We start from the raw sequence: 72,089 nt of genomic DNA, 5'->3' as shown, positions 1-72,089 counted from the left end.
CCTAGAACCCTCACCACCCGCCATACCTGCACAAAGAAAAGGTCAGTGAGATCACTAAGGTCCTGAGAGCTGAGATATAGAAAATACCAATGCCGAGGTCAGAGAGGGAAAGTTCGCGGTCTTGGCCGGTAAGCAGTTGAATAGTCCAATGGTGCAACTCGGCAGTCACCGCATCCAAACAAGAATACTTTTGAGTGGCGGCCAGACTCTTCAGATCCATCACTATTAAGCTTTCCTCCTGGTTCAGGGTAATATGCTTCGGAAGCAAAGGCCCCTGGTACCACCAGCTACGGGGGAAGTCCTCAAAGCAGCTCGGATCTTTGCTCCTCAGAATGAAGAAACGGTTCTTCCAATTCTTAAGGGATTAGGGCAGATCGGAAAAGAGCCCGCAATGAGGCTTCGCCTGAAAGAACCAGTGTTCGCCATCCTTTCGACGAGTTAGTCTGTGCAGCTCGGCGAACACCTTAGCCGTAGGTCTGATTCCCTTAGCTCGGCATAGACCTCGGAAGGCTACCAAGATCCGCCACGAGTTAGGGTGAATTTGAGCAATGCACGCTCGGTGAAGTTTTAGGACCTCCTTATAGAAGTCGTCTAGAGGGAACCGAAGACCGGCCTTTAACTGTTCCTCGTACACCATAACCATGTCATTCTCTTCAAAGGAGTGATCGACACGAAGATCGCCGTGGCACTTGATTAGCTCGCATTTAATCAGCCGAATGTTGTATTCTGGGCTAAACGATTGCAGATCGGATACTCGAAGAACCGACGGTAGCTCATCTATAGGGAGAGTCTCCCTCCCTGAAACAGGTGCACGCCTTGATGGTATGATCCGCCCCCGAGTTGGAACGAAGACCCTAGGGGGTTCAGGTTGCATGCTTGGCCCGACTACCTCTTCTTCATCGGACGACCATGAGAACTGAATGGAAGGAGGGCTCGCCGCTCTCTGACCTTCGGCACCGCTCATTTTCAAAAGAAATAAAGAACTTAAACTAAAAAAGAAGATCAAAGCCCTTACCGGAGTCTGATCGGCGTCGGAAGAACTTGAGAAAATGAGAGAACTTCGAAGTTGTGAACAGGGGATTGAAAATGGAATGAGAGAACAACTGGCTAACCCTCCCACCTCTATTTATACTAGTCCGAGCATTTAATGCTCGCGAGTTTCTAGGCAACGCATCGATTGGTGGGACTCGACAGCTGTTCTGACACTTCTCTCAAATATTCGAATGTTCCGAGATCGGTTAATTGGAGATCGGCATAATAAGTTGAATATTTTGAATAAAGGATCAGTTAAGTGTCATTCAGGTAAAGAACCAGATCGAATAATCACATTAGAGATCAGAAAATAATCAATGCAAAAATAATAAGATGATAATCGACAAAATAAAGTCTTTATTTTCAAAAGATCGGATTACATCATTTGGGCGATCTCTAGGGATCGGATTACACTAAAATTGGATTACATCATTTCTGTGATCTCTAGAGATCGGATTACATTGAAAACAAAATACATCATTTGGGCGATCTCTAGGGACCAGAATGTCACATTGTGACTGATCCAAAGGGGTGTCACCGACCAGAACCGAGGCGCTGTCGGAACACCCAATGTGGGAGGAAACCGCTGTCGGAACACCCAATGTGGTGAGAAGCCGAATAAACTTGGGAGAGCAACCGTCAAGGGCCAGCGGAACATCAGCAATTTGCTCGGCCAAAATCGATTCGCCGATTATGCCAGTTGAACGACTCGAGATCGGCACGATCGAGGTCCGCAATCCAGATCGGTTAATTGATTCAGTTCTCTCACCATCATCAGATAAGGTTATCGCTATTATCCGATCACCGGGATCGTAAATTTTCAGTCGAGGAATAAGGAAGTCCATCGGAGAGGGATCAAAAACCACCATCATGGCCGGAACTTCCACCGGAGCAGCTAGAACAGGGAAAATAAGAAAGGAAGAGAGGAAAATCAGATGAAGGAAATGTCTCTGTCAACTGGGGTATATATAGGGGAAAATGAACATTTATTGCTGAAGCGAAAAAGCTTAACGCCGGAATCGAGGGGCAATTAATGCTTTGACCAGACCGGACCTAAGGAAGGGAAAGATCGGAATAATAGATCGGAAGATGGGAGACCAGCATGAAAGATCAGAAAGAACATGTGAAAGAGATCAGAAAGAGGAGGGATCGGAAGGCAAAAAGAATAAGACAAATCCCAAATAACCGTCGTCAGAATCAGAACCGAGGTAGTTAAAGCGTTGCAGACGAGATCTCCACCGCACGCCTAAGAATCGCCCGCAATGCTGACAGGTGTCAGGGTATGTCATGACAGTCCTGTACATCCCAATCCCCACCGTTGATCTCACTTGTAAGGACAAATCCGGAACCCTTGGATCAAGAGAGAAGACGACAATAACAGCGCCTTTCGCTCTTAGCCCTCAGATCGTTCCGGACAAGAAGATTTGGGACCGTTAGATCAAAAGAAGAAAAGGACAAATATTCTGAAGAGAGATCTCAATCATTCATTTTGATTCTCTTTAGTTCCTGAACATCCGATCATGTCCTTCGAAATCTTGACCCTCCATCTCCCTCCAAATAAATCCTGACCCTTCATGGGGAGCACCCGATTCCTATAAATACCAGCATGAAAAACTGTTCAAAGGGGACGGACGAACAAAAAAGAAAGGCTGTTATTATAGCGGAAGAACTCTGAAAACTTCATTTAGTTTATTATTCCGCTACTTTGAAGTGTTGATTGGAAAAACTTTTGAAACTAGTTTTCTGAAGTGTTTCTTGAAAAGGATTCTGAATACTGGAACTCTACATTTCCAGTTTGTTCATTATCTGGACACACCCTCACTTTCAGCCCTTTATCATCTCTGTGTTCATTCCCACTGTCTAAGCAAAACTTCATTCCACTCGGCTTTTATCTTAATCTGATTATATTTTAGCTGAGCTCCCTTCACTTCCCGACGAACATCAGCTCTCAGGCTAATCAGTCCACTGTCTTATCTCTATTTGCCACCCCATAGCTATTTCAGTAGATTTGGCTCCTCACAGGTAAGAGCTCATATTGCTGTTTTACTAAATGTTTACATTTATTTTTCGCACTTTCTTTGTTCTTCTTGCGTACGTGATTTTCTCCAAGTTCATTTTGTGCAAAAGGACCCAAAAGAATGTTACTCTCGAGTTATCTCTTTATTGATTAGTCCGTCGTTTTATTAATCTTCGTCATTTCTGAATGCAAGTTTTTCTGGTTCCTAGTAGCGTGTAAATGGTCAGGCAAGACGTAGGTAACTGCAACTTAGGGGTCTCTTTTAAAAGAGAGAACCCGAATAACGCGTCAGGAAGATAGCCAAACTATTAGGCTGACGTAAACAGCAATTCGACAAAGAGGTCATAAAGTGGAATAAAACCAAAATAAACAAAATAGAATATATCAGTCATTAATAGATATTGGTAAAATGAATACATGGAAGGTCGGTAAATCAAGCTTAGTTTTCCCCATCTAGCCAAAAGGTATCGAGAATCCTTATCCCCAGCATCTTTGAATGCCAGAATCCTTATCTTTAGGCTCTTATGTCATATAGCCGAAATTAAAATCCGGGAAATTGGAAAAGTCCCTTTCAGGCTCCTGTTAATCTAAAAGAGATCGGAGGAGAGTTCTTATCCGATCTCCCCTCAAAATTTTAATAAACGTTAAAAAGAGATCGGAGGAGAGTTCTTATCCGGTCTCAACTCAAAAGTTTTGATAAATGTCTAGAGGAGATCGGAGGAGGGTTCTTATCCGGTCTCCCCTCAAAATTTTAAGAAACGTTAAAAAGAGATCGGAGGAGAGCTCTTATCCGGTCTCAACTCAAAAGTTTTGATAAATGTCTAGAGGAGATCGAAGGAGGGTTCTTATCCGGTCTCCCCTCAAAATTTTAAGAAACGTTAAAAAGAGATCGGAGGAGAGTTCTTATCCGGTCTCAACTCAAAAGTTTTAATAAACGTCTAGAGGAGATCGGAGGAGGGTTCTTATCCGGTCTCCCTCCAAAATTTTAATAAATAACTTAAAAGAGATCGGAGGAGAGTTCTTATCCGATTCTCACACCAAATCTTAACCCGTACGCAAAATAATCTCAGAACTAAAAAATTCGTAACGTCAATTCACTAAGGTGGTCTCACTTACTTGTGTATCTGAGTGATCCGAATTTAGTGAAAGATCAAAATTTCCTTTTGAAAAAAGGATTAACATTTCCATCCGAGCTCTCTTAACTAATTTATAAAGAACGCAAAATTAAATATACTTACCCTTATTAAGGGACGAGGTGGGGTGCCTAACACCTTCCCCACCCGTTTACGGACCCCGAACCTAGAATCTCTGTTTTGAAGTGGTTTCATTTTTAATTTATTTTCCCAAATGGTTTTCTTTAGTTTCCCTCAAAACTAAGGTGGCGACTCCTCACTTTTCCCACTTCGGTGAGTGATCGTCCAGGCGACCGCAAAATCCCTTGCGACACTCTTCACTACTTTTTGTACTTCCTCATTCTACCACCATCTCTCTTTTGAGGGTGGTTCATGTCCTCTAGACTCTCCAAGTACTTTTCTAGCTACTTCTCTAATCTTTAATGCCATATGTATCCACATACTATTGGCCTCCACATCCAGCTTCCATGCTTCGGACTCGAGAAGCTCATTTTTGAACTTCACTTGCTTTACCCCTTTGAACTCCCACCACTTTGTTTGAGCTATAATATTTCTTCTAGCCTTTTGTTTGAGCTATAATATTTCTTCTAACCTTACTTGAATTGTTCCTAAACTTGACATCCAAGACCATAAATCGATGTTGACTTGTTAAAGCCTCTCCTAGAATAACCTTGCAATTCTTGCATAGAGCTCTATTTGTCTTCCTGCTTAAGAGGAAGTCAATTTGATTTCTATATTGCCCACTTTTGAAAGTCACTAAATGTGACTCCTTTTATAAAGTAAATATTTGCTAGTATTAGGTCATACGCCAAAGCAAAATTCAGGATGTTTTTTTCCTCTTCATTTTGGTTACAAAAACCAAAACCTCCATGAACATTCTCATAACCTTGCCTATCACTTCCTACATGTCCATTTAAATCTCCATCGATGAAAATATTCTCTTCATTCAATATGCTTTGCATTAGATTATCCATATATTCCCAAAATCTTTGTTTACTGTCACTATCTTGTCCTATTTATGGGGCATAAGTACTAACTTATTGCCATAGATAGCAATCATTTACTTTGTACAGTCTATATATTTTACATTCACATTATCTTTCCAAAATTAGTTTGTGCAGCTATAAATAGAGAGAGATGTCAGCCTTAGATCACTGTAAATCACATAAATTTAGCCATTGACTATTGTATATTCATCATCTGTTTATTCAATGAAATGAGAGCAGAAAATCATTGAGCCATTCAATCAAAAGTCTTTCAAATCAAAGTTATCATGGTATCAGAGCACTAATCTTAGAATTTTAGAATTTCTGGTTGTTCTTAGTTTCATTGGAGTTTTGGGCCACTGTAGAATAAAAGTCTTCTTCTGCGTGATTTTTCCCGTCAACATCAAAGCAATTTTTTTTGCTCAAGGTTGCATATCAAGTGTGGGTGGAGAAGAAGCTCACATATTTTGGTAATTTTTTTTCAATTATATTGCATTGTTTATCTCTCTATATTTGGGTTGACTGTGAATTTTTTGAACTGAAAATGGCTGGTGATAAATCTGAATTTTGTGTTAAATTTACGAGAAAGAATTATTCAACATGGGAATTTCAATTTTGACAGTATGTTACTAGAAAAGAGTTATTGGGACATATTAGTGGCACTAATCCAAAGCCAACAGATGCTATAAAATTGGCAGAATGGAAGATCAAGGATGCTAGGGTGATGTCTTGGATTATTGGGTCATGTGAATCTCAAATTGTTCTTAATTTACGTCCCTATAAAACTGCTCAAACAATGTGGGAGTATTTGAAGAATCTTGACAATCAAACGAATTCAGCTAGGAGATTTCAATTGGAGTGTGAGATTGCAAATTATGCTCAATGGAGTCTATCTATTCAGGAATACTTTTCTGGTTTTCAAAATTTATGGGCTAAATTTTCTGATATAGTTCGTGCTGCAGTGTCTCAAGATTCTCTTGCTGATGTATTTGTTGTCCATGAGATTAGCAAGTGTGATCAGTTTTTAATGAAGTTACAATCAGATTTTGAAAATGCTCGTTCAAATCTAATGAATCGTCATCCTTCTCCTACTTTGGATGTCTATTTTAGTGAATTAATTTGTGATGAACAACGTCTTCTTACACAAACCACTCTTGAACAGGAGAAAATGACTACAACACACATGGCATTTTCAGCTCAGGGAAAAGGCAAGGGTAAAGATCTGAGTAAAGTTCAGTGTTTTAGTTACAAAAATTATGGGCATATTTCTGCCAATTATAATAAGAAGTTTTGCAACTATTGTAAAAAGCAAGGGCACATCATCAAAGAATGTTATGTTCGCCCTCAGAATCGCTAGACAACTGCTTATCAAGCAACTATTGGTAGTTCCCCAATTGATCAGACTCAAACTAGAACCTCGAATACATCAGCAGTCAATCAAAATGTTGTTCTTACTCCTGAAATGGTGCAACAAATGATAGTTTCAGCATTACCAGCCCTGGGGATTCAATGTAATGGTAATTCTTTATCTAAATCTTGGCTTATTGATTCTACTGCATCAAATCACATGACTGGTTCAGCAAATTTGCTACAAAATGTTCGTCCTTATCAAGGATCAGAACATATTCAAGTTGCTAATGGAAACAATCTTTCCATTACTACAGTTGGTGATGTTACTCCGATTTTCAACTATGCTTATTTATCACCTAGCCTTTCTAATAATCTTATTTCAGTTGGTCAATTAGTGGATAATAACTATGATGTACATTTCTTTCGTGATGGTTGTTGTGTGTAGGATCAGGTATCAGGAACAGTGATAGCGAAGGGGCCTAAAGTTGGACGTTTGTTTCCTCTGCATATTTTCATTCCTAGTAGTGTTTCCTTAGCTTGTTCTGCTATTATTAATAAAAGTGAGGTGTGGCATAAACGTTTAGGACACCCCAATTCTGCTATAATGTCTTGTTTACTCAATTCTGTTTTATTAAGTAGTAAAGATCAATTCTCAAGTCTTCCTTTTTATTGTGGAACATGTAAATTGGGATAAAGTAAAATTCTTCCCTTTCCTCTTGTCGGTAGTCGTGCAGATAAATGCTTTGAAATTATTCATAGTAATGTATGGGGAATCACACCTATTACTTCTCATGCCAATTATAAGTATTTTGTGACATTTATCGATGACTATAGTCGGTTTACTTGGATTTATTTTCTCCATTCCAAATCTAAGGTTTTTTCAATCTTTTAAGTCTTTTGTTGAATTTGTTGAAACTCAAATTTCTGCTGTTATTAAAGTTTTTCGATCTGATTCTAGCGGAGAATACATGTTTAATGCACTTCATGAATTTTTGAATGAAAAAGGTATTCTCTCACAACACTCTTGTCCATACACACTTCAACAAAATGGTGTAGCAGAGCGGAAAAATCATCATCTCTTAGAAGTTACTCGTACGTTGTTACTTGAATCTTCTGCTCCACCTCAGTTTTGGGTAGAAGCTTTATCTATGGTAGTTTATCTTATTAATAGATTGTGTAACACCCCTACATTCACTAGTTCTATACATTGTACTGTTCCAGTGACCAGTTTCGGCGTGGACAATCAAGAGACTTAGAACTATATTTAAGTCACCTAGAAAAGCCATAAATAAAAATTAATAACAATTGCATAAAGGTAAAATGTGAAACAAGAAAACAAGGCATAATGGGTTAAATGAGCCAAGGCCACAGCGATAGGTGATCGAAATGGGAAGTGACTGTGAGGTCAGTCGCTACCCTATTTTCGAATGGGACCTTATGACACCCCATGCCTAAGAATTATTGCGAAGCTAAGGGTATGGTTAAAATCACAGAAAATAATTAAGAACCAACTCAAATAATTGAACCAGGGTTCCAGAAGTAATTAAATGTTACTGGAGAAACGGATCAAATCGGTAAGGGGCAATTTGGTCAATTCATCCTTAGAGGTGACTTTTGGCCTAAATGTCCAATAAAATATAGGAAATTAAAATTGTAAAAGATAGATTTAAATTGAAGAGGTGAGTGAAAGAAAATGAAAAAGAAAAAGAAAGAAATCAAAAATTGAAAAGAATTATAACATCATTGATGAGGTAAGCTTGATGTAATAAATTTATTTAATTATATTAATTGAAGATAATTTAAAAGAGATAAATACAAATTAAAATTTGGAAAATGTTGTCTTCTTTTTTCCTTAGCCCTTGCCATCCCTTCTCTTTCCTCACTCTCACCATTTCTCTCAAATCCACCATTAAAGCTCTATTGTAAGCTTTTGTAAACCCTAAAATTAGCCATAAATCCCCTAGTTCCTTTAAGTAAATATTACTTTTGAATCTTGGTAAGAAGATTGAAGAAATAAAAACTCAAGAAAGAAGTGGAAAATTGAAGAGGGAAAAGCTACACAAAGAGGTTAGTCATGAATCTTCTAATTTCTCTCTATATTCATGAATATGCACTTGAAGTAAATTAGAAATTGATGAAAAAAAAATGATAAGTTTAAGAAGAAAGGGAAATTCGGCAGCCATGGGATGTTGGGGTTAATGAGGTGTTTTGATTCAATTAACCTTGTACACAAGTTTAATTAAGTAAGTGAAGGTGATTAATAAGCTTTAATTTGAATGAATTGAGTTAATTGGTGAATTAGGGTTCTTAGCCATTGAAAATTTGGGAATTTGGGAAATTGATGCCAATTGACCTAATTGAGACTTAAATTGGTCAATTGGTATGATTTGGAATGTGAGTGAATGATTAAAATTGGAATTGAATTGTGAATGTGTAAGGGTCAATTCTGGCAGCTTGACCTATGCCCATTCAAATGAGTATAACTGAAATTCTGTTACTCCAATTGGTGTGAGGCCAATTGAAGATGAAAATTAAGACCCAAAGCAACAATTTTTATGTAAAAACCTTGCCCTAAAACTGATTATAAGTTAGTATAAATTTTGGTTAAATTCGGATTAGGTACCCTGCTACTAGGCAAAACTAACCATATGAATAGTATATGTTCAAATAGTCATAATTTGGTGTAAAAAGATCCAAATGACCTAATTTTTATACCATTGTAAAGCTATGACATAGTAGAACAACTTTCGTGAAGAACTCAGAACCCAGTTTGGCCTCTAACCAAATCAAATTGCTAGCACAAATTTGGTCATCAAATTTGCCAGAACCTAAAATTTGCCCAGAATTCTGGAATTGGCCAATCCGGCCAATTATGGTTAAACGGCCACAACTTGATCTACAAAACTCCAAATAGAGTAATTCAAAAAGGGAATTAAATCTAAGATAGTAAGGAATAACTTTAATAAAGAAAAGTTAGCCAAATTTCTACTGTAGAAAGTCCAATAGAACAGTAGAATTAAGTGACCCAAAACTGAAATTTTGAAAATTTACTTAGAGAGTTTGGAATTTCAATTGATAATCAATACCAACAAAATTATACTATAAAATGTGGTATGTTGGTGCAATTAGAACTAGTATACCCCTTAAGTATGAAAAAGTCAATATTTTAACTTGAATAGTAAAGTAAATAGTAACCACATTGTAACGGTCAGGCTCCAACTACTAGAGGAATTGTCCACTTTGACCGTAAGCCTCACGATTTTGTCCCATAGGTGGAATGGAGAACTTTTCAGGAGGTCACCAATTCTAAGATTTCTCTCAAGCGAGCACGCTTAATCCTGGAGTTCTTTCAACTCTCCAAGCCATTCCACCAAAAAGCGCCTCTAGTGATTAGTTCCCCCATTTTATATATCATTACTTTTTGAACCCAAGACCATCTCCGTGCTTTGTCGATGTGAGATTTGCCTAAGGGACCTTTCTAAAACATGTCACACCTTACCCCTCTGTAAGGCATAACATGATCCTGTAGTATACCTAATGAATTACCGAACTTCGCCTACCAATAACCCATTAAATACACTATAAGGGATTTTCAACCAATTTCCATTCCTTTTTAAAGTGGTGGATAATTTTGAATAGGTATTAAAAACCTTTAATTGAAGTTAAGTCATAATCAAATTTTTAATTAATTTAAAATTTCCATAATTTTTACAAAAAATTTGGCAGAGTACTGTCTATAACTTGAGAAAACAGTTCTTCAAAAACCTATGAAAATACTCCTAATATACAATTTAAATCCCAACTCCAATATTCTCGTCTCAATTCATTCTCAATTCAATATCATTTCAAGCAATGCATAAAAAAATTTCAAAATAAACTGAGCATTTCATTAAATAAAACAAGAGGTTTATATTACAACATTTACATGGATCAAAAATAAATTACAAAAATTATTATACAACTGCTCAAGTCTAATGCACACACATACAGTTATATATACATTAAAATAAAATTTATAAGGGTATAATCTATATACCCGACAAAAATCCAAATTACTGATCACTTCAAGTCGCAAGTAGCATACTCTGCTGTTTTATCTACCTCTCTACCTACAACAGTAATAAAAAGCTATCGCTGAGGCAAAGACTCAGTGGTGCATAATTTAAAAAAATAATAAATTAAACAACAAATAAATCACAATTGTCCAAATCAAATCAATTGAGATGTTAATACATATAAGATCATGCTTTATTTTTAAAGCCAGGAAATTTCTTGAAATAAATCAAATCACAGCACACTTTCTTTTGAAATGTCACACAGCTTAATCATGACCCAAATATCTAATTCATCCCAATAGCCAAAGGCTAATGAGGAATACCAAGGCTAGCTAGCACAATATATATGAGTAATCATTCAATTCATCCTCAACTGACACATACCTCAACACTTCAGCCAGAGAGGGAATACAAAACCAATTCATCCCTGTAACACCCTCCCGGTAGCAACTCCGTACATTCTACTGTTCCGGTGACTGGTGTCGGTCCGGACAGCTAGAACATCCGGAAAAATACTTAAACTAAAGTAAGGAACCATAATTAACTCAAATATTGATAAGAAACATTTAGTAAAAATTTTAGAAATAAAATACAACCAAGTTAAACGAACCGGTGCCCTAGCGATGGGTAACCGGAGGGAAGTTGCGGTTCTCGCAATGAGGAGCCCTAGACCCGGGGGAAAAATTATGAAATAATTTTTGGGACTCCAGAGAAGGGTCATTGAGGTTCCTATGGCATTAGAATGCCAAGAAAATACCTAAAAAAATTTTTCAATCGGTACAGACAATTTTGACCCGTTCAGCCAAACGGAGGGCATTTTGGTCATTTCGCCTTCAGAGGTGATTTTTGGCCGACTTGTCCAGTTGAGTAAATAATTAACATGATATAAAATATGAATAAACATTTCTAGAAATTAAATTGAAATTGAGTAGTGATGAAAAGAAAAAAAAATCAAAGAAAAGCTCATTTATGACATCTTGATGATGTCATTTATAAATTATGACCAATCACAATTAAGTAACCCTTTGACTAATTAATAAAAGAGATAAATGAAGACTAAATTCATCAAAAAACCAGTAGCCATCCCTCTCTCCTCAAGTGCAGCCGAAACCCATCTTCCTCCCTCCATTGATTTTTTTCAATCAAGCTCAATTTCTCCCTTAGCTACACCACTAAACCCTAACCCCTTTCATTAAACCTTGACCATATCACTTGGGGAAGCTTTTGGCAGCCAAGAAGAAGGAGGAAAGTGAAGTTTTGAGCTTGGGAAAAATCTCCCTACAAGAGGTTAGTGCAACTATATACATAAAACTCATTAATTTCATGATTTGTGACTTGAGACTTAGTAGGAATTGTAATTTGAATGAACAAAAACTCATGTGTATGAGTATATAAATTTCGGCTGCCCTAGCTATGGAATGGGAGGTAGTGTTTTTGATGAGCTTGAAGTGAACTAGAATCATGTTGGAAGTTTATAAACACAAGAATAATGAATTAAAAGCTAACTAAGGTAAATTGTATAAAACATGAATTTGAATTAGGGTTTTGTGAGCAAAATGTAAACTTGATTTAGGAAATTATTAGAGAACATTTTAATGGTCAATTAGTGACCATTTTAGGTAAGTTGACCATAAAATGGACTGAAAAATAGGATTGCAAAGTGAAGTTGCAGGCTGCCCTAGGACAGCAGCAGAGGGACTGAAAATTCAGTCCACTTGCACAGCCATAACTTTGGCTGTGTAGGTCCAATTGATGTTTGGCCAATTGGACATGAAACTAGGCTTATAATGGCACATTTTTGCTGAAGAAACCATGCCCAAAAGACCAAAGCAAGAGGACCAAAACTTGGCCCCAATCCGGACACACTGCAACATCCCCTGCAGAATTGACCAAATGAACAGTAACTGTTCATTTGGCCATAACTCACTGTAGATTTGGTCAATTGACCTGAAATTTTTACAGCAACAAGTTAAGACATAGACAAACAACTTTCATGAAGAAACCTATCCCAAATTATGGCCAGAACCTAACCTAAATGGCAGTGGTAATCACTGTTCATGTTACTGTAGATATGGTAATTTCTGCAGAATGGAAATCCGGCCAGCTGTGGTTTTCGGACCATATCTGGAGCTACAAAACTCCAAATGGAGTGATTCAAAAAAAGAAATTCAACTAGACAAAATAAGGAACAACTTTCATGTTTACCATTTCTTCAAATTTCCACTGTAACAGTTCCAAATGGAACAGTAAAGTTATGGTACAAAATCTGAAAAATCTGCTCCTTTTATTTAATGCTTAGAAATGGTATTAACGCTCAATGCCAACAAGTTTTAAATACAAAATGTGGTATGTTGGGAGTGCCAAAACCAATGTACCTAATTTCTACCTAAAAGTCAACATTTTAGTTGACCATAGAGGTGAATAGTAACACCGAAACTTGAAATTCAAATATTGAAGAATTTTAAAGTATCGAATGCCCTAGTATACCTAACAAGATTGGTTTGGATAGTTTGGCATGCCAATAGGGTTCAGTTAGCAGTACTGCACATGGAAATATGCCATTCCATGGTTTTATGGCTTTTAGCCATTTTGACATTATATTGAGACTTGGCCTCGTGCCTAATATTATTTACAGCTTGTTAGCTGTTCTGTTGCACACCGGGAGATGCATATGTGACCGATGGTGTGACGGCCCGAGGTACTAGATACCCAAAGGCTGGGTTACCGTTATCCATCCGATCGTCTAGTGTAGGTTACTTGGGGCAACCAAATGAATAAAAGTGGACAAAGTAAATGATATACAAATACCAAACAAATAAAACGTACACATTCACTACATATTTAATTTCTTGCTATTTTCTTTTATTATATTATTGCACCACTAAGCATTATTGCTTAGCGCGTTGCTTTTGCCACGCGTAGGTACTGGAGATACAGATCGTGAGCCCAGAGACCACAGATCGGGTGAGTCCATCCTGCACTCGCATGTCCGTGTCACCTCAACTTCGCGGTGCATGGGTAGGACATTAGGTGTAATTTTGACATTTTGTTACTTAACTTTGTTTTTCTCCTATGTAATTAAACTTGTGTAATGTATATTGATGTTTATGTAAATTATGAAAATTGTACTTGTGAATGGAAAAGTAAATGTTTACTTGTGATTTATATGTGATCATCACATGTGATGGATGATTGAGAACTGGAATTGAAATGTTGTTGAGATTTTGCTGATAAATTGAAGTTGGGATTGTTTGGTAATTATTTGGAAGTGTTTTTAACAGTTCCAAGAACTGCTTTTCTCCATTTCTAGCCTACTCATGAATTTTCTTTAAAATTTTCGGAACCTCAAACAAATAATAATTTCGATAAATGGCTTAAATAAATCATATTTCATAAATTAGCTTCAAAAGCATGATACAAATTAAGTAAGGTATATTAGAGTGTGCCAGTACACCGTGTGGCATTACTTACTCGGGTATACTGTACACGGGTAAGGGTGTCACATTTAGTGGTATCAGAGCACGGTTTAGGCGTTTCTGGGCCTAGATTGAATCCATACCATGCATTGCATTTGTAAGAGTCGAGGTGACACTAACGCAGATCTGTTTGTCTTTGTTAAATAGGATATGGACCCTTCATCTCAGAGAGCCGTTGAGGAGGAAGTGGAGAGTCATGCTCCACCTGCAGTAGCTGAGACTGGGGGCATGAGAGAATCTGCTCCGCCAGCTCAAGCAGAGCTCGCCAGCCTCCACGAGCCATGTTTCAAAGAAATGGCCGACTTCTTTAGACAAATGGTCGGGTAATGCCGACCACCACCACCACCACTCCACACAGTAAATTACACTGAAAGGCTAAGAAAGTTTGGGGCAGTGGATTTCTATGGCAAGAGAGAAGATGACTCTATTGCAGCCGAGAATTGGTTGAACAGAACAGGCAGAGTCCTAAAACAACTCCACTGCACTCCAGAGCAAAACTTGGAAGCTGCCATATCTTTGCTGCAAGATGATGCATATGAGTGGTGGGACACTGTGTCTAGTGAAGTGCAGCTAGAAGCTGTAACTTGGGACTTCTTCCTCTATGAATTCAAGAAGAAATATGTGGGTACTGTATACCTGGAAGAGAGAAGAAGAGAGTTTATTAACCTGAGGCAGAGACAGTTGTCAGTGGCTGAGTATGAGAAAGAATTTGTTCGATTAAGCCGCTATGAAAGGGAGATAGTCCCTAATGAAGCTGAAAGGTGCAAGAGATTTGAAGAGGGACTAAATGACAACATCAAGATCCAGCTCACTGCCTTGGGAATCACAGAATTTACTAAGTTAGTGGAAGCTGCAATAAAGGTGGAAAAAGTAAGAATCGGAGCGGACTGAAGGGATAGATGTAAGAGGGGCCCGGGTCAGTCTAGTTCAGCTCCTGCATTTGGGAAGAAGTTCAAGGGTCCTCCTGCACAGAGTTCAGCTCAGCCACAGGGTCAGGGTCAGTCTCAGGGGCCCAGGCCATAGTTTACCCTTAGGAGAGGTCAGTCCACACCATCTGTGGATAGCTCTCCAGGGATGGGGTTCAGGGGACCAGCCCCAGCATCTTCTGCATGTCCACACTGTCAGAAATGGCATAAGGGGGAGTGTTGGAGAGTGACTAGTGCCTGCTTGAGGTGCGGGTCAACAGAGCATCAGCTGAGCAACTGTCCACGCAGAACTACTACAGCTGCTCCAACACAAGCAGAAAGACCTGCTCCTGCACCACAGAGAGGTAGAAAATCTGGCAGATCTGACGCAGTGGGACCATCACAGAGGCTCAGATCCGAGCCAGAGAGGCCGGATAATGTACCACCCGCGTAAATTATGCCCTGAGAGCTCAGGAGGAGCAAGATGCCCCGGACGTCATCAGGGGTACGTTCTCCCTCTACAATACTCCTGTGCATGCATTGGTGGATCCGGGATCCACTCATTCCTACATTTGCATCAACTTACCCGTAGAAAGGGGGATACTAATAGGGGAGAGTGACCAAGACATTCTGGTCACTAATCCATTGGGTCACAGTGTAGTGGTGAACAAGGTATACAAGGGTTGCGTTCCGTTAGGATTCAGGGTATGAATTCTTGGCGCACTGATTGAGTTGCCCTTCCACGAGTTTGACGTGATTTTGGGAATGGACCGTTGTCACGCCATCGTGCAATAGTTGATTGCAAATTGAAGAGAATTTCTAAAAACTTGAGGGTAATGAGATCACAGCTTGTGGGGAAAGGATGATTTCTTGTCCAATGTCATCTCACCACGATTGCAAGAAGAATGATGAGAAAAGGTCGTGAAGCCTACCTAGCACATGTGGTGGATACTAGGTGCTAAGCCAAACTTAAGTGACATACCCACGTGAGAGACTTCCTGCAGGTATTTCTGAAGAATTGCCCGGTTTGCCACCGTAAAGGGAAGTTGAATTTGCTATTGAGACAATGCCGTACAAAGACCTATTTCCATTGCTCCTTATAGGATGGCACCCATCGAATTGAGGAGTTGAAAACTCGATTGCAAGAGTTGCTTGATAAGGGGTTCATACGCCCCAGTGTGTCACCATGGGGAGCTCCAGTGCTGTTTGTGAAAAAGAAGGATGGGACTTTGAGGCTATGCATTGGTTACCGGCAGTTGAATAAAGTGACGGTGAAGAACAAATATCCGTTGCCTAGAATTGATGATCTGTTTGATCAGTTGAAGGGAGCAGGAGTATTTTCTAAGATTGATCTCAGATCAGGGTATCATCAGTTGAGGGTGAAGGCTGCAGATGTGCCAAAGACTGCATTCAGGACCCGGTATGGGCATTATGAGTTTCTGGTGATGCCCTTTGGCCTAACTAATGCACCAGCGGCATTCATGGATCTTATGAACCGTATCTTCCATCCATACCTAGATCGGTTCGTAGTGGTCTTTATTGATGATATTTTTGTGTATTCCAAGACCAGGGAAGAACATGATGAGTATTTGAGGATTGTTCTACAAACCCTGAGAGAAAAGAAGCTGTATGCTAAGTTGTCCAAGTGTGACTTTTGGTTGAATGAGATTGCATTCCTTGGACACATAGTGTCAGCTGATGGGATTAGGGTGGATCCCAAGAAAATGGAATCAGTGATGGAATGGAAGCCTCCTAGGAATACAACTGAGGTCAGAAGCTTCTTGGGGCTAGCTGGGTATTACAGAAGATTTGTGAAGGGATTTTCCCTAATAGCTGCTCCAATGACCAAGTTGTTACACAAGAATGTCCGATTTGACTGGAATGACAAGTGTCAGACCAGTTTTGAGAGGTTAAAGGCTATGTTGACAGAGGCACCAGTGTTAACACAGCCAGTGTCAGGAAAGGACTTCGTGGTTTACAGTGATGCCTCTCATAATGGGTTAGGGTGTTTATTGATGCAAGAGGGGAAGGTGGTCGCCTATGCTTCCAGGCAGCTAAGGCCACATGAACAGAATTACCCTACCCATGATTTAGAGCTTGCAGCAATTATCTTCGCACTGAAGATATGGAGGCATTACTTGTATGGTGAAAAGTGCTATATTTACACAGACCACAAAAGCTTGAAATACTTGCCAACCCAGAAAGAGCTCAACCTTAGACAGAGGCGATGGATTGAGTTCTTGAAGGACTATGATTGTGTAATTGACTACCATCCTGAGAAGGCAAATGTAGTTGCTGATGCTTTGAGCAGAAAATCCATGACAGCCTTGAGATCATTGAATGCCCGTCTAACTTTGATTCGAGATGGAGCTACTTTGGCTGAGTTGCAAGTGAGGCCAAACCTGCTACAGCATATTTTAGATGAGCAAAAGGCAGATGAGAAGCTAATGGCTATTATGAGCAAAATCTCAGAGGGAAAAGCAACTGATTATGAGGTGAAAGCAGATGGGTGTCTGTATTACAAAGGAAGACTGTGTGTACGAGATGATGGGGAATTGAAGGCCAGTATTCTAAAAGAGGCACACACCAGTGTATATGCTATGCACCCAGGAAGTACAAAGATGTATCATGATCTGAAGCTTCAGTATTGGTGGCCTGGTATGAAGAGGGACATAGCTGACTATGTGACTAAATGCTTGACATGTCAGCAAGTCAAGGCAGAACATCAAGTTCCATCAGGTTTGTTATAGCCTATACGCATACCTGAATGGAAATGGGATCGGGTCACCATGGATTTTGTAAGTGGTCTGCCTCTTACCCGGAAGAAACATGATGCAGTATGGGTGATAGTTGATAGATTGACAAAGTCAAGACACTTTCTCGCCGATTAGACCGACTACTCACCGGAGAAGTTAGCGATTGTATATCGCTGAGATAGTTAGATCGCATGGAATTCCACTTTCCCTCATATCCGATCGAGACCCAAGGTTTACATCAAGATTTTGGAAGAAGTTGCATGAGTCGGTGGGTCCACAACTCCATTTCAGCACAGCTTTCCATCCTCAGACGGATGGGCAATCAGAAAGGAGTAATCAGGTAAACAATTGAAACCAATGAAATTGATACAAATATAGAATGGAAATGATAAAAATAACATTAAATATATGTCAGGTCCTTGAGGATATGCTGAGGAGTTGTGTCATTGAGTTTTAGGGAAGTTGTGATAGATACCTCCAAATGGAATAGTTTGCATACAACAATAGCTACCAAGCTAGCATTCAAATGGCCCCATATAAAGCAATCGTATGGGAGAAAATGTAGAACTCCAGCAGTCTTGGACTGAATTGGGCGAAGACAAATCGTAGGGCTGCACTGTGAAACAGCCGAGGAGAAGGTAAAATCAATCAAAGCCAACTTAAAGGTTGCCTCGCATGCATGTAAATCTTATGCCGACCTGAAGAGAAAAGAAATAGAATATGTGGTTGGTGACAAAGTGTTCCTCAAGGTGTCACCATGGAAGAAAGTGTTGAGGTTTGGAAGAAAAGGTAAGTTGAGCCCTAGGTTCATTGGCCCATATGAAGTCATTGAACGTGTGGGTCCAGTGGCCTATAGGCTAGCTTTACCACCAGAGCTGGACAAGATCCACAATGTGTTCCACGTGTCTATACTCAGAAGATACCGCTCAGATCCTTCACATGTCATCTCCAGAGAAGAAATTGAAATACAGTCGGATTTGACATACGAAGAAGAACCTCTACGGATCTTGGCTCGGGAAGTGAAAGAGTTGAGAAACAAGCAAATTCCATTGGTGAAAGTGCTTTGGAGGCACCACAACACCGAGGAGGCAACTTGGGAAAGTGAAGAGACGATGAGGCAACAGTTCCCTCAACTGTTTGCATCAGGTAAAATTTCGAGGACGAAATTTAAATTAGAGGGGAAGAGTTGTAACACCCTCCCGGTAGCAACTCCGTACATTCTACTGTTCCGGTGACCGGTGTCGGTCCGGACAGCTAGAACGTCCGGAAAAATACTTAAACTAAAGTAAGGAACCATAATTAACTCAAATATTGACAAGAAACATTTAGTAAAAATTTTAGAAATAAAATACAACCAAGTTAAACGAACCGGTGCCCTAGTGATGGGTAACCGGAGGGAAGTTGCGGTTCTCGCAACGAGGAGCCCTAAACCCGGGGGAAAAATTATGAAATAATTTTTGGGACTCCAGAGAAGGGTCATTGAGGTTCCTATGGCATTAGAATGCCAAGAAAATACCTAGAAAAATTTTTCAATCGGTACAGACAATTTTGACCCGTTCAGCCAAACGGAGGGCATTTTGGTCATTTTGCCTTCAGAGGTGATTTTTGGCCGACTTGTCCAGTTGAGTAAATAATTAATATGACATAAAATATGAATAAACATTTCTAGAAATTAAATTGAAATTGAGTAGTGATGAAAAGAAAAAAAAAATCAAAGAAAAGCTCATTTATGACATCTTGATGATGTCATTTATAAATTATGACCAATCACAATTAAGTAACCCTTTGACTAATTAATAAAAGAGATAAATGAAGACTAAATTCATTAAAAAACCAGCAGCCATCCCTCTCTCCTCAAGTGCAGCCGAAACCCATCTTCCTCCCTCCATTGATTTTTTTCAATCAAGCTCAATTTCTCCCTTAGCTACACCACTAAACCCTAACCCCTTTCATTAAACCTTGACCATATCACTTGGGGAAGCTTTTGGCAGCCAAGAAGAAGGAGGAAAGTGAAGTTTTGAGCTTGGGAAAAATCTCCCTACAAGAGGTTAGTGCAACTATATACATAAAACTCATTAATTTCATGATTTGTGACTTGAGACTTAGTAGGAATTGTAATTTGAATGAACAAAAACTCATGTGTATGAGTATATAAATTTCGTCTGCCCTAGCTATGGAATAGGAGGGAGTGTTTTTGATGAGCTTGAAGTGAACTAGAATCATGTTGGAAGTTTATAAACACAAGAATAATGAATTAAAAGCTAACTAAGGTAAATTGTATAAAACATGAATTTGAATCAGGGTTTTGTGAGCAAAATGTAAACTTGGTTTAGGAAATTATTAGAGAACATTTTAATGGTCAATTAGTGACCATTTTAGGTAAGTTGACCATAAAATGGACTGAAAAATAGGATTGCAAAGTGAAGTTGCAGGCTGCCCTAGGACAGCAGCAGAGGGACTGAAAATTCAGTCCACTTGCACAGCCATAACTTTGGCTGTGTAGGTCCAATTGATGTTTGGCCAATTGGACATGAAACTAGGCTTATAATGGCACATTTTTGCTGAAGAAACCATGCCCAAAAGACCAAAGCAAGAAGACCAAAACTTGGCCCCAATCCGGACACACTGCAACATCCCCTGCAGAATTGACCAAATGAACAGTAACTGTTCATTTGGCCATAACTCACTGTAGATTTGGTCAATTGACCTGAAATTTTTACAGCAACAAGTTAAGACATAGACAAACAACTTTCATGAAGAAACCTACCCCAAATTATGGCCAGAACCTAACCTAAATGGCAGTGGTAATCACTGTTCATGTTACTGTAGATATGGTAATTTCTGCAGAATGGAAATCCGGCCAGCTGTGGTTTTCGGACCATATCTGGAGCTACAAAACTCCAAATGGAGTGATTCAAAAAAAGAAATTCAACTAGACAAAATAAGGAACAACTTTCATGTTTGCCATTTCTTCAAATTTCCACTGTAACAGTTCCAAATGGAACAGTAAAGTTATGGTACAAAATCTGAAAAATCTGCTCCTTTTGTTTAATGCTTAGAAATGGTATTAACGCTCAATGCCAACAAGTTTTAAATACAAAATGTGGTATGTTGGGAGTGCCAAAACCAATGTACCTAATTTCTACCTAAAAGTCAACATTTTAGTTGACCATAGAGGTGAATAGTAACACCGAAACTTAAAATTCAAATATTGAAGAATTTTAAAGTATCGAATGCCCTAGTATACCTAACAAGATTGGTTTGGATAGTTTGGCATGCCAATAGGGTTCAGTTAGCAGTACTGCACATGGCAATATGCCATTCCATGGTTTTATGGCTTTTAGCCATTTTGACATTATATTGAGACTTGGCCTCGTGCCTAATATTATTTACAGCTTGTTAGCTGTTCTGTTGCACACCGGGATGCATATGTGACCGATGGTGTGATGGCCCGAGGTACTAGATACCCAGTGCCAGTTTACCCGTTATCCAGTCCAGTCGTCTAGTGTAGGTTACTTGGGGCAACCAAATGAATAAAAGTGGACAAAGTAAATGATATTCAAATACCAAACAAATAAAACGTACACATTCACTACATATTTAATTTCTTGCTATTTTCTTTTATTATATTATTGCACCACTAAGCATTATTGCTTAGCGCGTTGCTTTTGCCACGCGTAGGTACTGGAGATACAGATCGTGAGCCCAGTAGACCACAGACTGGGTGAGTCCATCCTGCAGCTCTGCACAGTGTCCGTGTCACCTCAACTTCTGCAGTGCATTGGTAGGACATTAGGTGTCATTTTGACATTTTGTAACTTAACTTTGTTTTTCTCCTATGTAATTAAACTTGTGTAATGTATATTGATGTTTATGTAAATTATGAAAATTGTACTTGTGAATGGAAAAGTAAATGTTTACTTGTGATTTATATGTGATCATCACATGTGATGGATGATTGAGAACTGGAATTGAAATGTTGTTGAGATTTTGCTGATAAATTGAAGTTGGGATTGTTTGGTAATTATTTGGAAGTGTTTTTAACAGGTTCCGAAGAACTGTTTTCTCCATTTCTAGCCGGTACTCCACCGGATTTTCTTTAAAATTTTCGGAACCTCAAACAAATAATAATTTCGATAAATGGCTTAAATAAATCATATTTCATAAATTAGCTTCAAAAGCATGATACAAATTAAGTAAGGTATATTAGAGTGTGCCAGTACACCGTGTGGCATTACTTACTCGGGTATACTGTACACGGGTAAGGGGTGTCACAATCCCACTAAGTAAGCTAGTGAGGAATTCAAACAAATAATCATGATCTCTGTGGTTTCAAACCATTTTAACAATTTTTCAAGCCTCAAAGTATCCATCTACTTGTATTCAAATTAATTTTCCAAAATTTGGCCAACAGCCTACAATTTGTGTCATTCAAATTTTTCGATATAAATAAAGTCATAATTTAATTTTACAATTCATTCAAATCAAAATCCAAATTGAAATTCAAAAATGAACTAGTTGTTGTGCACAAACCTCTTATCTAGGCTTGTCTTAGTTCAATTCCTCATGCTTCCTTGGAGGGCTCCCTTTCCACTGAAACACATAATTAGAGTATTTCAATATCTATTCAATTTATTTCTAACTAATAAATTCAACAATTAAATTTTGTACACTTAATTTATCAACTAAAATTTATAACTTTTGGGTTTTTTGCAATTGTTGTATTTGTGATTACTATTCACTTCACTATTTAAGTCAAAATGTTGACTTTTTCATACTTAAGGGGTATACTAGTTTTAATTGCACCCACATACCATATTTTAGAGTATAATTTTGTTGGTATTGATTATTAATTGAAATTCCAAACTCCCTAAGTGAATTTCCAAAATTTTAGTTTTGGGTCACTTAATTATACTGTTCCATTAGAATTTCTACAATGGAAATTTGGCCAACTTTTCTTCATCAAAGTTGTTCCTTACTGTCTTAGCTTTAATTCTTTTTTTGAATTAATCCATTTGAATTTTTGTAACTCAATTTATGGCAATTTAACCATAACTGGCTGAATTGGCCAATTTCAGAATTCTGAGCAAATTTTAGGTTCTAGTAGATTTGGTGACCAAACTTATGCTAGCAATTTGATTTAGTTAGAGGCCAAACTAGGTTCTGAGTTCTTCATGAAAGTTGTTCTACTATGTCATAGCTTTACAATGGTATAAAAATCAAGTCATTTAGACTTTTCTATACCAAGTTATGACCATTTGAACATGTACTGTTCATATGATTAGTTTTGCCCAGTAGCAGGGTACCTAATCTGAATTTAATTAAATTTTACACCAACTTATGGTCAGTTTTAGGCCAAGATTTCTACATGAAAATTGTTGCTCCAATTGGCCTCACACCAATTGGAGCAACAGAATTTCAGTTATACTCATTTGAATGGGCATAGGTTAAGCTGCCAGAATTGACCCTTACACATTCACAATTCAATTCCAATTTTAATCATTCACTCACATTCCAAATCACACCAATTGACCAATTTAAGTCTCAATTAGGTCAATTGGCATTAATTCCCCAAATTTCCCCCAAATTTTCAATGGCTAAGAACCCTAATTCACCAATTAACTCAATTCATTCAAATTAAAGCTTACTAATCACCTTCACTTACTTAATTAAACTTGATCTTTATATCAGAGCCGCTCACGTGTCCTCTTGGGCAATGGTGGGGCAAACCTCAGCGAGGACGCTGAGTCTCGAAAGGGGGGGAGAAAGGTCCCTTAGGCAAATCCCACATTGGCAAAGCACAGAGATGGTCTTGGGTTCAAAAAGCAATGATATATAAAATGGGGGAACTAATCACTAGAGGCGCTTTTTGGTGAAATGGCCTGGAGAGTTGGAAGAACTCCAGGAAAGCGTGCTCGCTTGAGAGAAATTCTAGGATGGGTAACCTCTTGGGAAGTTCTCCATTCCACCTATGGGACAAAACCGTGAGGCTTATGGCCAAAGCGGGCAATTCCTCTAGTGGTTGGTGTCTGACCGTTACAGGTTGCCTTTTCAAACTCTAAACTTTGAATCTCCTTATTTTTGTCTTTTTCAACATCATTCTCACTAAAGGCATTTGCATATTTTTTGTTGTGTATGTTTTGTTCATTTGCCTTCTCATGAACGTCATAAACTTTTTGCTCAATCTGTCAGATGTGCTTTTATGAGATATAGTACAAATCACAAAGGTTTTGTTTGCTATGATCCTTCTTCCAAAAAGCTTCGTGTTTCTTGTAATGTTGTTTTCTTTGAAAATCAGTTTTTTTTTTCCATCTTGCAATCAATTCTTTTTTGATGTTGCTATTCTTCCTAGTTTTGATGATTTGTCTTCCTCTCACAATCGATTCAAGCCTGGGTGTGTGCATGAACGACGTCCTTCCACACCCCTTCCTGCTCCAGATTCGCCATTTGATTCTGCTTTATCGACCTAGAGACACTCTACCAGAGTCTCCCATCTTCCTAATTGGTATGGCTCTTATCATACATCATTTAGTGTTGCTTTATCCTTTATTTCAGTTCCATCTTCTTACTCATAAGCCATTAAGCATGAGTGTTGGCACAAGCAATGCAAGAGGAACTTCGGGCCCTTCAAGATAATCATACTTGGGACATTGTTCCATGTCCACCAACAGTCAAACCTATTGGTTGTAAGTGGGTCTACTCACTGAAACTTTGCTCTGATGGGACTCTCGAGTGCTATAAGGCTTGGTTGTTGCTCTTAGTAATCGACAAGAGTATGGAGTGGTTTATGAAGAGACATATACTCTTGTGGCTAAAATGACTACTGTGCTAACAATTATTCCCATCGCTGCTTCATAGGGTTGGTTACTTAAACAAATGGATGTAAAAAATGCCTTTTTGCATGGGGATCTCAAAGAGGATATTTACATGACACCTTCTCCTGGTTTGTTTTCTTCTTCTACTCCTGAAGTTTACAAGTTGAACCGCTCATTGTATGGTTTAAAACAAGCTCCCCGTGCATGGTTTGAGAAGTTTCGATCTACCTTGCTTAAATTCAAATTTGTGCAAAGTCAATATGATTCTTCTTTATTTCTTCATAAAACTTCTACTAGAATTGTTCTTCTTTTGGTCTATGTTGATCATATTATTATAACAGGGACAGATTCGTTATTGATTGCTCAACTTCAACAGTAACTTTGCGATTCATTTCATATGAAGGATCTTGGCCAACTTACATACTTTTTGGGGTTGGAGGTTTACTCTAACTCTTCTGGAATCTTCTTACATCAACATAAATATACTCAGAATTTAATTTCTTTGGCTTGTCTTCAGGATTTTGTGTCTGTTGATACTCCTCTTGAAATGAATGTTAAATACAACACTGACAAGGGAGAGCTACTTTCTTATCCATTTTTGTATTCACAGTTAGTGGGGAGCTTAAACTACTTGACTATTACTAGACCTGAGATCTCCCTTACTGTCCAGCAGGTTTGTCAGTTTCTACATTCTCCACGCCATCTTCACTTAACTGCAGTTCATCGTATTATAAGATATCTTCGGGGTACTCCATGTCATGGTTTATTCTTTCCTGCTGGATCTTCTATGCAACTTACCTCTTTTAGCGATGCGGATTGGGCTGGTTGTCCAAATACACGTTGCTCTATCACAGGTTGGTGTATGTTTCTTAGGGATTCTTTGATATCATGAAAGAGTAAGAAACAATATTGGGTCTCCAAATCTTCCACTAAATCTGAATATTGTGCCATGTCTGTTGTATGCTCTGAGATTACATGGCTTAAGGGTTTGTTGTCTGAACTTGGATTTCCTCAATCTACTCCCACTTCTCTTCATGCAGATAATACAAGTGCTATTCAAATTGCAACTAATCTTGTCTACCATGAGCGTACCAAGCATATTGAAGTAGATTGTCACTATATTCGAAAAGTTGTCCAAAATCGTGTTATTTCTCTTCCACATGTTTCCACAGTTATGCAGATTGCTGATGTATTTACAAAGTCACTTACTCGACAGCGTCATCAATTTCTTTTTGGAAAATTAATGCTTCTTGATCGACCAACATCAATTTGAGGGGGGATATTGCCATAGATAGCAAGCATTTACTTTGTACAGTATATATATATTTTACATTCATATTATCCTTCCATAATTAGTTTGTGCAGCTGTAAATAGAGAGAGATATCAGCCTTAGATCATTGTAAATCACATAAATTTAGCCATTGAATATTGCATGTTCATCATCTATTTATTCAATGAAATGAGAGTAGAAAATCATTGAGCCATTCAATCAAAAGTCTTTCAAATCAAAGTTATTATAACTATATTTATTGTTTCTCCTTCTAGTACTAGCTTTAATAGTATAATTCTATCTCCTACTCTTTTCATAACTATTACGACATTTTTTAATGTCCTGTCTATGATTATGCCCACTCCATTCTTATTCCTCTCCTTTCTGGTAAACCACAATTTGTATCATGAATTACCCACTTCCTTACTTTTCTCTCCTACCCATTTAATCTCCTGAATGCAAGCAATATTCACCCTTCTCCTTTCTAAGGTATCCACAAGCTCCATTAATTTTCCTGTAAGTGATTCAACATTCCAAATACCAACCCTGATTCTTCTCCTATTATGTTCCTTCCTAATTGATCTCCTTCTATGATATCTTCTATTGTTCCACTATCTAATCTACTATCTATCCTATGGATTAACTTCTTTACATCCATCCATGATGTGAGAACTCTTGCTCATTTAACACCACATCGGGGCGCCGGTACGACGCGTTGCTTTCGGTGAACGCCCCTACATCCCTTACATATTTCTCACTACAACCGGTCTCTAATGTAATGCGTCGTAAGTAAAAGACACCAAAACGTTTATATCATAAAAATCCATATCACGAGGTATGACGAAATTTTTACGCTGATTGTCACCTACCGCAACCCTCCTCTTTTATCCGGGTTGGGATCGGCTAAGTATAAACTACTTAGATGGAGTTTCAAAATTGAATGAAATATTATTAAAAAATATATAAACAATTTAGGTATATAAATAGTAAATAAATAATGCGAATTGAGAGTATTTTGAACAATAAGAGAATAATTAAGGTAAGAATATGAAAGAATTGAATTATATATTTGAAATGGTTGGAAAATGGAATTATTAATGTTTATAAGTAATTTTGAATTTTTTATTTTTTTTCAATCATTTAGGGTCTGTTTATATTGCTGTTGGAATTGATGTTGAAAAAAATTACTTTTTTAAGATATACTAAATAGAGAGTTAAAAATAATTTAAAATTAAATTTGATAAATTTTATTTATAAAAATACTAAAAAAATAAAATAATTTTTTTTCAAATTATTTTTTAACGGCTTCTAAAATAATATTTTTATTTAGAAAAATAGTTTCGGCCCTCCAAACATAATGCAAAACAGATACTTAAAAAAAAGTTAAAAATAGATTAATAAAAAAATAGTAAACAATTGAAAAAAAAAAAAACAATTTCGAGAGCAACTCAATTGCATAGAAATGGTAATGAGGCAGGGATGTCCATTCTTGCTCCAAAGAAAATTGCATTCGGGATGGAAACTTTCTATTAAGAGTGAACAGATAAATTTCTCGTGTGAATTTTTCTTTTGACTCTTTTATTTTTATTTATTATTATATAATATAAATTTATCTATTAAAAATAAATTATAGATTAAGAATATAAATTTAAAACATAATTTTTATAATAATATATTAAAATTATAATATTTAAATATATAAATACATGAAAATAATTTTTTTTCATAAAAAATAAGTCATCGAGATAAATTATGAGAATCTAAACAATGAGACCTTTTCTCATTCCTGCCTCATATAAATATCAGATCAGGGTAGGGCTAAAAATATGAAAGCTGCTGTAAAGAGCTCGATATTATAAGAATAAATTTATTAATTATTAAATTAAATTTTTATATATAAATTTTAATTAATTTTATATATATTTTAATATATATATTTAATTTAATAATTATTTTACCTTATATGAATTTAAATTTTTATTAGATGCACACTAAAAAAATTGATTAAGTTAGAGTTGGATAAATGGGTTTACGAACAATCAACTTGTGCTTGCGCCTCCTCTTTCTCTCAGAGCCACGTGGGTAGTCAAATCGAATCAGACCATCAATTTTAGTTTGGCGGAATCAAGATTTAGGAATGAGAGACCGAATTGTTCCATCCTAGTTAGGCTTCTGAATTGGTCATGTATTCATATGATTTAAAATATAAATAATTAAATAAATAATAGAAAAGTTTGGATTGGTTAGACCGTCCGGTTTAGCGGTCGGAGCAAACTGGTGGAATAAATGCTACTATGGTCTACGGCTTCTGTTGTCCTGGTCTTTTGGTTAACTCTTCTTCAGGAAGTTCAAAGAGAAAGCTCCCTGCAAAGAGCTTCGCGGCCCCAAAAAGCCCCTCTCTAGTTCTTTCACCTTCACCTGATTGAAGAACACTTAACACTGGGAGAAAATGCCTTTTATATACCAAATTCAGAGACAATCTGATTACAATCTCTTCTCTTCTGCTATCCCCATCTTCATCGACAATGGCGCCTCCTATTTCCGCATTGGGTAACCCCTAGTTCCAAAATTTAAACCCTAACTCTTAACTCACATGCGTACAGCTTTTTTTCTTTTTCCCCTGAATAATTCATTAAAATTTTTGTGATTAATTGAGCAGATGGGCAGGACAGACTGATCCTCGAGTTATTTTCCGCAACATTGTTCAGCGCCCTCGCCATAACGCCGCCGGTCCCTTCATTTTCTCCTTTCTTTTGTTGTTTCCCCTTAACAGTGTTTACCCGTTTTGTTGTTGGGAAAATAGTGGATAATAGTGTAAATTTGACTTGCTGCCTAGTATTTAAATTGAGGGGGTGTGTTTTTGTTCTTTTGTAGAAGGTTTTAGTTATTAGGGGTTTATTTTGTATCATAAAATGTATGTTTCAATTATTTGCTTTTTGGTGATGTATAGGGGAAACTGTGACTATTGTTGGCGACCATGATACTGCATTGTTTGAAATACTTTGACTGCACTCGCTCGGGGCCTCGTTCTGCATTTGGTAGTAATGTTGTTTATCAATTCGAGATAATGGAATATGTGAGTTTGATATGATTCCAGTAACATTATGCATATAAAAAATTTTGGATTATCTAGTTTAAGTCATCAAATTTAGTGGGTTGTGAAAAATTCTTGATTTCTTTTTCTTTTCTAAACCAATGGCAAGCTTGAGAACCCTATATATATATATATATATATATATATATATATATATATATATATATAAGATCCTCTTTTTGGTAAAATTTAAAACTAAATAAGGTCATAAAGAGAGATGTATTTGATATTTTGATAGCATTAGTAATTTTGTAATTCTTGATACTTTTCTCATCAGTCCAATCATAAGATATTAATATTGTATTTTTGACATTTTTTATTAGTATTTTATAATTTATTTTTATATGTAGACGCCCCAAAAAAAAATTTCTGGATCAGCCATTGAGGACTTGTGTGATGGAGCTGTGTGGTTTGCTGATTTATTGGTTGAGATATGTTGATGATGGTGGTTTTATTGATTGATTCTTTCATTTTGTAGATTCTTGACTTTGGATTTGATCAGCTGGGAGCACATGGATCATAGGTACAATGAAACTTTGTTTAAATCAAGAAATTGGTATGTTAGTTTTCCACTGTGTAAGGGTTATGTTCTGTGCATTGTGCTCAATTTGGCCTTTTGAGTGAAATTCTCTCTGCTGCAGTGGCTGGTGATCTTTTTTAAGTAACCCTAATTCTTATTGCATTATAATATTATTCTAATTTGATCACAGTGAGCTATACTCTGCATTCTACTTCTGTAGCAATTCTTGTAAAGTTGTGGCTTGCATATACAATATGTTGGAAGGGTGATTGGGAGAATTAAACTTCATTTCATATGGGTGGTTTACAGCCAGTTGTCAACTTGTTTTTTTTTAGGTTTTATTCAAACAAATTGGAGTTAATTTATCATCTACAGTAGCTTGTGGGAATTTGAGATCACATGGGAAGGATTTAATGTGAGTTTGGTGTGGGCAGCATCTGAAATGACTTTTCCCTGTGTTATTATTGATGCATGTGATTTGTGGCAGGCAGCATTTGAAATGACTTTTCCAGAATGACAAATGGTGTTAATTAGTGATGCATGCGTGGCATACAATGCTGTATAGTTTTCTATTTGTTATGCTGCACAAACTGTATGGTTTTTCACTTTACATATTAATCTATGTCAGCTTTGAGGTTATAGGTTCACCAAATTGCATCTTGATTTTATTTTTCATTTGAGGGCAGAACAGATCTATCATCCTGTCTTGATCACAGAATGCGTATGCAACCCAGTTCAATCACGCAGTAAAATGGCAGAGCTTCTTTATAAAACTTATGGAGTTCCATCAGTTGGTATAGATTCATGTCAGTTTTGGTCAAATTTCCTCTGGTGAGCAAGTCTTTTGTTTCTTTTTTATATTTATGGCCCTTCTAGTTAACATGTATCTAATACCATCTTTTCAGCATTTGGTGTGGATGCTGCGTTCAGCTATAAGTATAATCAATGACATGGAATTTGTGATAAAGGCGGGCTAGCTATTTGCCCAGGATTCAAAACAACTCACGATATTTCGATTTGTTTTCATAACCTTGGTATCTACTTAGAAAGTGCATTTCCAAAATCAGGTGATCATTATTTGTTCGTGTTTGTGAGTGCATGCAATAGCTTCACAATGGTCAATTGCAAACAAGTTATAAAGTAGTAAATTAACAAATTTGTGCCTGGAATTTTGAAGGTTATGTTTAGCCAGAGAATTTGAAATCCATGGATTCAAATTTAAGTTCTTATCTCAAATTGTATAATAAAAAATTGTACGTGTAAAGTAGGATAAAAAACCTACTTCTACCAGTATTGCAAAGGCAATGTTGGAACTCACCTAAGTGCTTGAAGAAGCCGAGTTGCAGGCAAGGTTACTTCAGCTAGGCAATGCCTATGTGAGCACATGGGCTGAGGCACTATGCGCCTAGGTGCTTGTGGCAATTGCTTCATTCACTTGATGCTATTTGTTTAATTTTCTTTTCTATCATTAATTCACCACTAAATCATGGGTTGATTGGGTAGATGTTCCTGATAATGTAAAAAGCAACATCTCTGTTTGTCTCTCTTACATATTTTGGCTTGCACTGTTTGCAGTATTGCTTTAGCATGTGCTGCACGTATATAGGTTAATGGACATTACATTACTGCAGAATTGACTTGTTACATTTTTTTTTATTACTAATTATTTTATTACTATAAACAGCATTATTTGTTGAGATGTTTGCTTAAACATATTTTTGTTTATTTGTATAATGCCACTTGAATTCCAAATCTATTTGATTTTCAGGTTCCATGCTCAAACAAATCTATTTGTTTCTATTGCTGATTAGAAACTATGAATAGGATAAGTGTAGCCAAGATTACCATTCCTCGTTATTTTGGGTTGCTTGCCTGTGCTTCAATCCCAGTTTATTGATGGAGAACCTGTCTATAAAGGATGCTGCCGAACAAATATTGGTGGATACCGTGTTACTGGTTATCTGAAGCAACTTCTTTCACTTAAATATCCTCATCACACGGAGTATATTTCCAGCTGGGCTGTGCTTCAATCATATAGTTATAGTTTCTAAAACTTTTTGCTTTTGTTTTCATATGTTCAAAACAGGGCTAGATTTACTCGGGAACAGGTTGAAGACATGAAGATGGAATACTGTTATATTGCACCAGGTTATGCTTCAGAAGCTCGATTATTTCAGATGGTTTTATCTGCTTATGCTCCTTTCAGATCTCTAAATTTTAACAGCTGCAATTATGTGGCAGAAAGGGACCAAGGAGGCTGAAGATAAGACTAGGTGTTGGCAGCTCCCATGGGTTTCACCGCCAGTGGAGGAACCTCCATCAGAAGAAGAAATTGCCAGAAAGGCAGCCATAAAGGAGAGACAAGGTCAGTAGCTGCGAGAAATGGCTGAGGCAAAGAGGTCATCTAGGATAAATGAGCTAGAAAATCAGCTGCATGGTATGGAATTTCTTTTGCAGCAGCTCGAGCAAGTGGAAGAAGATGAAATTCCATCTTTCCTGAAAGGTTTGGGCTATGTCTCCAAGCAGGAAATAGCATCCTCACTTGTGAAAGTAACACAGTCCTTACGTAAAGCAAAAGCAGAGCCAAAGGCTGAACAAGCTGAAATTGAAGAGAAAAATGATTCTTCCACGAATGAGAAATATCCACTTGTCAATATTCCTGACAACATGTTGACTATGCCATTTGTACAATTCACTGATCATATGCCTTGCTATTTTGAAGTTTCTTTTCATTTTGTTTGTAGAACTCAGGTGAAAACTTTCATAATATCATTTAAGCAGCATCAATTTTAATGCAGTACTGTTAAACAATTTAAGAATAGCCAGTCATATTCATTTCCTAGTGCAATACCGTAGCTTTTCTCATTACTAATATTCACTTGTGATATTTTTGACAGCTTAAGGAAAAGAGGAGACAGCTGTTCCTCAAAACCACTTCTGATGGCCGACAACGAGCAAAACAGAAACGTCAAGAAGAAGAATTGGAACAGGAAAGAAAAAATCAACTAGATGAAGAAAAACGCTTGTATGGTCATTACTTTCTTTTATTTAGTCCTTTTCTGCTTTTAAGGACAGAGCATTTACTTAAAAGTTTACTCCTAGGCGTATAAACAAGCTGATCTGAGCTGAGTGTTTGGATTAGTACCTTTTGAAACCATGTTCAAACTCGGTTTGGGTTTGACCAAGTTTTTGAGAGCCAAACTCAAACTTACCTTGGCTCTCTCATTTTAGTTTAGCCTTTTGAGATATGTTTGATCTAGGTGGACATAAGACCCCAAGCTGAGCTACATTATATTTTTAACTTATTGTTCATCTAATTCAAGGTATTAATCATTCGATATAGTTTTGTCAGGCCTATATATGCTGAAGGATCTGACATGAAAGACTTGGCCTGAAACATTTAAAATGTGTGGGAAGCTTATCCCGTTTATGGAGGAGGTGGGCAGCCTGCCAATGCCTTGTTTATTTTTTACAAATGACCTTTCATGTTGAAGATCTCACAACCTATTACAATTGAGTAATTTTTGTTTGTTTCAATTATATTGTTTTAAGATGGAATTTTAATAGCCCAAAATTAATTACTCATGGACTTCTAGAAAATATAAATGAGCCATTAACAAGCTAGTTAATGAACATAATCAGGCAAGATCTTTCTATTTTCAATTTTAATTTGTTTAAATAGTTGTTCACACTTGTTCATTAATTTCATCAATGAATATGATGAGTTTTCATTGAGCATATTTACGAGGTGTTCACTAAGTAAACTGATCCAATTATTGCCCTACGATGATGCTTCTTCCCTATTCATGATAATTAATTTGAATTCTTTGAAATGTGTTTTACTATTCAAAGACAGTAGTGAAAACAATGGATTAGCTAAAACAATAAATTAGCCAACTTATCCTCTCTTTTTTTCTTCTTTTCTTCCTGCTTCTAAAGTAGGGAGAACCCAGAACTTTATTTAGAGCAGATGCGTGTTAAATACAAGGATCTTTCTGAGAAAGTTGAGCAGCGAAAACGTCTCAAAACAAATGGGAACCACTCAAATGGAAATAATGTGACTGGTGGTGTTGGTCGTGGTGAGAGATTGAATGCTACCCACAGGAAAGGATGTGACTCTTAACGACAGCAGCCTTTGATCGGGGTAAGGGTGAGGATACTTTTGGTACCAAGGATGAAGATTGGCAACTTTACAAACTCATGAGCAAAGATAATGATGATGATGATGAGGGGCCAGATGAAGATGAAGTAGAGCTTGCCCGTATTTCTTCTAGGCTTCAGGTCATTTTTATTGAGTCCTGTATATCAGTCTTCTGCCCCATTATTTTGATCACTCGTTTCCTTGCACCATGGTTTTTTTACTTTTTTTTTTCAAAAAAAAAAAAAAACTTGGATATGCGTATTGATCTTTTTACTAGTGCAGGAAATAGACCCGACATTTGTTTCCAAGCCAGATGTAGGACCATCTCAACCTGCTCCTGAGATGCCACAGTTTCGTCCACTTGCAAAGGAGGATTTTCAAATTTTGCTTGGGGTTGAAAGGTTCAGATGCCCTGAAATTCTGTTTCATCCCAACCTAGTTGGGATTGATCAGGCAGGTCTAGATGAAATGGCTGGTGTCTAAATAAGGAGATTGCCATCCGTGGACCAAGATTTGGAGGAGAGACTGACCAGTTCAATCCTTATGACTTGGGGGAGCTGCCTTTACCCTGGTATGGCTGAGCGCTTATAGGCTGGAATCCGAATGATTCATCCATGCGGATCACCTATAAAGGTGGTCAGAGCTTTGGATCCAGTTCTTGATGCATGGCGTGGGGCTTCTACTTATATGCTGCTGCATTGCAATTCCCGCAGCAGACGTTTAGGATGGATTATTTTGAGAAGGGTGAAGATTGGCTTCGCAGATACCAATTTTGCTACAATTATCTATAATTGTATTTTCACACTCCATAATTCAGTTCTTTTTTATATGAGATGGCAGTAGACGGATCACAATTTGAACAAATGTTTGGACTTGAGTAGCACGAGTTTAATTTGCTCTATAACTCTTTTTTTGGGATAGGAATGGGGAGTAGTTCTAAGTTTCAATGTAAATATCTACTTACCTTTTGATGCAAATCATCAACTATGGAATGATTGTCCAGCTTGTTTCTTCTCTCTCTGAGCCTTTCAAGGAGTAGCAGCAAGTTTGTTAATGCTTGTTGGTGATTCTGCCCTTTGATCAAACTAATGAAAAACAAAATCAAGTGGCATCTTTAGGAAAAATGGTACTATAAAATCAATGTTATTGTATTCGTTAATTGTGATAGGTCTTACGCGGATTAATTGTTATAATGTTACGCGGATTAATTGTTATAATGAAACTGTGGTTTCTGTATTTATTGATTGTATTCGTTAATTGTAGTGGGTCTAACATGGGTTAACTATTAAATTGTGGTTTCATTGTATTTGTTGTAGGGTAAATTGCACTGACCGTCTCTCTACTTATGTAATTATTTCGTTTCAATCACTCAAATTTTAATTTATTAAAATAAAATTTTTCAACTTTCATTTTGTTTTAGAAAAAGTCCTCGTGATCCACAATAATAAGTTTCCAAGTTAAAAACTATAAAATTACTCTTTGCTCTCTTTTTCTTCTTCTTCCTTTAATCTTAATGATTAAATTAATCAATAATCATTATCAATAAAATTATTTTATTTTAACTAAATTTATTAATTATATATGTTATTAATAAATTTTAAATTTTAAAATAATATTTTATTAATATATAATATTTTATCAATATTTTAATTTTTATAAAAAAAGTAATACACAATAAATAATAATGTATAAATTATTTTGATTAAATATTAAATTAGTATTGATTTAAAAAAAAATATGAAAGCCTACCATTACAAATTAAATAGACTTTTTTTTTAAATAAAATTAAAGTTGAGATATTTTATTTTAATAAATTGAAATTAAACCATTGAAATAAATATCTAACTTAAAAAAAGGATCGATTTAATTTACCCATGTACATCAATTTTTACCAAAAAAAAAAAACCCATTTTTAACCCTTGTGAACAAAATTAATAAGATCCATTTTTATTTCTTGCTTCCCTTTTTACCATCCAAACCAAAAAGATGAATTATCCCTTATTTTATATATAAAATCAAAATTAGCTCATATCAGATTATATTCTTACAACGGCTATATTGGAGTCTAAGACCAAAAATCCAGCTACACAGTAACCTTGCTTCACGTAATATTTGACCGTTAGAATCCTGCCCCAACTACATATCCATATAAAAACAAAGTTCAAAATCTCCAATTCCTTTTCTTTTCCAAAACCAACAATAATATCAACTCCCCGCTCCTCCTCTCACAGCACCCTCCTCTAATTTGACCGTTGCAAATCTTCTTCCACACACAAAAAGAAAGCAGCAAAACCCCACCAAAACCTCCCCATTGAAAAAGCCCTCTCTCTTTGCTTCAGCAGAGAGAGGTCTTTTCCTTTTCAATTTCCCTCTTACCATAAGCAGAGAACCCATTACCATTAATCACATTAGCTCAAAATTATCAGAGAAAATTCCACAAGAAATGGATTCGCCACCAAGAAGAAAGAGTGGCCTCAACCTCCCTTCTGGGATGACCGAAACTTCTCTGCGATTGGATACTTTTCCAGGTTCTTGTCGAGCTGTAACGTGTGTATCGTCACCTCGAGCATTATCAAGCCTGTCATCGCCGTCAAAATCTTCCACTTGTAGTGATAGATTCATACCTTGTAGATCATCTTCGAGGCTCCACACTTTTGGGCTTGTAGAGAAGGGGTCTCCTGTTAAAGAAGGAGGCAATGAGGCCTACTCAAGGTTGTTGAAATCTGAGCTTTTTGGATCTGATTTTTCTTCTTTTTCTTCTCCTGCAGGTGGTCAAGGGGGCTCTGCTTTGAGCAGCCCTAGCAAGAATATGTTGAGGTTTAAGACTGATCACTCGGGTCCTAATTCTCCATTCTCTCCTTCAATCTTGGGGTTTGATAATGGGATCTCTAGTGAGGCTTCTACGCCTCCTAAGCCACCACGAAAAGTCCCCAAGACACCTCATAAGGTAAGAGGACCTCACTCCCTTGGCGTTTCTGTTTTTATTTTGTGTTTGGCCATTTAGCAATGCAAAGGCAAAGCTAGGAAAGAAAAATGTTCCAAGTAATGGACATCAATTGACCAAATTCAAGAAATTGCCAACTTTGAATGTTGAAATTGCTGCAGGTTTTAGATGCCCCATCACTTCAAGATGACTTCTATTTGAATCTTGTGGATTGGTCCTCACAGAATGTACTTGCTGTAGGGTTGGGTACTTGTGTTTATTTGTGGACTGCATCAAATAGCAAAGTAAGTTTGATATTTAATATGTTCTTAGCAAGCAGAACAGTTCCACCATTGCATTTGTCTAAATCTAAAATGGATCTCTCTAAGGTGTTTAATTTAATTCTTCATTTTCTTGTTCTCAGGTGACAAAGTTGTGTGACCTGGGACCTCATGACAGTGTGTGCTCTGTGCAATGGACCCGGGAGGGCTCATACATATCCATTGGCACTTATCTTGGTCAAGTTCAGGTAGCTCTAAAAGTCTAGTTTAGCCAGCTTCACATCTAATTATTTACTGCTTAACAGTTCAATTCACATGCTCTAATGCTTGAGATGTAATAAGGATGTTGATTCTTTTTCAGGTATGGGATGGAACTCAGTGCAAGAAGGTGCGAACCATGGCCGGCCATCAAACGAGAACTGGAGTTTTGGCATGGAATTCTCGTATACTGTCATCAGGAAGCAGAGACCGAAACATACTTCAGCATGATCTTCGTGTTTCAAATGACTTTGTTAGCAAGCTTGTTGGTCATAAATCTGAGGTAAAAGAGGACAATTTCAATGATATTGAACAATTAATCTGTTCAGCAAGCCGTGACTTGCATTCCTAACACTTAATTGACTATGCAACCCCTGTTCTTGGATTACCGTATCTGTCACTCTGTTGTATGTATTGGTGATTTATAGCTTGGGAATTGCTTGAAATGCGAAGGGACTGGCATGTACAATCTCATAAGGACTTGTATTTTGTTGTCAGATGAAAATGAGAAGTAATCCTTTCCTTCTTTTCTTTGTTATAGGTGTGTGGCTTAAAATGGTCTCATGATGACAGAGAACTTGCTTCAGGTGGAAATGATAATCAGGTAACCATTAATTTCAGATTATCAAATATCAATTTCATTGTCCAAGTGTGCCTGACTTGAAAATCAGGTAACCATTCTTCCCCTTTTCTTTTCTAAGCCAAAATAATAATAATAATAATAATAACAATTCAACTCCCTGTTTGATTGATGTTCAGCTCCTGGTATGGAACCAGCATTCTCAGCAGCCAATTTTAAAACTCACTGAGCACACTGCTGCTGTCAAGGCCATTGCCTGGTCACCCCATCAGACCGGTCTTCTTGCATCTGGAGGTGGAACTGCTGATCGATGTATTCGTTTTTGGAACACAACCAATGGTCATCAATTAAACCATGTTGACACTGGGAGTCAGGTTTCTGCTTCTCTACCTACTACTATCTTCTTTGCTTTTAACTTTTGCGTCATGCTCTTGAACATGTTATCGTTTTTTTGCTTACCAAAATTTCAAACTTTTTTTAACTTCAGGTGTGCAATCTAGCATGGAGTAAGAATGTGAATGAGGTGGTTAGCACTCATGGCTACTCCCAGAATCAAATTATGGTGTGGAAATATCCATCAATGACAAAGGTATTATTAACCCAAGTTGAAGATAAATCCTTGTATACACAATCCTTCAAGTTTTGTGAGAATGTCCATGCTCAGCAGATTACCAATCTGTGTTTTCTTGGCTTGTGACAGGTTGCAACTCTAACTGGCCATAGCCTGCGAGTACTCTACCTTGCCATGTCACCCGATGGTCAGGTAGATTGTTGTGAATTTCTATGTTCATGTGCATACCAGAATATATATCCGTGCATAGAAAAACTTCTCAAGTCTTGATTGTTATGCAGACAATAGTTACTGGAGCAGGGGATGAGACCCTACGGTTTTGGAATATCTTCCCATCCGTTAAAACGCCGGTAAGCATAGCATGATAGCCTTTTTCTTACTGGTTACAATATCCCCAGCTGCTTCCATTGAAACTGTGTTCCTTGTTTGTGTCTTCAGGCACCAGTCAAAGATACAGGTCTTTGGTCATTAGGACGAACTCACATTCGGTGACAAACCCTAGGCTAACTAACATCAAGTTAAATACTGTAAATGGTGATACTAAATAGGGCCAATGCCACTATATAATGTCATTTTTTTTTTGTCTCCTGTGTGCCAAATCATGTGAGTGGAGAGAGTTGATTGATGGCTTCTAATTTTTCTTTTTTTTTTTTTTTTTTGTAAATTGTTTTTCTTCACCCTTACATAACTTGTGATGTAACTGAAAGCTTAAAAGGAAAAGAAAAAAAAAAGAATCTTTTGAATCTAAAATAAATATTTCATTTCGAAGACCATTATACCCCAGAGACTCTGTCATTCATTCAAAATTTGCAATCTCAATAAGTTTGTTGTCAACAATCACCTCAACAAAATCTATGTTACTACAATTTAAGACCTTGGCAAATTAAATAAATCTCTCGTGATGAGGATCTTGTAGCCTTTGGCCTCAACCATGATGCCTTTCTGAAGAGTGGTTTGCAAATCCGGCTAAATTCTACAAAACAAGAAGCAAAATGGCAGTAAGAAAATGCATTTATGGCACCAGCAATTGTTATCAACATAAAAAGTTATTCCCCACCTTGGATATCCTCACTCTCTAGAAGCTTAATTACTAGGTGGCCACCTGCTTGTAATAAACCATTATCATCTGCACCACAAGCAGAATCTGACTGCCCATCCCTTTTAGTATCACCATCAGAATGAGCTAAGGCTGCCCCACCAATAGCCAGATCAACTGCTTGCATCCCTAACTCGGCAGATAAAGCTGCATCTTTAGTTGTGATTCCAGAAACCGGCGGACACATATCTGAGAGTATCACAGAAAACCCTTTCTGCTGCAGAATACGCACAAAAACCAAACATATGAGAACCCCCTAAATTTTTTTCCTATGGCTGCAGTTCCAAGTTGGATATTGGAGTAACAGTAAAGAAAAAAAATAGCATGCTTTTCTGTAAGAGGGAGCTGATCACTTTATAGGTTGAATAAGCTAAGGCACGGACATTAGAAAGCAAGTCAATCCCAATTTTTCTTAACATTTTCAATGAAATATGTATTCTTGCTTTATGAGAGGCATTCATTATTTCATTTAAATATCTTACATACAGTTCCATAACGATGCATAGGACACAAGTTCTGCATAAACTACCAAATTATCAAATCTTAACCTTGTAAAAGCTCAGGACCTTAAAAATCAAATGTAAAGCATGTCATTTAATAAGTTCCCATTTACATAGATTACAAATAGTTCAGATTAAACTGATCTGATTAAATAATTGCAAAAACTTCAATCTGGGACCTTGTGGAATATGGATCCATTAAATAGCAATAGAGTTATCAGGTTCACTGCAATCCCACGACGATAATATGTAAAACCTAAATAGAAAAACTCATAGCATTCATCATCTCAAAAAATGATTCCTGACAATAAAACAAATAAATAATTGGAATGATACCTGAGGAGAAAGCGCTCTAACTTGATGTTTGGGGAGGTTCATTACATCAGCACAAACAGTTTTAACCCTGGCATCACAATGAAGCGGAGGAACCTTCACCTTCTGCTCTGCATAACCACAATTTTATACAATCAATCAACCAAGATATAATATTATTCACAGCCTCAAAACGAAGTCCTTAACATGCCAGTACAAATATCTATTGTAAAAATTGAACAAGGATCAAGAATCACCGAGCGACAAACACACCTTGACATCAATACCTACTACAGACCCACCATTCTTTAACGGTCCCAAGCTCTGACAAGAAACCTGAAATGTGACTATGTCAAAGAAACATCTAAAAATTAACAAGAACCAAAGATATTATTGAAAACCAAAAAGGAAAGAGCAAAAACAAAATAAAAAGAGGAGCTTTATGAGAACAGAAAGAAAGTACAATACCTGAAGCCAAGCACCAGGAGCACAACCAAGGTCAAGAACAGAGGAACCAAGGGTTATGAGCTTGTATTGCTTTTGTATCTGAAGAAGCTGTTCTTGGCAACAAGATGAATTATTAAGTAGAAGAAAACAAAGTGTATAAGAAACTGAATAGAAACGGTAGAATTTTACCTTGAAAGCAGAACGAGCTAAATAACCAAGGCGTTGAGCTTCTCTGTAGAAGAAGTCTGGTGCTCCTGCTCCCCTCATCTTTCTCTAAAACCCTAAACAGGGTTTGTGTGGAGGCAGAGAAGGGTTTCACTTGCAGTATAATGAACAAAATAATAATAACAAACATAAAAATTTAAAAAAAAAAAAAAAAAAAAAAGCAAAAGCTTCCATTGCCGGGATTTGAACCCGGGTCGCCTGGGTGAAAGCCAGGTATCCTAAACCGGACTAGACGACAATGGATTTGTTGCTATAAGTTTCCCACATTTCTTTCTTTTAATAAATTTTATTATTTTAATATTTCAATAATTAAAATTTATTAAATTTATTTTTAAATATTTTTTAGTATTTAAAAATATTTTTTTAATAACAATTTTAACAATAATATTAAAAAGACTTTAAATATATATATTTGTCTTAATTTATAAAATTAATTCATAAATATTTAAAATTTTAAAAAGAATTTATAAACAATTAATAACTAGCTGATAAATTTAATAAAAATTACTCTCTCCATCCCATTTTAATAACTTTTTAAGAATTTTACATGATAATTATAAAAACAATTAAATAATATTATTTTAATAAAAAAATAAATAATTAACTAAAACACTATTATAGTATCACTGAAATGTAAAAGGTTATTAAAAATAACAATAGATGAGGATAAGGTTAAAAAAATAATTAATATTTTCTTATTTTTTAAAATAATAAATAAAATAAGATAAAAGAAAAATTAAATCATCCATTATAATAAGACAGAGGAATAGCCTATTAGTTATTAACATATTTATTATTAAAATTAATAAAATTGATATTAAATAAAGTATGTAATGAAATTTTAAAATTAAATGAATGTAAGTTAGGGTTTTATTTTTTTTCTGTCTATTGTGCTGCCATCTTTTTCTTTTATTTCTTGTGTTGCTACTCCTCTTACTCTCACTCTCTAATTATTAAATTTTTTTATAAAATAAAAATAATAAAAATATAATAAAGATATATATATTTTATAGCCTTAATAATATTATAATTTTCTGCTCTTTTATCATGAATTCAATTAAAACTTCATGTCAAAGTTAATATATAATTATTTTATTATAATTTTTTAAAATTTTAATTAAAAAAATTGAGCAAATTATGGATATTCTAAGTAGAAATTGAATATTCTAATGGTTAATGGGGTAATTGTGTCAAAAGTGGAAGTCAAAAGTCCCCAAAAGTAAGCACTTTTGTCAATTTGGAAATCATAATTCACAAGTTTCAAACACATGTTGACACAATCACTCTTTAAAAGCAGCCATGAAAGTGAGGATTTTTTTTATTTTTTATTATTTTTATTAAAAAAGACACAAACAGTTAAAATCCTCTCAAGATTATGAGAGTTGAATAACAGAATTTGAAGAGTTGATTTTCACCCAGAGCATGCAGGTGCAAGGTAAAATTCACTTAAGAAATAGTATCAATAATACTTCTTAATTTTGGTTTGTATAATAAAAATTTTTAAATTTTAATTTAATTAAATCATTAAAATTTTTGTTATTCATTATCAAATTTATTATTAAATTTCATCTATTGTCCCCTCAATTCAAATAGATTAATATCATATTGATTATTGAGGATATGTAAGTGTTGGGGATATCATGAATATTAAGTGAGATGAGTAAGAGACATATAAGTAAGAATAACTCATAAACCTATTACTTAAGTTACGTTTGGTACAACATAATATAATACACTTTAATCAATTATCTAATGCAATTAAAATTATGATGTAATGTAATATAATATAATTATCATTACATTCATCTATTTGGTTGTAAAATAAAAAAAAATAGTGTAGTATGATAATTTTTATTCTAATATATAATATATTTATAATGTTAATAATAAGTGGTAATAATTGCAGTGATTGGTAATTAAGTGGAAGTGATAGCTAAGTAATGACAGTGGTAATTAGATAGTGGTAGTGGTGGTGCCAAGATGAGTTAGTGGTGCTGGTAGTGATCGGGTGGTGGCAGAGGTAACATTAACTAAGTAGTGATAACAGTGATCTAAGTGATAGTGATAGCAATATTGATAACAGGATAGTAATGATGGTAGAGTAGGAATAATGGTGGTAGTAACAATGGTAGCCGAGTAGTAGTGGTGGTGATAATATTAATAATAAATAAATAAAAATTAAACTAAATAATCATGATTATATATTTTTATATATAATAATTATTACGTTACTTTAAGTATAATTAATTATGTAATTATCATTTCATTTTGTCAATTTTTTTTATTATTATTAAACAACGCAATTAAATATACAATGTAATCATAACTACATTATAACTTTAATTATGTCATACTAAATATTAAAATTATAGATTTAAATATAGTGTCAAGCTCATAAGCACTTTCTTTTATAAGGCCATCAAGAAGAATTCTCCCAATTATTTTAGACTCTCCGGATCTCTAACATATCACAATCATCCGTTAACTTCAATTTATCTCACAAAAATCACTAAACTTTAGTATATATAATTTTAGCACAAAATATGGTTAATAATGATAATATAAAATTGAAAATATATTATTTTGTCAATATTATTAATATAAAATAATATTGTTTTTTAAGAAAATATTAATAATTACAATTACTTTTCAAGCAAACAATAATAATTACATAATTTTAATAAAATTAATTAATTATAAAAATTTATAAAAATATTAGACTGTTTTTAAAAGTATGATGTTATTTAAAGAAATAAAAATTTTAAATTTCAAACTAACTAAAAAAAGTTTGAAAGAGAATTTATATATCATAATTTATAATTTACTATGAATATTTTTTTATAAATATTTCAAAGAAAAAATGTATTAAATTAAAATTTAAAAATTTTTATAATACAAGTTGAAGTTGAGAGACGACTATGATATACCCATTAAAAGAATGGTGAATGAAATTTAGATACGTTAATTAGCAAATCACTGATCATAAACGACATAAATTTTAATAATACTAAAATTAAACTTAAAAAATTTTATTATACAAATTACGGTTGAAGGATAATACTAATACAATCACCTAAGTTGAAAGATTATTAGTAAAACAGGAAAAACCATACAAGGACTGCTTAAATTAAATCACATAGTCAAGATGGCCCCTTGCAACAAAATTTTCAAGTACAAGAACAGCCAGGGCAATACTGCATTTACATTATCTTTTTCTATGCAAAGAGTCCTCAAAATCAATTATCAAATCCTAAAAATTACTATGAATACCCTAAATATAATCATTATTTAGATTTATCTTTGATGAAACATTGAGATAGTGTTCAGGCACCATTTTTTTCTTCCCTTTCTCTTCCTTTTTTTTCCTGCATTCATATGTTTACCATGGTATAAGCCATTCCCACCAGAGATATAAGACGAATCAGGTTTCCTGTACACCAGATGAATCTTTCTCCTTGTCAAATTGATAATTGCTGCTGCTACATGCAACTACAGGATTGCCGTGTAACAGCATCATAATCAGCAACAGCAAAAGCTCCACTCCCAGTTTCCTGCTCGGCAAATATGTAAAATAGTTATCAGTCTCAAGTTCATGTGCCCATTACATGGAATACTAATGGTACTGTGAGGAAGAGAGAGAGAGAGAGAGAGAGAGAGTAAGAGAGAGGAATTTTGGTTTTTTACCAGGTAAGTGCCTTGACCTTAAGTTCATTGATCAGAAATTCATGATAGAAACCATCATTACACATAAGCAGGACATTGACCACAAGTAGAAACTTGTGATCCTCTGCCTACCAATATGGAATGGAGCACATTAAGAATCAGGCTTCCATGAAGAGAGTGCATAAACAATCCGACCCTTCCATCCTTGGAGCAACCACTGGCTATTTTCATCAATCACAAAATCCTTATGGTATAGTGCATTTACCTTCTCCTTCGCTACCGCAAAGATCTCCTGGCTCAAAGGAAGCTGCTTAAACCCAGCCCTTAAAGCACGAACCTGGTACTGCTTGTATGTCTCTGGCCTCTCAATTCTCTCAGCACCTTCACATGCAATGACATTCATTGCTTCCCATCCAAAAATATCTCTCTCAATCAGCATCCTCTCTGGGATTTCCCGAGGCACATTAGTCTCCAGCATATCAAACAGGGTTGTGTAGTGGAAGAGAGCCTCTCGGAATCGTGTGATAAAAAATGGAGCGCTGTACGCTCCATTCACTATCCCAGTTATAAAAACATCTGGGTTCATCTTCCTGATCAGATTGAGAACAATATTTCGTGGACTCTCCACAACCACAGACTCGTCAAGTAAGTTTCTTAATCGATACAGACAGTTCACGACAAGGACCTCATCTCTATCAATCTTTAGATCCTCAATTTTGATTGTATCCCACTTCTGTGCTATCGCGTGAAACTCAAATGGAACATTGAAAGTTTTTGCATAGTTTGACAAGCGGTGTCCTGTCTCCTCAACCCTTACCGCTGGTCGGAAACCCGGATGTGGAAAATCAATCCCAGTAATTCGAAGCTTGGGAGGTCCACCAGGCCTAGACGAGAGACGCTGAATAAGGCAAGGCCATTGGAAACCATAAAGAATACCAAAATCAACAATATGCAGTTTTGTTGCATTTTGAGCTAAATTCATAATTGTTTTATTTGAGAAGAAATTGGACAGTTTCCTAAAAGGACATGCTGCAAGAAACAGATGGTAGGCTTTCAAGACATCAGCAGCTGACGTATGCTTTCTCATAAATGCCTTGTAAATCTGGGTTCCTGAACCAGCCATGCGAGCCTCAAGGCCATCAGCAAAAATGTGCGCCACTCTCTGCATCCCGTCACCTGTAGGAGAAGCATTCTGTCTGATTTGCTTCAGTAGATCATTTGCATTTCTACGATCATCAGCTGCAACAGCTTGTGCACAAAGGGTCAAAAGTGTTCTCAAATCCACCACATTCCTCCTACCTCCCTGTTTCTTACCTCGACCTTTTCCACCACTAGATCCTTTTATTTGTCCATTCTGCTGCACATTCTTGCTTTTTCCATTCTGCAAAGCTTCCCGAAGTGCAGATTCACTTTGTCCACAGTTCAGCAATATGGTGTCAAAATCTGCTGAACTTACGGTTGATTCCGTTGAAACTGCAGACTGCTTGTTACTCCTTCCTCCCTCTATATTCAAATCCTCTGAATAAGGATTCTTCTTTTTCCTTGAATCATCTGGAAAGTACCCAATCTCCTGCTTCTCCTCAACCTTGACTGCCACATCCTTAGACTCTTCATTCAGGTCTTTAAGAAACAGCCCATTACTCTCCAAATCAATAAACAGACTACCATTTGGAATGAACTTACTTGCTTCTTCGAATCCTTTCTTAAACTGCATAATAGACTCACTGTCACTAAATATCTCAGAAATTGTACTCACTGGAGAATCCACAAGCCAATCAACAACAGCACCTGTGCTGTTCCCAGAGTTATGAGATGACTGGGAAGGTGATTGAGAAGCATATCTCAAGGACTTGTATTCGCTCAGATCATAGTTCAAGTTCAAACCAGGATCTATTAAGTTACTACCACTAGTGCTGCTTGAACTGATTGTACAATTAACGTAATTCAAGTCAGGATTTTGATCTGAACTTCTGTGGTTTTGATCTAAATGAGGTAGTACTGAGTCACAATTGGGTGAAGGAGGATACTTCTCCCCAATAAGCTCATACAATGATTTCTCAGCAGCTTGAAGTGCTGTTGAAGATTCTTGAAACATACATGTTTTCTCTTCTATATCTTCTTCCATAAGCATCTGACTAATGTACCTCAGAACCACATCACTGAAATCAAAATCCTCATGGGAATGCCCAACTTGGCTCTTACTCAAAGACAAGACTGAATTATTAGGGGTTAGAGTTACATCATATGGCAAAGGAGGAATATTGGCATAGTTTTGGCTAACAAAAGAATTATCCAACTTTAATCCACTAACGAGATTCTGACCTGATAAAACAGAAAGGCTCTCATCGTTGAGTTTTAAGCCACTGACAGAACCATATAATCCTTTTAAACGTGGATCCATGATCATCTATGTTACAAAAAGCTATCCACAATAGAACATACCCAGAACAAAAATTAAAAAGTAATCCAACTCTTAGTAACAAAACCCAGTACTACTCAACACCTCCCAAACACTTCAAATTTTCCAATAACAATACCAAACACCCACAAAGCCAAAAGGTACCAACTTCAAAATATGCTATGACTTTTCACCATTTCAGAGTTTCATTCCAGAGAAACAGCTTCTCAACAAGTATCAGCTGTTACTATATATCAAAGACTCAAAGTCCAGAATTTCAAACCTAAAAAGTAGCAAAAGTACACACAAAAAAGGAAAAAAAAATGAGATCTTTGAGGAATGAATATGCATATATTATATATAAGAGACAAATGTTAAGAATGGTTTAATTAAACGTAAACACAAAGAAAAGTTGAACATCAATTCACAGATATTGATCAAAGCAACGACTTAGAACTGCACTGCACAGGAAAAAAAGTGGCACAAAAAGAATTTTCCTTCTTAGAATAAAAAATAAAACACCCTTGAAATCAATCAACATAGGTTCTTGTGTGAGGAAAACGAATAAATAGCATATAGAAGGAGAAGATATTAGATAAGTACCTCAACTAAGCCGCCAAAGACAGAGAGTAACAAACGTGAGGTGAAGATGAGAGAGATAAAAAGCTTCTCCAGTCCCGCAGGGCGCAGCAAGTAAAAGGAGCATCTTTTTGAGCATTAAAAGGAAAGGAAGACAAAAAGAAAGGGTGATGATGAGTCCAGTTGCCTGTAGCTGGAAAATCTAAGCGGTCCGCTCTATTCATTATCTTGTCTACCATATATTAAAAATTAGAATAAAGTTAAATTTGCCCCTTTATATATTGAAAGGTGTAATTTAATCTATTTTTATTTAATTTAATCAGGAAGTTTTGATTTGTAAACAATATAGTCTAGCCTCTCTAATTGTGTTACATATGCCATTTATTAAATATTTAATTATTTTTTATTTTTTAAAATTAAAAAAAATTGCACGAAATTACACTTTTTTAATTTTGAGTTAAATTAAATATAAATATAAATTTTTTAATTAAATTAAATAAAAATAACTAAATTAGATCTTCCCTATAAATACGAAAATAAATTGAGTTTTATTTTATTAAAAATTGTAATAGTATAAATTGAAGGTGGGCTTTTTTATTCTTTTAAATGAAAAAATGAGGGTTCTGCGTTAATGACGACCATAACTCCCTTAGACTCGAGGTTAGGGATTACTAATTAATGTTCTAGATTTAATTCAACCCCAAAAGAAGGGACCTACTACAAATCCAAGATGGACTCCGTTAGATGAATTACTTACTAATTCACTATCGACTCTTACTTATACTCCTAAGTAGAGATAATATTTAGTAATCGTGCTCAATGTTAATGCGGGGATTCAAAATTAAGGTGAGACAAGACTATTTTACCCAATTAACCATCAGGCTACCACGTCGGTGGGAATCGAATGTGGGATTACTCTCCTAATCCACCTCATAAAGAATGAGAATTGGGCTGAAATTTTTTTAATGAGAATAGTGCAGAGTGAATTTTTTCCCCAAGATTATTATTATTTTAATTATTTATTTTAAAAAATAAATTATATATTAAAATATATATTTATATATTAAAATATATATTTATATATTAAAATATATATTTAAAATATAATTTTAATATATATATATATATTAAAATTATAATATTTAAATATATAAAAATAATTTTTTTTTAATAAAAACTAATAACATATTATCGAGACTAAAAGAGATAAAACAAAATTGAAGAAAATTGATTGAATGTAGAGCTAATTGAGTCAAGGTTAGAATATATGATTCAAAGCCGATATATCATAATGATCTTTGAGATTACTGTAACACCATTAAGTTATAATTTATTGATTATATAATTTTTTTTTAATTTAAATAATTTATTAATTAAATAAATGGCAATAATACAATTTAATTATTAAAATGAACGTTTTGCATGTGAATTAAGACTTATTTTCAACCATTAAATAGAAATGCATAAATACAATCAAGTATGCTTTTGAAATTGTCATATCATTGTTTATATTATGCTTTAATAAATTATAAAATGTTGATTATATTTAAATAATTTTTTTTTTTTTAAGATGGTTTCAATTTTTTTGGGTAGATGTTAAAATTTATAATTTCTGAAATTTTAACTACATAAATGTAAATTAAGATTTTTCAAGAGAAATATTGGTTATTACATTTTTAATTAAGTAAAATATAAATTTAACATATTATAGAGAAACAAATAATAATAATAATAATAATAATAATAATAATAATAATAATAATAATTTGGTATTAAATCTTAGTCTTCTCTTCCATCCACATCAAAGCCCAATGTATGTTTCTGTCCATACATACAGAATTTTCAATTGTCCCTCTCTAATTAATGGTTGCCAGTTTACAGAAGACATGGATATGACCTTCATTTAAAAATCTTACTACTGCATTTAATAATTATTAATTATATATATTTTAATTAATTTTATATAAATTTAAATATAAATATTTAATTTATAATTATTAAATTTATTTTTCATATAATTTATTTTATTTTTAATTATTAATTATTGACCACAAGTGGCCTTGCCTTGTGAGTATGATAAGTGATGAGGATGTCATTGTGTCACTTTCTTTACAGGTTTTCATCCATGCCTTTCTTCTAGATGGTCATGAAGATTGATTTGATATGTGAAGTTGTCTTCTATAGCTTTATTTATTTTGTTTGGAATTTTTTTCCTGGAAAAGAAGATAGTGGACAGTGGATAAAAACAAAACCAAATATAATTATAAAAAATAAATTTTTATAATTATCTACATGAATAATTATTCAGTTATATGCATAATAAATATATTCTCATTATTAATTAATAATTATAATAAATTTTATTACAATAGATAATAAAATTTTTTCATATATATAATTATTGTATTAATTTTTTAATATAACTCATTTCAATTTAAATTTAAATTAGAAATTTTATAATTTTAAAATTTAAGTTAAAATTCATTAATATTGATCAAATAATTTTGTATGTAAACAGTAATTCTTTTTTGCCCTCGCGGTTGCAATTATAAGCACACAATTTTTGACCATTTGAACAATTATTTAAGCCACCGAATAGCTTTATCATTCTATGTGTGGGGGATGTATTATATTAAAAAAATAAAATTTTAATATTATGCAGGTAAAAAAATAACTATTGAATTAATAATTTATAATTAAATTAATTATTTTTAATTATATTCATAAAATGTACTATTGATAATAACAAGTGATGCAGATAATATGTCGAATGAATGGTACGTGAATAGAATGTAATCGAAGCTATAAGGGAAGGTTATAATGATATGGCAGCAGGCTCTGATATCAATAAGGGGTTGGGAGCCTTATACTATGTATAGTAAGTAAATACTCATGCTTAATGTCGCTTTCCTCTATTAATAGACCTAAAATTGCCTTTGGTATAGTCTTTTGAAAGAGTGAAGTGGCCGTGTTAAGGCCAAAAGGCATGACTATCCACTGGTATTGTGCCGTGGGCATACAAAAGTATTTGAGTTCATTCTTCACAGTACCCTAATTTATATTGATGACATCATTCTCTTTTCAAAAGACCATTAAGCCCACAAACAACTATTAGACTAATTCCAATCCATTGTTCAGGCCCATGGCATTATGCTTTTTGAAAAGAAGAGCTTTCTAGCCCGCACAGAAATTTAATTCCTTGGAATGAGATTCTCTCAAGGAAAATATCAGCCTGACCCACACATTACGATAGAATTATTGAAATTTCCTGATAAAGATTTATCTCAAAAACAAATCCAGCAATTTTTTGCGATAATCAACTATATCAGGAGATTCCTCCCTCATGTCTCAGTCCATATCGCATAGCTGTCAAAGCTATTAAAGAAAGATGCCCCACCATAGACATATGAACAGATTGAAGCTGTCAAAGTAGTGGCCTAGAACTCGCCACAGCTCAAGATTCCAAGTACAGGTAAAAGAATTCTACAGACAGACGCTAGTGATACACACTGGGTTGCTTTGCTCATTGAAGACCTCCATGGCAATAAAGATATTTGTGGATATGCCAATGGAGCATTCAAACCTTCTGAAAAGCACTATCACTCAGTCTATAAGGAGATTATTGCAGTAAAAAATGGAATAAAAAAGTTTGAACTACATCTCATTGGACATCATTTCACAGTCCTCATGGACAATTCTTTTCCAAGGATATTAGAGTTCAAAAACAAGACTCTACCAGAGCCATAATTTTTAAGGCTCAAGGACTGGTTCTCAAAATATAAATTCACAGTCCAGCATGTTAAGAGAAAACACAATCTGATTCCTGATCTCTTATCCAGACCAAGCCCTGTACTTCTCCCCAGTTCAGTATTTTCCTTTCCTCTCATTTTTATGGCAAGTTCGTCCCATACTCCTGCTTTCCTCATACCCTCTGCAGACAGTTTCCCTCCTGGTTACTCATCCTTCATGAGTCTCTCACAAATAAGAGATTATGTTCACAATCACCTGTTTCACTATTAGAGTGCAATGAATACCTTAAGAACGGTCCGTCCTGCAACCTCCCATTTTCATCCAGACTATCCATTCCTCACCTATTTTATCATATATCCAAAAACAGATCTAATCCTTGAAGAACTTTGGTTCTTATGGTGTATGGTTACCCTCTACTCTACTACCATTGAAATACCTACCTTAGCCCTCTATCAGTATGTCCAAAGCACTGGTACTAGAACTTTACTATCTAGATTTTTTGAATGGTTCAAACCAATTTCTTCCTGGACATATAGTTTAAGAAGACTGATAGAAGTTCATGGCATAAAAGAAAGACCTATTTCCCGTCAACACACCATCAGATCCCTTTTTATCATGCACAAGCCCTTTTTTAGGTGCCTTGATGGACTCTTATGGTCTCAGAACTCTGAATAAGAATGCCAACTTATGAAGGAACTATTACAGATAAGTCTGTTATGGGACCCCTTAGGAGACAGCTTGGACTTTACTTATGTGAAATTAATAATTTTCATCCAACATTGGATACTGTTGTCACATGCACTGCCCTTGAACCTCTCCACTCCACTACTGATGAACCCATTGACTGGATAGACCCAGCCTGGCAAGATTCCCAAGACCCGATGAATATCGAAGAAAATGAAGCAATAGCCAGTGCTGACCCACCATCACCAGAGACACATGAACCATGGTACCACTCTCTTTATGGAGATGTTGACTCAGATATTTTTTCAAAATTTGACTTGAAAGCTGGCTTCTGGCAATTGGGTGTTCACCCAAAGGATAGGGATGAAGAAAGGTTTCCTATCTCAGAAGAGGTTGGTTGTTGTCTTATGGTTTCTACAAAGGGAGTAGGTGTTTGGCAACTCATTGTTGAAAAGGTTCCTCTTCTTACTAGTCCGCGAAGAATATGTTATTTCAGACTAAGCAGGCTCTGATACCAATTAGGGCTAATGGAGGTTTTCTCTGATTTCTTAATATGAAAATAGCGCAATGTTAGAGGGTTAAGAGAGTTCTCTCACTTGACACTCCGAAGCTTAAGTTATAACAAATAAAGAAATGTCTTAAAAAAAAAAACAAAGAAGGACAATGTCGGCAGTAAAGGTTCAAAGATTAATATTGACACTTACCTTCGTTAATTCTTATAAACTTAACTTCTAACGGATGGGTATTGCCATGCATGAGATTTCATGCAAATGGCTCTATCACATTTACAATAGGTTTCAGAAACGTCAGGAAATGTTTTCTGTAGGTCTTCTGAATTAGTGATTGCTGAATACTTACACATGCAGATCGTAAATACCTATACTGTCATAGACCTACGACTTATTTATGGTGAGCAGTTAGCTTACACTTACCTATCTAGCTAAACAATTCCCCTTGAAAAAGACAAATTAAACGTTCAGATGGGACCAATAGAAAAAAAAGTTTGTCTTCTTCTTATTGTCATTGTCTAATATCAAAATATCCTGTTGGAATAATCTAGCTCATCAAGCATTGGCATTATCACTAGCTGCTCTTGTTTTATATTTGCCTCCTTTTTAAATATATATTGCTTGCTTTTTATGGGAACAAAAACAATGAGCTGCATAGGCAAGACGTGAAGAAAGTGCAGAGATTGTACTAATTGTATAGTCTTTATAATTTATTCTTTGAACTTCAAAAACTCCACACATCTCTTTTCCCTATGAAGATCTATTCAATATTGTGCGTGTCTATTGGTGTTGAAAATTTTAAATATATTATTTAGAACATATTGAAATTAATTTAAAATCAAATTTATTATATATCTAATTGTAAACTTTTTAAATTAATTAAAAAATATTTAAAATAACAGATTAATAAAATGAAAAGTAAATTAACTTACATTAATGGTAAATTTTTTTCATCTAAATTCGATTTATAATGAAATTAAGATATAAATGAATAATAATAAAATATATCTATTAAATAAATAAATTTTACAAATTAAATTTAAATAATAATTTTTTATTCATGATAATATATAAATAATTAGTCTTCAATGCATACAAAGTTTATACAATTTTTTTTTTAATTATGATAAGAGATATGTCTGTTAATGTGAACCATACACACAGAACTGACACAGAAGATGATGGGCCATCAATGGGTGGTGAAACTTTAGATCAACTACATGGAATATGGAGTGCGCAGAACAAATCGTAGGACCCACACTATGTAATAATGTCAAGCATGACCCAACCCAACTAACGCTAATTATTAAATATATCGGAACACTTAAAAAAGTGTCCATTCTCTTGCAGTAAATTATTTTTATCATATAATAGTAAATTTTATATAATTATGAGAGATGATATATGTGCATCGGATATATCTAATAATTTCTTTTTAATTAAATTAAAAAATTAATTTTTTAATTTAATTATTAAATTAATTATAAGTTAATAAATTGACCAAGTATTTTCTTAATTTTCTATTTTTCCTCCACATCCATTAAATAAAATTCATGTCTAGACGTAGATTCAAAATATAAATATATAAAATCTATTTATTTAATAGGTAAGATTTTATTTTCATTATAAATTTATATCTTAAATTTATGATAAATTAAATTTAGATAAAAAAAAATTCTCCTTAAAATTATAAGAAAAAATATGAAATTATTGTAATGCGTTTCATGAATGGGATGTAAGAATCAAGTAGTTGGTATGTCCTTGTCGAAATTTTGTTTTTTTATTATTATTAAACTAAGATTCACTGATAAAAGAAAATAAAATTTCGCTTCATTTGTTTTGCTATGTTTTTCTGAAAAATATTTTTTTTTTCCATTTTTAAGTGTTTGAATATTTAGAATTTTTTATAAAAAAAAATTTTAAATATTTTTTAAAAAAGAGAAATTTATTTTTTTAAAAATAAAATTATAAAAAATATTTATATATGTATAATATAAATATTGATTATTAATTAAATAATAAAAAATATTTTAATAAAAATTATCTTATATAATTTAAACATATCAAGCTTACAAACAAAGATGGGTTCAAAAAAGTGTTTGTATAATTTTTTTTAATATTTAATAATAAATAGAAAATATAATAGCCAGATTCAAAGAAGGTAGGGGTGAGCATTCGGTTCGAACCGAATCGAATTAAATTATAAAAATTGAATTATGTATTTTAGAAATCGAATCGAATTGAAATAGGTGAAAAATCAAATCGAATAGAATAGCTCTATTTCGGTTCGATTCGATTTAAATCGATTGGTTTTGATTTTTAATTTAGACTTGATTTTCAAATTATTTGATCTAATTTTGACTTTGGTTTAAACTTAATAATCATTAATCAATGAAATTAAATAATTAATATATATAATTAAATATAATTCATAAATTTCTCATAAAAATAAATCAATTCAAAAATTGATTCGGTTCGATTTGAACATATAAATTACTATTTGGTTCGATTCGATTTAATCGATTTTTTTCTCTTTAAAATCGAACCGAACCAAAATAATAGAAATTTATATAATGTAAAACCGAACCGAACCAAATAAATTTTAAAATTAAATCAATTAAATCGAATTGACTCGATTCAATTTGATTTTTTAGTTTGAACCGAAATCTGCTTATCATTGAAAGAATGATAATATTTTAATTTTCTCCTTCCAACCAAATAACAACATCACAAATAAATTATTTTCGATTAAATAAATAGGTTTTATAATGACAAATCACTTGTTTAATTTTAATTATTTTTAATATATTAATTAATTTATATTTAATTATTTAATTAATATATAATAAGTTTATTATTTAACATATAATTTTAATTTTCAGAGTCCATCACTTGCAAGAGCAAGAAATAGCAAAGCTGACGGATTGCAACCCAGGGCCAATTAGGCCTAATCTTTCTCCATTGTAAAGGCCCAAATTAACATTTTGCTAACAATAAACCTTTGATTAATTACCTTCCTTTTTCTTATCAAAATAATTAATTTTATTTATTACTTAATATCTGGTACGTCCACAAAACATATATTTTGAGATCATTGAAATTATTTTTTAAATAAACACTTATTATTAAAATTATATTTCTTAAATTTTAATTTGAGAAAAGAAAAGAAAAAAGAGTTGAACAAAACCCATATGCATGTAACATGATATCATAATCCTTAGAGATAATTTAGTTTTGTAAATGAGTATACTTCACATATTATTGATCCTAAATTTACTTTTTAAATAAAAAAATTATTTGGTAATAATAATAACAATATATTTTTCATTTATTTAGTTCTAATTAGATTTAGACTTATGACTTTATATATTACTAAATAATAATAATAATAATAATAATAATAATAATATAATTTGATTGGTTCTGTTTCTTTATGTACAATATCTTTAGTTGATAATAACACAAGGCAAGATTTGAATCTAATACTTAGAATATATAATATTGTTGGGTGATTTATCTTTTTGTTGAACGTAGAAAAAAAGGGAATATTTTGTATGCAATTGCAGCCAATCCAAATGATGCCTTCTGCCCTTAAATGACATTTTATCACTACTTTTTTGGGTATGATTATGATTCCATTAGATATCATCCACATGCCATACGCCACCTCCTTTGCAGATTCCATATCCTAATCCTCATAATTGGACCTTATATTAACTTTTAAATAATAATTTTTAATACACAATTCCAAACACAATATTAAGAAATTCATATACATGAATACTATAGTGAATTATAATTACAAAAATATCTACTAATGTCTCCGGGTGGATGTAAATACAAGAAAGAAAGAAAGAAAGCAAACAACAGGTGATAATATATATAAATGGAAAGAGCACGTGGCTTGGAGACGGTTGGTCGTATAGGTAAAGAGAATATTAAAAGACTTGGGTTAGACGAAACCGACCAATTTAGGCATCTTCTGAAGCAAACCACTTTGATTACCTAACATTCCAATTATATGAAAAATAATTTAAAAATATAGAGTTAGAGCTAAATTTATTTTTCTTCATATTAAAATCGTGTCTATCTATTTATAGTATTTCAATAATTATAGTATTTATGGTATCAAATGCCACCCCAATCATCAGAACAACAACCAACGCTCAATAAAATTAATTCAAGTTAAAAACAAAACTACATTACTTATTCAGATTCTTGTGTTCAGTATGTTTCAATTACAGCAATTAAATCAATGAATTGAAAAAAAAAAATAACTCTAAATTTTTGTTAGACTGTTCTTTATTCCATCCAGTCATTTACAAAAGCCAATCCCCAGCACGTTGGCCAGGTGGCAATAAATCATGTGAGTGTGACAATTATTACACAAATTTGAATCATTTGTACAAGTTTCTTCTTCCCTGTTACTGTCAACAAGTTCCTTTCTTTTTACATCATAACAAGTGAATTTCACCTTCAACTCCATTTCTACCACCATGGGCCTCGGTGATCTTCACAACTGTACCCTGATTCTTACTATGTTGCTTAGCTTGATGCTGAGACCAGTATGCGTGAGCAGCCAAGACCCTGTCTAACACCTCCTGAGGCACAGGTTCACCCCTTCTTTGCTGAGGGGCAATCTTAGCCGTGTGAACCAATGTCTTCCATTTATCCTGCAAGAGTCACCCTTGCCAGTGAGAAAAAACAGATTATGGTATGGCTATTCATATAATTTACGAGGATGACAGAAAGCATTCAAATACTGTAAGCATATACATGGATATGTTATAAATGGGGAATAAGTGGAGCCATACAAGCCGCCTCCATCAATGAAATCCAATCACCTTCTCGATTCCCAAGTAAACATAAAAGCTCCACTTTGATATGATTCTTTTCCTACTAAAATACAATACTTACCTTCAAGTCCACATAAGTTCGATGGTCTGCATGTTCAAAAGATCGTAACTTAACATCGCGCCACCTGCAAGATGAATCAGAATGTTATAAAGTCTCCCATTATGAAATACAAGACCCATAATCAATAAAACTGTGAATAACACCACACCTTCCAGTTCCAAGTTCCTCAACTGCCCGCACAAGTGCTTCTACTTCTGACACAGAGAACGGTCTCCTGGTTCGACGCTGTACAAGTTCAGGTCGCCTAGCTTTCTGGTTAACAGGAACAATAGCAAGTGCCTCAACACTCGCAGGTGGAACTGCAACCAGAGCTCTAGACTCTGACAGTCTTTTGTCAGCTAATTTGTCAGTATGGGAGGAAACTGATTCGTGATTACTGTCAATGTTATTGCTTGAATTAGTCAGTGGAGAAGGGTCACGTGAGGCATCAGAAATCCACATATCTAAAACAGGAGCAGCTGGGGGCCTGGAATAAAGCAAAACACATCATGCATCACAAAAATTCTTGCAATACATCTGTGCAAAAACAACCAATTGAATGGCACTGAATCACAATCCAAAATGTCAACCAACCTGATATAAAGTTTAATACAACTGCACATAAGACATTCAAACTTTTGGTAAAAATAATATAAAATGCAAATATAAATTACCTTGGTGAAAGTTGAGATGTGTCACATGTTAATGGAATAGGAGGATCTTCAGTGCACACAGTTGGAGGAGCTTGCACAGGACTAGGTTCCAATGTGAAACCCAAAGTATCAAGGTTCTCTTTAGAACTGATACCAGTCTGTAATAAGGTTCTGTTATCATCCCTAACCTTCTTTCCATGAAGAAGCACTCCAACACATAAACCACTTCCAAGTATAGCGGTCACAGACTCCATAACTGTCCTCTATAGAGAAAGTCACATAACACCACATTACAAAAGTCAGGAACTCAGCAAGCGCTGACCCTTGGTAGGAACTTGCCAAAGAAAATTATCATTAAAATTTAAATGCATAATGACCTACTTACTACATGTATTTAACATATAAAAGACACATGCACATGCATTTGGTATGCAATAAAATCCATCAACAGAAAAACAGAAAGGAATCCATTAGAGAGGAAACAACCTATGGATTGCTGTCTAAGAAAAGGTTTCATGAAAACAAGAAGACTGGATATCTGTACCTTCAGTGAACCAACAGTTGCAGTTTTGGGGACCTCAATTAAAAGCTCTGGTATCCTGAAGGACTTAATGCTGAACTTCACTGTACAAAAGAATGAACCACATATAAGATCCTCAGGCTGATGTAAGTTAACACCATAAAATGATAACAACAATAGTGCATCAATTCAACACTAGCTTTAGTACCATGAGAATCCTTGGAATGGAAAGAAGCTTGATGGCCTATAATTGATGATGACATTGATTTTACCCCATTTGCTGAACACAACAAGTAAAACATTTAGCAAAAACCAACGAGTGCCAGAAATGTGGAACATCATGAAGATATAGAAGATATCAAAGTAATGCAATAGAAAAGGACCTCCATGAAACATTGTAGCGGGGCCATTTTTGTCTACATTTATGCCCTTTTCTGGAGAATTACAAACACTCTCGCTGCTGAACCCTCCATCAGAAGTCATAACTAAGCTATGGTCAGAAAACTTCCTCCTCTTGTAAAGAGTGTCGTGTTGATATTTTTCACGACTGTAACATATCTTCCGCTTGCGATAAAGAGGCCTCATTCCCCCATCTAAAAAACCTGAGTAAAAAATAACAAAATAAATCACATTTACCTCCCTAGGAACATAAACACATATAGACATACTATAGAAGTAACTGAAGCATAGCATAAATGAATCATCATACAGCTGCTTACCAACTTTCGATTGATCACAATCCTTCAATTTTGGAGCTACTTTCCAGTATTTAGATGTCAATAATTTCCTTATTCTTCGGTCCCCAATATGGGATGGATACCTAAATGCCCTTGGCTTGGTGCCAGGTTTATTACACCTAGAAAAATTTTCATCGTCATCTCTAATACCTAATTTACTATCATTCCTAAGCCTTAAAATAGAGGCATTAGGAACAGGGTTCCTGCATGATGGAAACTTGACATTATTATCTGAATTGATCAGTGCTGGAAATTTTGTACACAAGTCCATGGGATCCTTTAAATTGAATGTGTTATCAGTAGTCAAACCTCCAGTCTCAATACCATCAGCCTCTCGCTGTGTGCTGAATCCATTTTCCACAAAATCATCACTATGTTCCCCAGCACGAGGAAAGCCTCCCTCTACTTTAGACAGGAAATTATCACATGAAGTCTTGCTTTTGCTAATCACAGACTTCATATTACTGCTAATTTTCTCTGAGTAATCTGAATTTGTGATTATGGAGGAGCGCACCAGAATGGAATCACTCTCAGCATGTTGGGATTTCTTCAGGAGGCACTTTTTATCATTGTTTGATGGGGCAAACTCGGGGATAAAAACACTTTCTTCACAGCTTCCCTGATCAAGGCACTCAGTTTTCAGCAGTTTTTTTTCATCTCGCTCCTGTTTAATAACATCATCACCAATTGCAGGCTGATCATTTGTTTCGGATGCACTACTAGAAGCAGAACTTTCACTCTCCTGCAATAGTTTTCCAGCTAAAGAAGCCAGTAATTCAAATGCACAAATTTGAGTATCATCAACTTTCTTTTTATGCAGACCCCTCCGCTGGAACCAATAACCAAGAGAGATAAGGTCAGCAAACTGTTCATGAAGCACTGCGACTAAAAAGCTACACATACCTGAAAGTGAACTGGATACTTACTCTAGCTGATCTAGGTGCCCTAGGTATGAAGGGAACATAGAAGCCACTGAAACCATAATCTTGCCTCTTCTTCACCACCATATCTTAAGCATACATGACAATTACACTGCCCACATTCCTTCACTGTCATTGAATCCACATGAGATAAATAACTAAATCAGCTGATTATAGATGCAATTTGACTACTTCAATTGAACAGCAAGGTATAAATCTATAAGAGTGAAAAAGCAACGATCTCATCCAGAAGGGAAAATAAGAAACAAAGCAACCATATGCTATAATATGGTAACCTGCATTTGCTTTTGAGAGATCACAAAAACAAATAACATTGTCAACTAATCAAATTCACATGCACCATGAAAATTTAGGGCCCTTAAATGAATAATTATCATAGCTGACCCACCAACCACCACCCAAAACAGAGATTCATATATCATGGCCCGATAAGAAGCAGAATAACCCTAAAATATTCTAGAAAAACTCATCGACGGTGATCTAATAGGATAACATAAGAAACCAGATGATCAACAAAAAGAATCAAAGAAACATCTGTTCACGCTAAATTGTTCTAAGAAAATTGTCACTGGAATGAAAAAATCTGCAAAAATAAAAACTAATTTCCACTGGAATAAACATATTAACTTTGAGATCCTAAAACTCCGAACAGAGATCAATCGAAAGTTCACAGCCGCGATCGATCCAACTAAGACAGCAATAATTCATCCGGAACAGTGTTTCAGGAATTAAAATTGAAGGTGCTACTTTCAAATTCAGGATTTGGCTTTTGCTCCACATGATCATGGAACTAGAATTGGATTTCAACTTCCATAATCCCAATCTACACACTCAATTTAACCAAATTCGATGAATTTAAAAGTCCTTCAAATTCATTAGCAATTTTCTCTATGAACCACCAAAAATATAGTCATCTAAATCCCTTAAACCCCAAATGAGCCCAGATAAAAACGAATTAACTCCAAATCATAACCATGCCGTAGAATTCTTGAGAATTCAGACCCCCACTCAAATGCGATTTCCATGCAACCAACCAAAAAACAACTTCGACGATCAGATCCCGACCTCAGTTCCCAATTCAGCAAAACATTTCTCTACAAGTCAAACTCCTCTTCCCACCAAATGATCGATCTCAATTAGCTCGATCACAATTCAGAACAAAACAAAAAAGAAAAAAAAAATCCAAAATAAATACAATCAAACTGAATTCCACAAGGAATTCGATTTGCTCACCTCAAAGAAACGATCTTCAGATTCAAAAAAAAAATCTACAAAGTATGTACAGAGAAACAAATAATTATATGCTCTGGTTTTCCTTGAGAATTGCAAAACAAAGATCGGAGAATTCAGAGAAAAATTAATAAAAGAATTAGAACAGAATAAAAGAAAAATTCAAGACATTTTCTCTTCTCTCTCTGTCTCTCTCTCTACAGATTCTCTGTGTGGTTTTGTATTGAAAATGATCTCTAACTAAATGGAGAGGGCATTAAAAATAAGCACAGAAACCTCTCCTTCTCTCTCTCTCTCTCTCTCTCTCTCTCTCTCTCTCTAAAACAGTGGCTTAAACCTCCCTTATATCTTTTTATAAAGTTTAGACCACAAAACTGGATCAGCCAGTAAAAGGGCATTAATGTCCTGGCAATAGCAGGTCACCATAAACCCCTCTCCTCTTTCTTTCTATGAACTGTTCAAGACAAGATGGTTTTGCCACGTGTCACATTCTCTGATTATATCTAACCATGTCAGATTTCTAAATTTTGCTGGGGATAAGGTAAGGTAACCATGAAAGTTAGACAAGAAATTGGGATTTGATTTGGTGTGGCTGCTCTTTTCTTGTGCACGCGTCAACTTCGTTCTTCTTCCTTCTCATTGGTCCACTTGTGACGTCCACCATGCCGTTTGAGATCGTAATTGAAATGCCACTGAATCATAAGCTTGAGTTCTATGAAAATTGCATATTAAAAAGATTATTTTTTAATTAATTAAAATTAATATAAATTTTAATTTTAAATATACGATTTTCCATATAAATATAATATTGAATAAATAATAATTTAAAATTTTAAAAAATAAATATAAAAATATATTTTTATTTGATAAATTATTAATTACCTGATGGATATCCTGCTAAGAAAATGACTCCCATAAATTACAAAAATACAATAATCATTTACAATCTAATATTTTCCTCAAATTGAACTCCCATATTAAATTACTTTTATATATATATATATATATATATATATATATATATATATATATATATATATATATTATTGTATTTTGATTATTGATAATATTAAATGGATCATATTTCAATAGTAAAGTAATAAACGGCTGATTTTCAATAATCTATTTTTTCATTTATTTTAATTAAAAATTAGTCCATTCATGCTAGAATCTGATGAGGGCATAGTAGTTTAACAAGTAAGAAGAATATTTTTGTTCCCATACATTTTTTGGGATGAACAAAAATCGATTATATTCCAAAAATTAAATGAATTTTATTTATTTTATTCACTCAATTTAATTATTTTTTTTAAATTTAATTTTTATTCAATTCAATCCCTTCTTCAACACATATCATTGAAAAACAAATAAAAGATTAAAAGCATGTGATATTCTAATATTAAGGTAATTTTTATAATTCATCTCTGAATTTTACTTTATATTTTGTTTTATCATTTAATTTTAATTCATTATTAAAAAATTCTTCTAAGTAAGTTTTTAGGATAAAAAAATAATAAAATTATATTTTTATTTATTATCATCATAATGATTTATTTAAAAAAAAAAATTTACCTTTCACTAAAAATATACTAAAATTATATTTACAGACATCATATTGTAGTTTAGCATGATTTTTTTTTAATTTAAAATTTACTATTTTGCATTAAATATATTTTTATGAAATAAAATTAAAATTTAAAATTTTTTTAATAATAAATTAAAGTTAAAAGAGAAAAATTAAATATAAGGTAAAATTTATGACAGACTAATTATTGCTAACATTAATAAGTTAATAGAGAGAGACAGTGAAGGGAAACTTACAGGAGAAGTGGAATCTCAAAGAAATATACTCATAGCAATCAAATCAAAGAAAAAAAAAATCTCACAAGCAGGTTCTTTCTCTATCTGAAAATTGGGTCTGTGATCAAAACTCCAAAGTTAATAAAGGGCACAAATTTCCTGAGAATGGGGACCTTTGGTGAAGCCCCTTATGCACGCAATGATCATAATTAGAGGAACAGGTGATGAGTTTATTGAGTGTAGGAGTTAGCATGAAAAACCCTCACATGATGAGATTCATGGAGAGGGGAGAATCCATGTGATTTGAAGAGGGTTATGGCATGTGATGGCTTGTGGAGACAGCATGTCTAGCTTGGCTATAGGAGGCCAGCCAGTTGTCTCACAAGACACTGGATGAGAAAAAAAAAAAGGTGGAGAAAAGAGAGAGCGCTAAGCTAAAGATTGGCTGAGGGGTGAGGGATCCAATGGCTGGCAAAGGCTGAGAAAAATGTGAGTTTGGTAAATTTACAAACAGGTAGACGACAACCAAATTAAGTACCCATTAAGGTTTTTATTTTAATTTTTTGTTATATTCAAGTGCCTAGTAGAATCAGATGACTCAGATCTGGGGTTGGGCAGCTGATGATGTAAAAAAGTCAATGAATTTTGTTTTGTTTAACTACAAAGAGAAAACAATACTGAATTATCATTTTGATTGAGACAATGGTGGTAATATAAAATTCCAACAAGAAAATAATAGTTATAAAAATTATAAACAATATGATTTTAATTTAAAAAATTTACTCCATGAATGAGTGACTCCATAACCCATAGCACATAGGTCCACTTCTCATACTTCAAGCCCAGTTGAGCAGGAAGGATTGGGGCATGACTAGGCTTTCAATTGGGAGCATAAGGGTAAATTGTGTGACCCAACAAACAAGCACTGCACTGCCTCGGGGCCCTAAAGGCTACTAACATTAAAATTCCATCATAAGCAATTGTTTGCTGTACCAACAGCAACCTGGATTAGCGTCTGTTGAAGGTGGGCCTTGTTTCCTCCTTGTAGATTTTCTTCAATCTATTGAATGGATTGGGCACCAATGAAATGAAATGCCCTTCTCCTTCAATTCTCCTTGATCTTGTTTGTCTTGAAATTCAGAAATTGGGTATAGTATATGTCAATGGGCACCTAAATTTTAAAGCTGGATTTAAGTTTCTAATAAGATTAAATTGTTAGATACTTTGAATAATGGATTTTATTTTTAGCAAGGGATTGGAAGAGTGACGATTAGAATATGAATGCGTATTAGTGATATGCTTTCAATCACTAAATCAAGTCAAATTATGTAATAATTATATTCTTTTAAAAGAAAAAAAAATAGAAGTCTGAATCAGTTTCGAAGGATCTTATTGGAGGAGTGTGTAAATCCAAATGCAGGAAAGAACAACCTCTTTTAACTAGCACCCATTTGGCCAACAAGTAATATTGCGCAAAGCAAATGCTAGAAACAGTTGATTGTCTCTCTGTGGATGACCTATGGACCCTGAAATCTCTGCATTTGCTAAAGTATTTGCCCATGTCGCTTCTGCACTTGAGCTTCTTTGTTACCTTAAAATATGATTTGGGGCTTCACATGCATCATATATTTGGTACTTCCCTATTGTCTTTATATGATTCTTGAGGAATATAAGGAACTCATAATCCATGTGTTAATTTGTGGTTCTCAATTTTGGGTTGAATTTAGTGGGCATGTGAATTGAGTGGCAATACACAACGTCCCTACTAATCAAATTGCCTGCCATTTGCATATTTGCTTCATTTTTACATGACTGTCTACCTAAACTTTATTTCTTATATATAGTATCTGAATCTATACCTTAAAGCAAGCTAGAGTGACCCTAAATCCTTATTAGCTGGAAAATAAGAACTAATAATGGGTTGTGGTAATCCCATACTTTATAAATGGAATAACTTTACTGTTACACTGAAATGTTTCCGTGGTGGTACTTCTTTAAATCCTTATCATCTAAATTCACCAAACAAGAAAGCATAGTCCTTGTTAGCTAAAGCCTAAAGTGCATGACAGAAACACCCTTTTTTAGTTCTCAACAAGCATTAACCACTTCAATGAATTATCAGTTTCAAATTGTACAAAATGCTCACTTAATTGCCTCTGCAATTTCCAACAACATGCCTTTAATATCCCAAACCAAGGCTTGGCCTGTTGGGGTTGGGAACCTCACCTCGTTTATTGGGGAAGAGATGACAATCATGCGTGTGGAGGACTGTGTTCATTTGCTTTCTCCTGCCTATAGATTTCTGCTTCTGAGGCTTCAGTTCTGAACCAAAAAAAGTTGAATTGACTGGTTTGTTGTGATACCTAATGTGGTCCTTAGTTGCTGTAATTTCAAGCATGACTCGCATGATATTCAATATCCCAAGCGATAAGGTGTAAAACTCCATTTTCAAACTTGAGAACTGTGATTTTGGAAGGGATACATGAAAATGACTCTCAATCAAGGGATATCGAATTTTTAAGTGGGCTTGGAAAGCAATAAGCAAAGAGAAGTCTTAAATCGTGTTAATATGCCATATTCAACTTGAAAGAGAAGTCTTATTGCACAATTTCCTGAAGGATAAAGAAGCTAATTCAAATTGCCTATACCAATTACGCAAACATGCATGGCCACCTTCTTGCTTATTAGATTCTTTAGGAACCTTTTGCCATGGTTGATCATGATGGTGGTTAGGTTAGTTAATGTGGTAGTTAGTCTTCAATCTCCACTAATCATAGTTTAAGGGTCAAATTTAAGGGCAAAGGGCGAGGTCCCTCTTAGGATCATGCAAAGTAAAGCATGAGATTACAAGGGCCATTAAAAGGGAAAGAAAGGAAGAAAAAGTTGGATCTAAAGTGGTCATGCATGGGGAGAAAACAAAGAAGGATTATAAGATATGATTCCAAATTTTGCTTGCTCGAGAAACTTGGAACATTTCTAGGGATTGCGTAAAGCTCAATGGAAGCTATATATGTAGGGAGAGAGTGTATGTGTCTTATGTTTAAGAGAGGAGACATCAATGGTCCCTTGCTCCAACATAATGGTCCAGAAAAGAGCAGGCAAGTTTTCCATAAGAAGCACGCATGAACATTTTGATAGATTAGTTTATATTTACTTAATTATAGTTATATGCCAATCACTTTTTGTTCTTAGTGCTCTCTTTAGCATAATTAGTGATTACAAAAATTAATCACTATTTTAAAACTTTTTCAAGTGCTCGAGTTTTGAAGGTAATTAAAGATATCATATATAAATCATCAAAATTATGATATTTTAAGTTCAATTCTTAATTAAAATAAAATGAAAAGATATTATATAAATATTTTGGTATCACAAAAAATATCAATTTAATTCAATACTAAAATCATAATATTATTCAATCAATATATCTTTCTTGTTAGTGAAAATCCACACTATATGCAATATAAGATTATAAAAATTAATATTCATATCATATTATCTATAATAATGAGATTTAAGCTTTTATTTATTTTACGACAGTTAGTACCTTAAATTTTTATGTAAGGTATTACATTGAATCCAAAAATTAAGCATATTAGGCTCCCATGGGAAATATTTTCTTAGACCATGTTCAATAATAGGTTTTAAAGTAATATTTAGCGTTTTGACTAAAGTCAAAATACTATCTCTTTTATTTATATTGTTCGATAGCATAATATTTATACTAGTGTTTAGAGATTGAGGAAGCCTTTTGATTAAGGTTAACAAGATTATACTATTATTTTTATATTTAATAGTCAATTTAATAGTTATTTTTACCAAACACTTATATTTTAACAGCTACATGAATAGGTAATTACTAACAATTAATATTTAGTAAAACAACTGACAACTATTAAAACAGTTAATACTAAACATGGCCTTAGAAAACATTTTCCACATTTTTTTGTCTTGGGGGTACTCAGAAAATTAATCAATAAAAAATATGATAATCGTATTAAAATGTAAAAACAATTATATATGCATAGCATTACAACTAAATAATGAAAAATATTTTCATAAAAAAATATTTTTTTTTAAAAATATTAAATGGTTTGAATTATAAAAATACAATCAAATCAATGTATAGATAACGGTTTTATTATAATGGTTTATTGTGATCAGTTCTGTGTGGGTATCACTATAATCAGCTGTTATAATAAAATCATTGTATCTACATCAATTTTACCAAATAAAAATAATTTAAACCTCAATTATACCCATGTACTTATTATAGAAGTTTAATTAAGTTCATTTTTAACTTTTTGTTTAATTTAGCCTAAAAGTTTTATTTAAGATCAATTTAACCAAAAAATTAAGAAAATAAATTGAACTTTTTGATATTTGAACTTAAATCAAGAAATTAAGAAATTTAATCTCAAAATTAAGAAATTGAACTTCTTAATTTTTTATTTAAATTAAAAAATCAAGAAATTTTACTCATAAAGTTCAATTTTTGAACTAAATTAAGCTTAAATTGAAACTTCTGAGCTAATTTAGACAAAAATTAAAAATGAGCTAAATTAAACTTTCCCAATATTTACAGAGACTGAATTGAATATTTTGCCAAGTAAAAATTCGGTATGCAGTAATTGTTATACCAGAGATTTGCTTGGAGTTCCTCCTAGCTTATAATTGTCTTAATTATCTTCCTAATAATCTATTCTACCTTATATTTTACTTCAAAATCAAAGCTCACATCTCCTTTTATGTACATATATCACACACAGAAATAATCAATCAGTGATCATCTCTGTTATCCAACCCATTAATCATAAATAACCACCAAAAATATAATAACTTCAAGAAATTATGATGTTTTAATAATTCCACAATATATCATTTTCTTTTTGTTTACGGATAAGAGAAGCTTTAAAGGGCAAACATTATAGTAGACTTAAACTCTGTTTGATATTGAGGTTCTGGATAAAAAAATTTATTATTTTTTAAAATAATATTTTAAATATCATTGAAAAATGTAATTTGAAAAAAAATATTTTTATTATTTTATAGTTTTTATAATTAAATTACATTAAAATTAATTTTAAATTAATATTTAATAGCTTATACATTGGTATAAATTTATTTTATCCAAATTTAAACTCTAATCTTACAGGTAAAATTCACTTAGAAATTAGTTTCATGTCATTAATTTAATCGCTTATTAGTAATTAAATATTATTTTTGATTTCATTTCAAAATTAAAATTGATTGGTCAAAAATAGGCTAGAATAATAAATAATATAATTACTTATTAGCATAATAAAGAAAAATCAAGCTAAAAACAAAACTCAAATATAGGAATATTAATATATAAAAATTACAATGACATGATTTTAATAATATCTTTAATAATTTTAAGAATTAATGAAAACTACAACAATTTATAGCGTTATTAAAATTAATAAAAATTTGAAATTAAGGTGTCAATTATCAATTTTTAATATTTTATTATATTTACAAGAAAAAAAAGTTGAGAATAGAGAAAATTAATTTATAAAATAAATTTGAGTGTTCATAAAAATATATAAAATTAAAAAAAATAATTAAATATTAATAAAAAAATAAAATAAATTAATAAAGCAACAGTGTGAACTCGAGAGAGACTTTGAAGGAGGAGGACCTGAGCGGGAGTCCACCGAATCGTACGGCTAATGCACGGCGTAATACGTGGACCGATAAATCCGCATAATTTGGTGGGGCCCAAACTTCTCCACCTACAGCTCATTTGAAATTTGGCTTTGGCTGTCAAACATCTTGGCTTTGGCGGGTCCCATTCGAAGGCATATTACAAAAACATCCTTACATTTTTATTTATTATTACAAATTTAAATATAAATATTCAACCTAATGATGGTTAAGTTCATTTAACTTATAATAGCTAAAATTGTATGCAAAACTAATGAATTACTATAACATTAAGAAAGACCTAATGGATTAGGGTAATGCCTCAAAAGTTGTGGGTGCAGAACACATTGGTTGGAAGTAAGAGTGTTAGATTTCGGTTCGATTCGATTCAGGATTTAGTTAGAAACCGAAATTGAATTAAAATTTTAGTATAGTTTCAGTTCAGTTCTTAATTATTTCGATTTCAGTTTGGTACGATTCTTGATTCTTCATTTTTTATTCGGTTCGGTACGATTTTGGTTCGGTTCTCGATTCTTAAAATAATTTTATGTCATTATTTTTTTAAAAAGTCATTCTTAAATTAGTATGCAAGTTTTAAATTGAGTTATTATACATAACATATTATATAATATATAAATATATTTAAGAAAAAAAAATATATATATATATATAAAAGATAATAGTATATTTATAATTAATAATTATAAGATAATTTAATGTATTTATAACTAAAATTATTAAAAAAAAATAGAAAAATAAAATATAATATTAGGTTTTATTTAATTCATAATTATATATACAATATAAATATATATAATTATATTGAAAATATATAATACATCTAAAAAAATATAAAAAAATATATGTATAAATTCGGTTTTCGGTTCGATTCTGATTCAGTATGATTTCGGTTTGGTTTCAATATTGTTTTGGTTCAGTTCTTAGTGAAAAACCATAACTGAATTAAAGTATCAAAATAAATTCGGTTCGATACAGTTATTTGGTTCAGTTCGATTTCCCTAAGAACCATGCACAACCCTAATTGGAAGTATAATGTTAAAGGGTTTCTATTTCTACCAAGGCTATATTTTATAATATTAGTTATTTTAATAGTTATTAGTTGTTTTAATAATTGTCAGTTGTTAGCTATTAGATATTAAATATTAATAGTTAGTTATTTATATAGTTGTTAAAGTTAAAGTATTCAGTAAAAATAGCTGTTGAATTAACTGTTAAATGTAAAAATAGTGATATAATTTTGTTCATCTTAATCAAAATACTTCTTTAATATTTAAAAGTTAAGAGAGATAATTTTTTACAAACCACTCCTTCAACCTGTAAATGATAATATAAATACTATACTATCGAACAATATAAATAAAAGAGAGAATATTTTAATTTTATTAAAATATTAAATAATATTTTAAAAATTATTACTAAACAGGCCCAAGTACCAACCAGTGGTCTCACAATTCCCTCCAAATTCAAGCCCACCATCTCCTATTGAAAGGAGGGAAAAATCAAAAGGACCAACAGGAAAGGAAAGCAAAATGTCGGGACAGAACATGTAATCAATGGCACAACTTGCAATTGAAGCAAGGCCGTTTCATATTCAGCCCCTTAGGCCTTAGATGCCAATCATTCCCTCACATGCCCCTGGCTCTTTACCCAAACCTTAAGAATTCTATTCCCAAAATGGTTGAACCCCAAGGGCATTTCTGTCAAATAATGAATAGAAATGAATTACAGTAAAAAAGAAAGTTTTTGGTTTAATTAACTAGAGAACAAAAAACAGCATTAATTAAGGGTGATAATTGGGTTTCTCTTTTTTGACAATTTCATGCCTCTTGCCTCCATAAATACCAGCCCACTCTTTGGCCTCTCCTCACACCCCACAACCCCAAAAGACCCCATCTCTCTTCCTCTCTTCTTCTTTAGAGCATAGGTTAGGGAAGAAATCAATGGCTGCTAGGGGTGCAATTGGTATTGTGTCTGTAGTACTGTTTCTGACTTTTGCTGATGCAAGAATTCCTGGTGTTTACACTGGTGGATCCTGGCAGAGCGCCCATGCTACTTTCTATGGTGGCAGTGATGCTTCTGGGACAATGGGTACTGCCATTTTTTGCCTATGCATTCTTCTATTCTTGTTAGGGTCATCACTTTCCACTGATTTGCTTCATTTATATTGATCTGTTCTTCACCACTGGAGGGTATCTGCATTTTTCATAATTGGCCAATGATTGGTTGCTGCATTTCCAAAGAAAAGCCCATATTAACGAGTAGAAATGGAAAATTCACGTAATCTCAAGAATTCCATTTGCAGAAATGATCTTATTCTTCTCTTTATTCATGTGCAGGTGGTGCTTGTGGGTATGGAAATCTGTACAGCCAAGGCTATGGGGTTAACACTGCAGCACTAAGCACAGCCCTGTTCAACAATGGACTTAGTTGTGGTGCCTGTTTCGAAATCAAGTGCGCTAATGAACCACAATGGTGCCACTCCGGCAGCCCATCAATCTTAATCACAGCTACCAACTTTTGCCCTCCTAACTATGCTCTGCCTAATGACAATGGCGGGTGGTGCAACCCTCCTCGCCCTCACTTCGATCTTGCCATGCCCATGTTTCTCAAGATAGCCGAGTACAGTGCCGGAATCGTCCCCGTTGCTTATCGCCGGTAAAAGATCGTGCTCTTACTCTGCTTACTCCTTTCCGGTGCTCTTTCTTTCAAAATTTGCAATGGATATCATATGTTGACTATCGAAGAAAGGAATATGTTTTAATTTTATTCTTACCAATGGTATGAAAATACTATTTTTCATACAATAAATAATTCTATAAATTATATTTTTAATATTTTATATTTTAAAATTTGGCATATGAAGAGAAAAAAATATTTTTTAATATTATTTTAAATATTATTAAAAATAACTTTAAAATATTTTATTATTTTATTATTTTCTAATTAATATATTTATAAAGCGTTTTTTAACAGTAAATTGAAATTACTAAAATACCCAAGAAAATAATTAAATTTCCATGTTTTTGTAGGGTGCCATGCAGAAAGCAAGGAGGAATCAGGTTCACGATCAACGGTTTCAGTTATTTCAACCTGGTATTGATCACCAACGTCGCAGGTGCAGGAGATATCGTGAAGGCGAGCGTGAAGGGCGCAAATACTGGATGGATGACGATGAGCCGTAACTGGGGTCAAAACTGGCAATCAAATGCTATTTTAGTTGGTCAGTCACTCTCTTTCAGGGTCACAGCCAGTGACAGACGTACCTCCACCTCTTGGAATATTGTCCCTTCACATTGG

General features: G+C 34.2%; 5 protein-coding genes, 1 non-coding gene and 1 pseudogene across 8 annotated transcripts in view; 3 read left to right on the top strand and 4 right to left on the bottom strand.

The window, feature by feature from the left end:
- Nucleotides 1-28,088: 28,088 nt before the first annotated feature.
- Nucleotides 28,089-34,605, top strand: LOC110645049 (actin-related protein 5-like; annotated as a pseudogene).
- Nucleotides 34,606-35,732: 1,127 nt separating this feature from the next.
- On the top strand, nt 35,733-38,795 carry LOC110645050 (protein FIZZY-RELATED 3). The gene is made up of 10 exons (XM_058151764.1): nt 35,733-36,498; nt 36,657-36,779; nt 36,899-37,003; nt 37,117-37,296; nt 37,555-37,617; nt 37,773-37,967; nt 38,081-38,182; nt 38,294-38,356; nt 38,446-38,514; nt 38,603-38,795. Exons 1-10 carry the CDS (start codon nt 35,995-35,997, stop codon nt 38,654-38,656), a joined length of 1,458 nt encoding a protein of 485 aa, XP_058007747.1. The 5' UTR covers nt 35,733-35,994; the 3' UTR covers nt 38,657-38,795.
- Nucleotides 38,796-38,963: 168 nt separating this feature from the next.
- Nucleotides 38,964-40,853, bottom strand: LOC110645052 (uncharacterized). Of its 2 annotated transcripts, none has more exons than XM_021798048.2 (6): nt 40,709-40,853; nt 40,541-40,627; nt 40,346-40,408; nt 40,097-40,198; nt 39,222-39,477; nt 38,964-39,137 (listed from the first exon to the last, which is right to left on the bottom strand). In XM_021798048.2, exons 1-6 carry the CDS (start codon nt 40,784-40,786, stop codon nt 39,025-39,027), a joined length of 699 nt encoding a protein of 232 aa, XP_021653740.2. In that variant the 5' UTR covers nt 40,787-40,853; the 3' UTR covers nt 38,964-39,024. The 2 variants fall into 2 exon arrangements, with proteins under 2 accessions (XP_021653740.2, XP_021653741.2); XM_021798049.2 differs by having other exon boundaries at nt 39,222-39,474.
- Nucleotides 40,854-40,912: 59 nt separating this feature from the next.
- On the bottom strand, nt 40,913-40,987 carry TRNAE-UUC (transfer RNA glutamic acid (anticodon UUC)). The gene has a single exon. It is a non-coding gene; the product is annotated as a tRNA-Glu (tRNA).
- Nucleotides 40,988-43,820: 2,833 nt separating this feature from the next.
- On the bottom strand, nt 43,821-47,594 carry LOC110645047 (scarecrow-like protein 9). 2 transcript variants are annotated; one of them, XR_009150713.1, is made up of 3 exons: nt 47,409-47,594; nt 44,429-47,088; nt 43,821-44,295 (listed from the first exon to the last, which is right to left on the bottom strand). XR_009150713.1 is itself a non-coding variant. In XM_058151763.1 (2 exons), the coding sequence occupies exon 2, from the start codon at nt 46,812-46,814 to the stop codon at nt 44,559-44,561; it is 2,256 nt and encodes a 751-aa protein (XP_058007746.1). In that variant the 5' UTR covers nt 46,815-47,088; nt 47,409-47,582; the 3' UTR covers nt 43,821-44,558. The 2 variants fall into 2 exon arrangements, 1 of the variants encoding a protein (XP_058007746.1); XM_058151763.1 differs by having other exon boundaries at nt 43,821-47,088; nt 47,409-47,582.
- Nucleotides 47,595-56,593: 8,999 nt separating this feature from the next.
- Nucleotides 56,594-61,633, bottom strand: LOC110645046 (telomere repeat-binding protein 3). Its single transcript, XM_021798042.2, has 10 exons — nt 61,308-61,633; nt 60,060-60,182; nt 59,116-59,962; nt 58,780-58,998; nt 58,605-58,676; nt 58,421-58,500; nt 57,898-58,139; nt 57,393-57,710; nt 57,245-57,308; nt 56,594-57,000 (listed from the first exon to the last, which is right to left on the bottom strand). The coding sequence occupies exons 2-10, from the start codon at nt 60,138-60,140 to the stop codon at nt 56,782-56,784; spliced, it is 2,142 nt and encodes a 713-aa protein (XP_021653734.2). The 5' UTR covers nt 60,141-60,182; nt 61,308-61,633; the 3' UTR covers nt 56,594-56,781.
- A 9,015-nt stretch (nt 61,634-70,648) lies between these two features.
- The window catches only part of LOC110645044 (expansin-A4), a 1,727-nt gene continuing 286 nt past the window's right edge, over nt 70,649-72,089 (top strand). Inside the window, exons 1-3 of the mRNA XM_021798041.2 lie at nt 70,649-70,880; nt 71,129-71,447; nt 71,822-72,089. The exon at nt 71,822-72,089 is cut by the window's right edge and continues 286 nt beyond it. Coding sequence (XP_021653733.2) covers nt 70,733-70,880; nt 71,129-71,447; nt 71,822-72,089 — 735 coding nt within the window. The 5' untranslated portion in view covers nt 70,649-70,732. The remainder of the gene's footprint in view (nt 70,881-71,128; nt 71,448-71,821) is intronic.

The sequence above is a fragment of the Hevea brasiliensis genome, chromosome 8 (genome assembly GCF_030052815.1).
Source record: "Hevea brasiliensis isolate MT/VB/25A 57/8 chromosome 8, ASM3005281v1, whole genome shotgun sequence".
NCBI lineage: Eukaryota > Viridiplantae > Streptophyta > Magnoliopsida > Malpighiales > Euphorbiaceae > Hevea > Hevea brasiliensis.
Note: the sequence above shows the minus strand (reverse complement) of the source record. Positions and strands in the feature narration are given on the sequence as shown.

What these genes read in the sequence shown, in the direction of transcription:
- LOC110645050 (XM_058151764.1), top strand. Translation starts at nt 35,995, where the DNA reads ATGGATTCGCCACCAAGAAGAAAGAGTGGCCTCAACCTCCCTTCTGGG. An exon ending in CAGGTGGAAATGATAATCAG is followed by an intron (nt 37,618 to 37,772) that starts GTAACCATTAAT and finishes ATTGATGTTCAG; the next exon opens with CTCCTGGTATGGAACCAGCA. An exon ending in TCCCATCCGTTAAAACGCCG is followed by an intron (nt 38,515 to 38,602) that starts GTAAGCATAGCA and finishes TTGTGTCTTCAG; the next exon opens with GCACCAGTCAAAGATACAGG.
- LOC110645052 (XM_021798048.2), bottom strand. Translation starts at nt 40,786, where the DNA reads ATGAGGGGAGCAGGAGCACCAGACTTCTTCTACAGAGAAGCTCAACGC. An exon ending in CTCCTGGTGCTTGGCTTCAG is followed by an intron (nt 40,409 to 40,540) that starts GTATTGTACTTT and finishes GTCACATTTCAG; the next exon opens with GTTTCTTGTCAGAGCTTGGG. An exon ending in TAGTAGGTATTGATGTCAAG is followed by an intron (nt 40,199 to 40,345) that starts GTGTGTTTGTCG and finishes TATGCAGAGCAG; the next exon opens with AAGGTGAAGGTTCCTCCGCT.
- LOC110645047 (XM_058151763.1), bottom strand. Translation starts at nt 46,814, where the DNA reads ATGATCATGGATCCACGTTTAAAAGGATTATATGGTTCTGTCAGTGGC.
- LOC110645046 (XM_021798042.2), bottom strand. Translation starts at nt 60,140, where the DNA reads ATGGTGGTGAAGAAGAGGCAAGATTATGGTTTCAGTGGCTTCTATGTT. An exon ending in CAACTGTTGGTTCACTGAAG is followed by an intron (nt 58,140 to 58,420) that starts GTACAGATATCC and finishes CTTTCTCTATAG; the next exon opens with AGGACAGTTATGGAGTCTGT. An exon ending in GAACTTATGTGGACTTGAAG is followed by an intron (nt 57,001 to 57,244) that starts GTAAGTATTGTA and finishes TGACTCTTGCAG; the next exon opens with GATAAATGGAAGACATTGGT.